At 45.2% G+C, this 72089-nt stretch overlaps 1 protein-coding gene across 1 annotated transcript; it reads right to left on the bottom strand.

Annotated features, from left to right (window-relative positions):
• Window positions 1-6168: 6168 nt before the first annotated feature.
• Window positions 6169-56273, bottom strand: MMP20 (matrix metallopeptidase 20). The gene is made up of 10 exons (XM_025893880.1): window positions 56148-56273; window positions 48542-48789; window positions 45228-45376; window positions 43433-43558; window positions 42494-42655; window positions 40183-40324; window positions 28036-28172; window positions 26959-27115; window positions 9017-9120; window positions 6169-8046 (listed from the first exon to the last, which is right to left on the bottom strand). The coding sequence occupies exons 1-10, from the start codon at window positions 56271-56273 to the stop codon at window positions 7946-7948; spliced, it is 1452 nt and encodes a 483-aa protein (XP_025749665.1). The 3' UTR covers window positions 6169-7945.
• Between the last annotated feature and the right edge of the window lie 15816 nt (window positions 56274-72089).

A 72089-nucleotide genomic window follows, 5' to 3' on the forward strand; every position in this document is an offset into this window, starting at 1 on the left:
GGGAAAATGGGAGGAGAAACTGGTGTTTTGACTTAGAGGGCCATCTTTGAATTAATTTTCACTTTAGATATGTTGTTTTTATTTGTAAAAATAACCTCAAAAAGAAATGAAAAAATTAAATACAAAGTCCTACCATAATCTTAGGAACTAATATTAGAATTAACTTTCAAATAACGTTAGCCGTTAGCTAACTGAATGTGGGTAACGTAGCAGTGCAGACTTTTCTTAGCCCAGGCAGACATAGGGAAGCCGACTGCTGGCCTAAGATCAGCGGGACAAAGAATTAATTCTATAGGACTGAATAAACTCAGGTGGGAAATTTCATTTCTGTTATTTATTTGACATTTCAGGAACAACGATCAGACTTGGAAATGGGTCAAAAAGAGAGAGCACTGAGTGTTGTTTCTTTGAAATAGGGCTGAGTGCAGTCTAGCTGATCCAACAGGAGTATTCGGTGCTGTTTCGTTCTTGACCCTCTTGGACACGCTGGGCTGTTTTACAGCTTGCAGAAAACTAGTAACAATGCACGTTCTTCCTGTCCACAGTGACACAAACAATCTTGTCCATAGAAAGGCAAAGGCATGTCGTCCCATAGAGATAAGATATTAAAATGCAAAAATTATATTTTATGATATTAACCAGTTTTGCATTTATTAGCACGATCATGTTAGCATTACTAGTTGCACATATGTGTTCTCCAATATCTCTTACTAGTACCCCCATTAATTAATTGAATAAATAAATTCTTTGACACATGTTCATTTTATGTTTGAGAATCACTAAATTATAGTTTAGTAATATTGGAGGTTCCACCAAGAAGTCTGAGGTTTCTTGATAAAGTTTTCTTGACAAAGTGTCAAGTAAACTGTGTTTCCTGAGTAGCTCACTCATGTTTGCTCAACCGGGCACATCCTTTCTTGACTTCCTGAGTGAGTTCCAAGTAACAACAGAACTTTAGCTTTGCTTACACTCTGTTTCTATGGCTTTTCGTCTCTCTCTACTGTGTTTTGTTTTTCTTTCTGATTTGCATAGTCAAGAACTTATTTTCAATTTGTTGCATCAATGATCCGGAATTTGGTTTTATAGCATAACCATTTGGTCAACTAGATGGTAGAGATGAATTCTCTGTTGGATGAGAAACAACATAGAATCTGGTTGATTAGTCTTTTTTGGTTGTCTGTCTGTTCATCAATTTGTGACCTCAAATCAGTACAGAATTTTGTGCCCATTTGGAAAGAGAATAGCTCTGAGGTGTAGACCAGTTAATTTTTGTATTTCTGTGTTTATTCTTGACTCTTGGCTGAAATGTGAGACTGAAACTATAAGCTCTGTGGTTGCTTATGAGTCTGTATGTGTTTGTGTCTGAACTAAAAAAAGGCTCTACCTTTAATTGTGAGAGTGGGAAATGTTTTACAAGTTCTGGAAGGCATTAATATTGGAGGGTATTAAGGAGTTTGATTATAATGTCTTCTATTATTATTTTTTAAAATTTTATTTAAATTCAAGTTAGTTTACATGTACTGTAGTATTGGTTTCAGGAGTAGGATTTAGTGATTCCTCCCCTACATATAACACCCAGGGCTCATCACAAGTGCCTCCTTAATGCCCATCCCCCATCCAGCCCATCCCCCACCCACCTCCCTCCACCCACCCTCAGTTTGTTCTCTAACGTTGAGGGTCTCTTATAGTTTGCCTTCCACTCTGTTTTTATCTATTTTATTTTCCCTTCCCTTCCCCTATGTTCACCTGTTTTGTTTCTTAAATTTTGCACATGAGTGAGATCATATGGTATTCGTTTTTCTCTGTCTTATTTCGCTTAGCATAATACCCTCTAGATCCATAATGTCTTCTAATTAAAGAAGCTCTGTTCTGATTATTTTTGTAGAAGTAAATAAGCACTTATATAATTCCAATATTCCCACAATTCACAGAAAATAAGTGAATTTTTAATATGGTAAAAGTACTAATTTTTTTAAAAAAATCCTTTTTTAAATACAGGGACTGTACACTCAGAAACATCTTAAGAACTAAGTTCACATAATAACGCTAAGTCTTTGGCAAATCAGAACGGTTTAATAATTGTGACTTTATGAAAAAAAGCTAAATCTTTTCTCGATTTATCACTGTGAAGTGTAATACAAGTATGCATTTCGTTTAATTTTTAAATAAGAAATGGGTTTGTTTTTTTCATGAAAATACTAGTTAATTTGTACCTTTTCAGTGAGGCTTTCCCTGGCTTATCAGACTTAAAATTACAAACTTTCCCCCTAACCCCCTAGTCCCAATCCATTGACACTGCTCTACAATTATTTTTTTCCTTAGAATTTATCATCTTTTAACACACTATATAATTTATTTAAAGATTTTATTGATTTATTTGGGACAGAGAGAGCAAGCACAAGCAGGGGGAGGGGCAGAGGAAGAGGGAGAAGCAGACTCCCCGCTGAGCGCGATCCCAGGACCCTGGGACCATGACCTGAGCAAGTATCAAGAGGTGGACGCTTAACCAACTGAGCCACCCATGGGTCCCCTAACACACTATGTAATTTAAGCACTTGTTATGTATACTGCTTATTGCCTGTCTTCCTTGGAAGCTCCCTAAGGGCAGGAGCTTTTGTTTTGTTCGCTGATGTGATACCTGGGTCAAGTAGATGCTCAACAAAAGCTGTTGAATCAGTTAATGTGGAACTGATGCTGGATGCCAACACAGACGAGAAGTCACTACCAAGATGCAGAGTCAGCCTGACCAGCTCCTGAAAGATCCTCCCTCTCAGTCTGTCCAGACCAGACCCTAGAAACATACAGACACAGCAGCAGCCCCCAGAAATCTGCAGAGCCTGATGCTGAATTGCTGAGACGATTCCGAGAGGGAGATCCACGATGAGGCTGATCGATGAGAGTGGCTGAGCCCAGACTTCATCCCTGAGCACCCCGCCCTCAGGTGCCTCAATTCCTTCCCAGTTTCTAAACTCAGCAAGAAGGCCAAACTGAGATGGGGGCCTTCACCCTTCCCACAGCCAGAAACCGATAATCCCACGGAAATGGGAGCTCACAGAGGAAATTAGTGCGACATTTCTGGAGAGCAAGGTGTCCAGAAACAGCTCACATACTGAAAAGCTGTCTGAACACACAGAGAGCATTGATAAGAATTTGATCATGTGTTAAGTCAAAGGACAACTTGTCTGAAATGGACAGTTTCTCCGAAACATATAATTTCTAAAACGGACACTGGGAAACCAGAAGACCGGAATAGCCCTAGATGAATGAAAGAAATTGAGTTTATAATGAAAACCTTCCCAAAGAAAACTCCAGGCCCAGGTGGCTTCACTGTAAATTCTATTAAACATTCAAGGAAAAAAAATACTGACCATCGACAAGCTCTTTCATGTAATGGTGGAGAAGATATACTTCCTAACTCATTGAGACCGGCATACACCAAATATCGAAACCAAACCAATATCAGAAAAGAAAATCTCCAGCTGATACCCCTCATGTACACAGATGCGAGCATTTTAAACAAAACGTTAGCAAAACAAAGCCGGCAATATATAAATATATAAAGAGGATAATAACATCTTGAGTAAGTGGGGTTTATTCTGGGAATCGCACAAGGTCTGTCGAATATTTGGAAAGTCATTTTATTTAATTGATAATAAAAAGGGGCACCTGGGTGGCTCAGTCGTTGAACGTCTGCCTTCGGCTCGGGTCATGATCCCGGGGTCCTGGGATCGAGCCCCACATCGGGCTCCCTGCTCCGCGGGAAGCCTGCTTCTCCCTCTCCCACTCCCCCTGCTGGTGTTCCCTCTCTCGCTGTGTCTCTCTGTCAAATAAATAAAAAATTAAAAAAAAAATAAAGGGATAAATACAAGAAGCCTGTTTCTTTCAGTGAAATCTGAGCCAGCTGAAACTTGTCCACATGTTTCTGTGATAACTTGTAATTGGCAGAGGAAGAGAGGGGGGCTTGAGATTGATGATGTGGTTGCACTTCTGGAAAGGTGCAAGTCCTGTCGGTGAAACCTAACCCCTGGGTGTACTGATGTGAAGAACGACAGAGCTGAGCTCATGTTCCTTTGTAGGAAGGAGAATCCAAGCCTTCTTTTCTCGTTCCTTCCCTCTCGCCTCTTTGAACTGCTTGGGTTCCTATAGCGGGTGTGGTCCATGCGGCTCACTTGGCAATCCCTTAGCATCGACTGTGCTCCCTGCACGAGCTCACGCCCATTTCTGGGCTTAGCGCATGACCGTGAGGGTAGCAACACCTCCCGGGGTTGTTGTGAGTCTCAAAGCACACTGGTGTGCAATGAGGCTTGAAAACCTGTAGTGCTGACTACAGTTCTGGGACACTAGCCAAGTGGTGTGGGGTTCGAAGCAGGGTTAGGAACCCGTGTGCTGGGAGGGGAGACTGAGGCAGAGGCTTGGCTGCATACCCTAGGTTGGGCAGGAAAGGGTTTCCCATCTGGCATTTGTCCCAGCCCCTGGCACGCTGGTCCACTGGGGAGCAGGACAGACCCTCCGAAACAAGCTCCACTGGCCGCCCGGACTGGGCTCCAGGCAGGAACTTTGGATGGAACATTGATTTGGGGACCGGAAACCTCATGGCCTGTGGTAGAGACACAGGGACTCTGGTTTGCAGGCAAAGACGGAAGAATCTGGTACACACCTTGCCAGTCACCTTCTCTGTAAGGTCTGCTGACGTTACAGAGGTGTTTTCACTCTAGGAACAAACGGATTTTTGAAAAGTCTTGAAAGTTCTTTTACTGTATTCAGTTAAGATTCCTAGATGACCAACAACTTTCTTTTAGGAGAGCAATCCTTAAGATTTTGTGTTTTCTTTTGTGATTTGTGCTTTGATTTTTGTACCAAGAAACATAAAAACCGAGAAAAAAAGAAAACCCAAGCCTCTTGTTGAGCATTAAACCATGTTCTCTTTTTCTATAAGATTTTAATTTATTTGACAGAGAGAGAGATTGAGCACAGGCAGGGGGAGTGGCAGAGGGAGAAGCAGACTCCCCGCTGAGCAGGGAGCCCGATGTGGGGCTTTATCCCAGGACCCTGAGATCATGACCTGAGCCAAAGGCAGACACTTAACCACTTCACCGACTGAGCCCCTCAGGCACCCCTGAACCATGTTCTTGAAGCGGGGACAGAGAACGGGTCAGTAGACTGAGCACTGCATGTGATGGAAAGCCACCGGAGATTGCTTTCACCTGCCTTCTCACTCTTGTAGAATCCATTTTTGCCCCGAGTTCCATGCTAGTGTGTGGGGTGGGGGCTCCTGGGGTCCTGGACAGCAGCAGAAAGGCGGTGACTCTCAGGGTCTCTCTCCAGCCCCACCTCCTCCTGGAACTCATGGGTCCCCATCTGTCCACCTGGTCCGGCCTCCCCCCCGGCCCGTCGAATGGGCAACTCACGCCCAGCTGATTCCAGATTGCACACCGCTCTCCCACTCGCTAAGCCCCGAAACCGTAGAGTCGTTCTTTACCCTGCGCTTTTTCTTAATTGCAAAATACACTTTAGGAGCAGGTCCTGTTGGTTTTACCTAGGAAATTCTCCTCCGTCTGACCATTGCTAGGGTCTGTGCTAGGGTCAGGTCACTGGTCATCAATCTTCGTGGTGCCATAGAACTCGTGTGTCTTCATCTATCTCGAGGGATATATACAAATTCCCTGAAATATCTCAAAACAAAATTATTTCGACTTGCTTCAAAACAGCAATCATAGAGCCCCTCAAGGGCACCAGGGACTATCTAAGGGCTTTGTATATTTCAGCTTATATATTTAAGCCTCTAAATATCTCTAGGACGTAAGGACTATTCCATTCTAATTTTACAAAGGAAGAGACTGAGACAGAGATTAAGGAACTGACCAACACCACACAGCTAAAAATAACAGATCTGGGTTTGAAGCCAGTCAGACCTCAGAGCACATGCTATTTTGCTTTCAGTAATGTTCGTTTATTTAGTGAGGTGTCTACACTATGCATGCCCCCGGGCAAGCCCTGGGCACCAGGAGGACTTCTGGCTGGTGGAGCTTAGCCCCAGATGTCTTCGGGCTAATGCTTCACTGCCGTGTGGTCCCTGCCGCAGTTGGCCAGGGCCTGCCGTGCAGAGATCATCACATAACCTGGAGCTCCTTGCTTATTATTATTATTAAGACAACAGGTTTATTGAGATGCAGTTCACAAACCATCCAGTTTATCCACTTAAAATGTACAATTCGATGGCTTTTCGTATATTCACAGAGTTGTGCAAACATCACCATCATCACTTCCAGAACATTTTCATCACCCCACGAAGAAACCCCCGGGCCCCTTAGCAGTCACTGTCCATCGCCCCTCCCCCAACTCCTGGCAAGCACCCATCAGCTTTCCGTCTCTGTGATTTTCTTATTCTGAACATTTCATAGAAACAGAAGCCTAGAGTCGGTGGCCTTTTGCATCTGGTTTCTTAGCGTCCTGTTTTCAAGCGTCATCCATGTCTGTGCGCGCGTCTTCCGGTCTCACAGGTGTGCGTCCAGGAGTGGAAATGCTCACGTATTGCTTACTCTGTGTTTAGCCTTTTGGAGCCGCCAGGCTGCTTTTACTCCCTGCTCATTGCCATCATGCACGTCTCCTCCACTGGCTGTTTTTGCAAAAGCGACTTTGCTTCCTCAATCAAGGCAGTTGACATTGGAAAGCAAGCGTGCTAGAGTTTGTCTTCAACCGTCAAAGATTCAACATCTGCTTGTATAAATAGCCACTTTCAGTAACAGAAACCAAGTGGGAGGCTGGGAGTCACGGCCAGGGACGGCCCCACCCCTTCTTCATCCTGTGACACCAGTTTAATCAGTGATGTGTGGAGCGCTGTGGATATTCCAGGCGGCCCATGAAGTACGCTAAATGTATTTATCATCTAATTTTAGACTCCCTTAATCTTTAGAATCCTTACATTCTAGAGGGTAAGGTTAAAAAAAGTCATAACAATGACAAACAGCTGTGTTTTCCCTGTACTGATGAGTAGGTAAGAAAGAGAAAAGGCTTAGCTTGAAGTAAGAAAAACTAAACAGAGAGACTCCCCTAAATGGAAAACCAGTCCGGAGAGACTCCCTCGGAAGGGTTAAAGACGGTTCTCGGTGGGTGTTTTATTGTCAGGAAGCAGGAAATGCAGTGAGTTACTGTTACTTCTCCTGGGTCTGCGTGCTCACGATCCTATCTCGGGTTTTGGGTTTCTGCTAGGTACAGTTTGTTGCCAAATCAAGTGTGACTGAAGCCAGTAAATATTAAGAGAAATGAGGACCTGTTCTTAGACAACATTTTTATTGGCTTTTGTTAAAAGTTTTCCTCTTGCCAAGTGTCCATCTCTTGCCTAGCGTGAAAATTCACTTGAATAGGTTTGCCCGCTACGACCTACTTCAAAGACCAGTGAGTACACGGAGCGAACCAACACACAACGAGAAGCAAGATTTACATGGTATTTTGTTTGTGATGTGTCCAAGGTAAAGATGGACAGATCTGTATTCATCACAATGAATGCAGAGGCCACAAAAGCTTAATAAAGAGTGATTACAGTTCGCACGGCAATGATGTTGCCTATTAGAAAGAGTTATAATACGTGTCAGGGAATCCACAAATAGGTGTCTTCTTGGTAATAAAAGCCGAATTTATCAGTTTGCCTCCATATATCAGGTAAGAAAAATAAAAGGCAGTGGGTGTCTCATGGAAGAAAGCATTGTGTCAGTTCTGATTTTATGTGAAGTTGACCATACAGAAATTGCCCATTTAGATTAGAATTATGAATCTGCAATCATGACAACATTTAGAAGTGTAATTATTTTCGATGAACTCTAAGCTGCCCGTAGGACTGAAGGCCGGGGGAAGAATCCCTATCCCACACCCTGCTTCAGTCCCTGCGGTCCAGGGACCAGCTGCTGGCGGTCATGAGCACTCCCCAGAAAACACTAGACCTTTCTGTTTAGCAACCAATCCAGGAGCTAGATTTCAGCACACTGACTACATCCTCCTTCTCTGTATCATACTTGTATGCTTTTGGTCCTGAAAAGAAGTAAATGTAGCCTAAAAGAGACAAAGGTGAAAATGTAGTTACTGAAAATGACTTGCAGATCCATAAAGGGAGGGTTTGTAGGTGGCTCCAGAGGGGTGTTGGGGACATGCCAGGTGGTAGCTGCTGGTCTGTGCCCGGCTCTCATGGAGTCCGAGGGCCCAGCACCTCCCTCTTCTCCGTCCCTGCTCCTTACCTTTCTCCCAGTGGTGCTTACCCAGCAGGTGGGGCTCAGCTGTGTTGGAGCCACTGCTCCCCTCCAGGGAATTCCCCCCTCTTCTGTCCCTGCCCAAACCTCTAACTCGTCCCTAAAGCTCAGCTGAAGTCCCACCGTGCAAACTCCCACTGTGGATGCCGGTTCTCCTCTTTCTCAGTTCACTTCTTGCAGTCACTGTGAGGTCTGCGCTCCACTCAGCACCAAGTCATAGACTGCCTTGGTTCTGGTACTGTAATCTCTGCTGGACGGAGGGGCATTTCCCAGAGCTATTAGCCATCCCACAGGAGCAGGGAAAGTGTCTGGAACTCTCTTTGCATTTCTGAACAGGGGCCAGCTCTGTGCTCTAGACGCAGGAAGAAGGTGTTGGCTGGTCCACAAGATTCAGTCACATTTACTCAACCCTGTTCAGTTCAGCTTTCCCCACTCTGTGTTAAATTTCAGGAGTTGGGTGAGGGGGTGGGGAAAGGCTCTGGGAAGGTTGACAGTATGTGCATTTTCAAGAAGAAAGAGGCAGTTTTGACTGGGTGGGCTTTAAGATGTAACCAACTTACGGACTGAAGCTATACTTCTAAAACTGGCTATTGGCACAGAAAGAGTCTCGATGGTAGACATTTTGTACTCTTTCTAATAGCTGATCTGGTTACCTAAATTTGTAAGGGACTCGGAACCAAGGACTCCCATCTGGAAACCTGTTTTGTCATAGGTTAAAGCAGAGCTCAGATTTCTTGTTACAGTTTTTCCACAAAGATTTTGGTGGAGATGCTCACCATTTAGTTCCACGGCGGCATCTATTTGGCCATTAACTCCTGAGAATTCCTCTTCTGTGTTCTTTGGGTAGTCTTTTTCCATTTTCCTTTTTCTTTCATCATAGCTGGAAGAAGTATTATTCCATAAATAATGTTAATAAGAGGTTTTTATTGATTGTAGGTGACACGGTGCTAGTGAGACATCACTAGGCAGGGCTGACTTGTGTCTTACTTTAGATGTGTGTCTGTGTGTCTCTCTGTGCCTCGCTTTGCCACACACACACGCATGCATACACACGTGTGCACACACACACACTGCATCACTTCTCTCCCAAGTTCCTTAGCTTCTAGGACTGCTCATTTGCTCTAAATAGTCTGTAAATAGATATATTCTTAGAATAAGTCTTAGAATTATTTATATATTATAGCAACATGTTCCTATAATTAAAAAAAGATATGTTGCCTTTCAAAAGGAACTCTACATGTATTTTTCTGCTTTATTTTCTGTTGCAATGATCCCCCACCCCACTCCATGTAAGTATTTCTGGGCTTGGATTCTTATCCAAGAATCAGCTGAAAGCCCTTCATGGGCTTTTATTCATGGGCTCCTTTGCTATGTATCTGTAGAGGAGGGACTGGACAAACAACGCACAGTGAATGAATAAACACATATGCAAACAGTCAGTAGGTAAAAATAAGTAGCAAGAAAATCTCAGATAACTGAGCCTCTGCCTTTTCAATCAGGTGAATGGAATTAAATTGCTTTTGTTTCCTGGGAACATTATACACCTGACCAAATAGTAGATTCAGTTTCTCTTTCTGGATCAGCAGGTACCATGCAACGGCAACTCAGAAGAATGTTTAATGTACATCTTTGTCACCCACGCTGCCCCTTGTACAAAAGACTGTGACTTGTGTGAATCAGCATGATGGGTATGGGCTCAGGATGTAGGCAGTTATGCAGTCTCAAGAGTGAGAAAGTTCCTTCTTCATCGGCACAGAGCCCCCGGCCGGGGCATTCCCAGGGTGCACACCCCACTCCTTTCCCACCAAGAGGCCAGACAGTTTCTGCTGGTGCCTGGAGCCCCGAGCCGTTTCCTGCAGCTGCAGACGCCCACCTCCTCGCCCACGGCCGGGGACAGATCCCTCTTGACCGTGAGCAGGACTGCACGTTGGCAAAGAAGTATTCAGGCCAGTGTGACTAGCGGGTTGAGCTGCTTGGGGGAGTGTGGAGGCTGACTGTTCCAGATGCCCTTTTCGGGAGGGTCATTAGAACCTTCCAGTGGGCAAAGGGGAAAACCGAGCTCTGCGAGTCACTATGGCAGAGATAGAGATGGAAAACATTCCCTGTGTCCCACTCATCAGAAACGCCGACACCGCATCCGCGACGGGCACCTGTGTCATCCGAGAGACTGCAACGTCTCAGGAGTGGAGTCAGGGAAAAACGGAAGGAAAACAAAGGAACAGCCAGGGCACAGTGCCCCACCCCACCATGGCCTGCATCTCTTAGGTTCGCCTCCTTCCACTGTCTGAAATCTGGAGTCCCTTATTAAAAATTGTTCACATATTAACCTTCGTTGGCTAGGCTGCTTTCTTCTCTCGCTTCCCTGAGACAGTTGTGCGGAGGAAACGGAAGCTTTGGCGGGAGAGAGTGAGGAGGATAATTCTAAAGCTTCAGTATTTGGGGAGGGGGATGCAGGGGAGAGGGCAGAGTGAGGATGGGTCTGCAGGTGTGGGGGACTGCGTCGAGGGAGGGGCTGGAGCAGGAGACCCCGTGCTCAGGGAGAGCGGTGGCCCGGCTTTCAGGTGTCCATTCACCTCTGTCTGCTCTGAACAGAGGACTTGAAGCTGAGCTTTTAAACTAGGGCTGTGCCTAACCCTTGTGCACGGTAAGCAAACATTTGGGAGGGATGTTGAGAACGTCATCACCATTTATATTGTTTTATGGCAAAATGTGTTCTTAGTTCCCAGCAAGTGACTGATTAAAGACTCCCTGTAGGGCAACTGTTCCAAGTGGGGGTCTGCTGTATTCTATTTAAATTGGATGGGGAGGACTGGAAAGGATCAAAGGACAGAGCAAATAGCTTTTTTCTTGAGAAGAGAGAAACAGTTTAAATACAGAAGTATGTTTTAAAGAGAGAATAGTGGTTATTAATCCAATAGAAAGGTATGGAAGAAAGATCTTTCTCTTTTATCTGTCTGCTTAGGTTAGGTGGTGGTGACACCTAAAATCTTATATATACCTGTTCAGAGGATAATGGAGGTAATAATATTATATGTAAAAAATGTTCCAGTCTGTCAAGTGGCTCAGTCTGTCAAGCCCCCGACTTTAGATCTTGGCTCAGGTCATGATGTCAGGGTCTTGAGATCAAGCCCTGCGTGGGGCTCCACGCTCAGCATGGCATCTGCTGGAGATTCTCTCCCTCTGCTCCTCCCCCCACTCATGCTCTTTCTCTAAAATAAAATAAATAAGATCTTAAACAAATTTTTTTTCAGGAGAAATTTTAGAGAAACAACATCTAGCTGGGAATTTTAATTCTCAATCACATTTATAAACACCCAGGCAAAATGCTTGGGGAAACTGTGAAATCACTGTTTCTTTTCTCTGCTCCTTCTACCACTTATGTAGTTAACAGACCCCTGCCCTACGGGCTAGCCTCCTCTCTGCCCTTTGCTTATCCTATAACTGCTTTCTAAAGAGTATGACTCTTAACACAATCTATTTCAAAGTATCAGTCTGAAACACAAATCGCCATTTCGGGATTAGCTGATAACATATAAATATTTCATTAGGACTTTGTTGGTTGACGTTGTATAGATGGGACCTACAAAGCTACCATAGAGTTACGTACTTTTCATGGTACCAAGTAAGGACATTACCATCAGGCCATCAAAAAAAAAAAATTACCACCTATTTTCATTATCATTTCACAAAGAAAAGAAACTTTAACACCAACAAGGCAGAAAGGACATAATCTCAGCATAAAAGATGGTTCTTGCCAATAATGTGTCTTACACATTACCCAGAATACACCCCCTACGTTTATAATATTGTTCTGTTCTTATTTTGCTGTGGATTGGTGGAAACTTTGTGATAATCTAGCCCTTGGTTTGTGGACAGATATTTGAGGATTTCTGTTATAGAGCAAAGAGCATACAATCGGATGGCTCTGGGTTTGAGCTGACTCTGTTATCTCTGGGCTCTGTGATAGGGGAAAGTGCTCTGAGCTCCGGTTTCCTAATCTGGAAAACAGTGGTCATAGAGGATGAGAGACAATTTGCACACATGCATGCACACACGCATGCACATGCCTGGTACATAGACACACCCAGGGCTCCAAGAACCATTAACTGACTGGCCAGGATGAGCGTGAGTAAACTTCGTGATTTGGTCTGAGCTCCTAAGTCATCAAGGAGCTTAATCTTTACCTAGTCTTCCAACACACCTCCTCCTCCAGATAACATTCCGCCGTGGAGTCAAGGTTGAGAAGAGGTGGAGAAAGAAGGGCCGGGCAACGTGGGGGTAGTCCAGAGAACGCAGGCAAGAAGGGCCTAGGATTGAGAAGGTCTACTGTTCTGTTGCAGATTTTTTGGAGGATAATAGAAAAGGAAGTTAAAAGACAGGGTGAGAATCACCAGTGTGGGTATGTGATTGACGGTAGATACATGGTGAAAAGAACAAAGAAGACTGTGTGTGGTTGATGGCGAGGGCCTCCGGGTCTGGACTGAGATGGTGTGAAACGCAGCCTCAGGGGGACCGCTCGTTAGCTGGGTGACCTGGAGCTAATGACTCAGCTCTCGGAGATGCCATGTTTCTAACTGTTTCATGGAGATAAGGATGCCTACTTCTCAAGATCGTTGAGAAGGCAGATGGGAGAATGAGAGAATATGAGGAAATAGGAGGATTCCTAACACATAATAAACCATCAATAAATACTAGCTGGACTAGAATATTAAGGAAAGAACAGCCTTTTTATTGTGCATCTACTCTATACTAGGGACCTGCGGAAATCATTGCATGCATTTTCTCATGACTGAGGTCTTGTTTGTGAAACCTAAATACCAAGTAAAAATGATCGACCTGTAACTATGTTTCTTTTCTGTACGGGCTTCTGTTTCATCACTGACTATTGATTAATAGGCATAGATATTACAGAAATCATTCCTGGCCGTTAATCTTTACTGGCAATGTCATAGAGCCATAGATGTGAGGTGCTTTTTTCAGATATATTATCTTACTCTCCACCTTGGTCATCTAAGGGCTTGGGGACTATTTTGGTAAAGTGCTTGCATGTTGTTTAATCTTATGCTCTGAATTTAGATTTGTTAGGAATTTCTGGTGTGTCAATTACGATGGTTTCTGTCATACGACCGTGGCAAAATCGACCCCATCCTGCCTCCTTTGAAGTACCAAATGGGGAGTTGTGTCTGCAAAAGGTGGCTTAAGGAAAATGTGAGAAAGGAAGGCAAAAAGGGGAATTTATTGATCTAAAATATATGTTTTCAAGAAATTTCTTCAAGGAGACCTTTCTAGTGAAATGGAAACCCAGAATCCCCTTTGAAATTCATAATCCACTTTTAGTTGGGAATGACAAGGCTTTCAGGGAGGACGGGACCTTTGTGATTTCCTTGGAGAAGGAGAGTGGTCAGGGATGGGAAACCTAACCCCCGGGTGTACTGATGCCCCATTCCCTCCAAAATGTGGGCTAGGAACCCTGCCTACGAGGATTTTGAAACAAGCCTATGTAACAATGTTGAAAAATATCGATGGCCGGATTGTTTGATGAAATGCACATTTGTATTAACAGCCTGAATTCTCTGAGCTTGAGACCTGAATAGAGAACTCTCTTCTGGACATTTCCATTCTTGGGTTTCACCAGCGTGTCACGTTCCACATGTACAAAATGGAACTCCTGAATATTCATTTCTGCTTTACTTCTTCATTTTCTTCTTTCCCCATTGAATGGCCTTAGCATCTTTGTCAGAAATCAGCTGATCATAGATACATGGGTTTATTTCTGGACTGTCAATTTTATTCATCTATATGTCTATCCTCACGTTCACACTGTCTTGATTACTCTTGGTTTGTAGTAAGTTTTGAAATTGGGAATTCTGAGTCCTCCAGATTGGTCTTCTTTTTCAAGATATTTTGGTTATTCTGGGTCCTGTGAGTTTCCATATGAAGTTAAGATCAGCTTATCAATTTCTACAAAGAAACCAGTGGTATTCTGATAGGGATTGTGTTGAGTCCTGTAGATCAATTTGGGGAGTGTTGTCATTTAAAAAATATTAAGGCTTGGGGCGTGGGTGGCTTAGTCAGTTAAGCGTCTGCCTTTGGCTCAGGTCATGATCTTGGGGTCCTGGGATCGAGTCCCGCATCGGGCTCCCTGCTCAGTGGGGAGTCTGCTTCTCCCTCTCCCTCTGCTCCTCCTCCCTATTCATGCTCTCTCTTTCTCTCAAATAAATAAATAAAATCTTAAAAAAAATTAAGGCTTCTGATCCACAGACATGAGATCTCTTTCCATTTAGATTAATTGTTTAATTTCTTTCAACAGTGTTTTGTTGTTTTCAGGCTGTAGTTTTCTACTTCTGTTAAATTTATTTCTAAATATTATTTTTCTTTTTGATACTATCATAAGTGGAATTGTTTTCTTCATTTTTGGATTATTCATTGAAGTGTACGGAACTAAAATTGATTTTTGCATACTGAACTCATACCCTGCATATTTGCTGAACTTAGTTCTAACAGGTTTTTTGGAGGATTCCTTAGGCTTTTCTATATAAGAGATCACATGACATAGAAATAGTTTTACTTCCTTTCCAGTCTGAATGCCTTTTATCTTATTCCTTCTTGCTTAATTGCCCCGGCTGGAACCTCTAGTACAATGTTGAATAGAAGTGGTGAGTGTGAAAATGTTTGTCTTGTTCCTGATTTTAGGGGAAGACATCCAGGCTTTCACCACTGAGTATGAGATCAGCTGTGGGTTTTCATGGATACCTTTCATCAGGTTGAGAAATTGTCCTTCTGTTTCTAGTTTGTTGAGTAGTTTTTATTTTGCAACAGGTTTGGATTTTGTCAAATGCTTTTTCTGTGTTTATTGAGATTATCATATGGATTTTGTTTTTTATTCTATTGATATGGTGTATTACATTATTTGATTTTCAGAAGTTAAACCAACCTTGTATGCCTGGGAAAAATCCCACTTGGTCATGGTGTGTAATTCTTTTTATATGCTGCTGGATTTGGTTTGCTATTTTTTGGAGGATTTTTGCATCCATATGCACAAAAGATACTGCTCTGAAGTTTTATTTCCTTGTGATACCTTGGTCTGTTTTTGGTATTAGGGTAATGCTGCCCTGGTACAATGAGTTGGGGAATGACCCCTCCTCTTCTATTTTTTAGAGGAGTATGTGAAAAATTGGCACTAATGAATTTCACTACTGAAACCTGTGGACCTGGGCTTTTCTTCATGGATAATTTTTTTGATTATGAATTAAATCTCTTAACTTGTTGTAGGTTAATTCAGGCTATTTCTTCTTGACTCAGCTTCATCACTTTGTATCTTTCCAGTAATTTGTCATTTCAGCTCAGTTATCAAATTTACTGGCATACAGTTATTCATAGGAATCCTTTATCGTCCATTTAATTTTTGTAAGATTGGTAGTCATGTTCCCTTTTTCATTTCTGATTTTAGTAATTTGAGTCTTCTCTTTTTAACTAGGTCAGTCCCATGAGAAATCTGTCAATTTTGTTGATCTTTTCAAAGAACCAAACTTAGTTTTGTTATTTCCTCAAATTGCTTATAATATTTTCTATGTCATTTATTTCCACCACAATCTTTATTATTTCCTTCTTTCCACTTGCTTTAGGTTTCATTTGCTTTTTTTACCTAGTGTCTTAGGTGGAAGGTTAGGTTATTGACTTAAGATCCTTTTTTTAATGGGCATTTAGAGACATAAATTTCCCTTGGGTCCTGCTTTCACTGCATCCATATGTTCTCAAATACTAGGTTTTTGTTTTCATTCATCTTTAAGTATTTTCTAATTTCTCTTGTAATCTCCTCTTTGACACATTGATTGTTTTAGAGTATGTTCATTTCCTCATATTTGTAGTTTTTCCAGTTTTCCGTCCCATATTGATTCGTAGCTTTGTTTCACTGTGATCAGAAAAGATATTTTATATGATTTCAGTTGTTTAAAATTTTTGGAGACGTGTGTGGTGGCCTAACACGTCACCTCTTCTAGGCAATGCTCCATAAGCATTTGAGAAAAATGTGTATTCTGCTTTTGTGCAAAGTGTTCTATAGACACCTGCTAGGTCCTGTTGGTTTATAGTGATCTTCATGGCTTCTGTTCCTTATAGGTCTTGCTGTCTAGTTGCTCTATTCATTATTGAAAGTCTGTTTTGCCTGATATTAGCATAGCCACTCTGACTTTCTTATGGTTGCTGTTTGCATGATAGATATTTTTTCCATCTTTTTACTTTCAACCTCTCTGTATCTTTGAATATAAAATGTGTCTCCTATCAATAGCCTATAGTTGGTCTTTTTTTTTTTATCCAGTCTAATAATCTCTGTCATTTGATTATATTGTTTAATCCATTCACATTTAATATTATTGATATAATTGGATCTATATCTGCCACTTTACTTTTTGTTTTCTACATGTCTTATGTCTTTTTGGTTCCTTTTTTCCTCCTTAATGCTTTCTTTTGCATTAGTGAAAATTTTCCAATGTACCATTTTAATTTCTTTCACGATTTTGTCACTACATTTTAAAAAGTTATTTCCTTAGTGGTTGGTAGAGAGCATATCACATATACCTTAACTTACCATAAACTGTTTCAGATTTATACTAGCTTAATTCCAGGGAGATTCAGAACTCCTGTAAGTCTATACTTTGTCCCTCCCTTTGACGGTCTTGTTTTTATATATCTTATGTCTGTCTATGTTACAAACCCCCAACATACATTGCTCTAATTACGATTTTATACAATTTAATGTCTTCTTAAGAAGCTGATAGAAAGGAGAGAAAATATATATATTTATAGTCTTTGATATATTAACTTTTTTAGTTATCATTTCTGCTTTCTTTTGTTGCTCCAGGGAATTTGAGTTAGCATTTGATATCATTTCCCTATCTTAATACAGTTTTCCTCACACCCAGTGCTTTTGTGCTGTTATTGACAAATATATTATGTTTTGGTATGTTATAGGCCCAACAGTACAATTTTATATATATGAATATATATATATGTGTGTGCAGTTTTAAACAGTTAGTTTTAAAATCAGTTAAGAGAAGGAAAGGGAGGAAATATACCTTTGGACTATCTTTCATGATTACATAATTACATTTACTACTGCTCTTTGGGTTTTTTTAATGTGGATTCAAATTACCATCAGGGTCACTTCCCTTCATCCTGAAGAACTTTCTCTAGTATTGCTTGTAAGGCAAGTATGTAGCAACAGATTCTCTCTGTTATTGTCTATCTGGGAATGTCTTCTTTGGTCTCCATTTTTGAGATAGTTTAGCTGAATGTAGGGTTCTTGGTTGAGAGTTTTTTCTTTGAGCACTTTGCAGATGTCGCCCATGACTTTCTGGCCTCCCTGGTTTAGCTGACTTCCCATCTTGTCCCCCTCTGCTCCTGTCACGCTGCTGCCAGAGGGGTATTTTTACAACACAAACCTTCCTGGGTTACTCGCTTATTTAGGACAGTTAAAGATATTCCTCTTTTTCTATAAATTCACACTGGTCTCCCTGGAAAGGCGTAGGCCCTCCATCATCGACACCCTCTTTCTCCTTGGGCCACGTCTCTCATTCTAGCCCATGCTGCTATCATGCTGAACCGCTTGAGGTTTTCCCCACATACATGGGTGATTTCATGCCCCAGTGCCTTTGCTTCAACTGCCGTCTCTGCCTGGAAGCCACACTGCCCTCCTACCTCCGGCCTGGGAAACTCCTACTCCCCTCTCAAGATGAAGGGCAGTCCTCACTTCCTCTGAGGGTTCTTTCTTGACACCTTTACTAGCGTTGGCCATTTCTTCTTTGTTTTGCCTCACTGATCTCCATGCAGTCTTCTCTCAGGACACCTATCACACTTGGACTACTCTTAATTATTTCCCTGTGCATTTACTCTCAACTGTAGGCCTTGTTGAGTGTGGATAGCACCCAACACAAACTGACTATTTATCATGTGATGGGAGTCTCACAGTTTTCTCCTCCATTCCCACAGCCCTATGAAGCAGATGCCATTTCCATCTCCCTTTTGAAGAAGATTAAACCAAAACAGAAAGGCAATCCAGGTTGCCCAATGATGGCTGTGAGAGTTGAGATGAGCACTCTGCTACTCCTGTCCACACTCTCAGGCAGCAAACTCTGTGCTCTCTCCTGAGTGGTAAGGTCCTAGTACGGAGCCTGATGCAAAATCTTGTCTAATATACGTAGATTGAAAGTGGTAGTTTGGTAATGCAGTTTAAAAAACTTAAGATTAAAAAAAGAAGATTTTGAACTACCCATCTTTCTTATTTTTATTACTTATTACCTATTTCTCTGTGGTGACTAACTATAAAATCCTTAAATAAACACTCAATTTTCAGTGTACGTGGGGCATCTAGGAAGGAGAGAATGTGTCTTATTTTGCATCAATCATCTCTCTAGTCTGTCTGCATAGAAAGACTGACTTAGGGATAGAAAGGGGCTGGGGCCCCTAGATTTGCACATCACTTTACACAAACTTCAGAAAACACTGACTGCCTCCAAGGATGATGGAGTTGATGGACCTCTGGTCCCCAGGAACTCCCTGGTGTAGCCACTGCCCTGCTGTTGGTAAGCAAGAGAGAATATCTACAGGGAGAAATTAGCCAAAGGTAATGGAAGTCATGTAAAGAAAGAAAAACTGGCTGGATCGTTTGGGCCTGCCAGGAAGAGGAAAGGAAGGAGTAAAAGCCAGCGGGCGAATGGGGAAGAAGCCCTTTTGGTGAGTTTACACGGCACATCATGTAATGTGTGGTGGCATTAGCATGGTAGAGCTCCCTTTTGGATTTACCTTGTAGTTCCCTGGGGCTGCTCCCCGGGGAGTTACTACCACACCGACATGTGGGCTCTCACTCCTAGAGCCTGAACCAACCTGGCCCCAAGGCAATCCTCCATCCTCAGTGGGGGAAGTTCTTCAATAGCATTCCCATGGCCCGTCATTCGTTAAACTGGTTCCACCCTGGGAGTTCATGGAGACTCTCCCTGACAACAAGCGTATCCAGAGACTTCCTTTATCTCGACACATCATTTGTGTCACAGACTGACCTAGCATGAGGACCGAAGAAGGTCGTGATGAATGACTAAGGGAAATAAGTCCTAACATGCTGTCAACCAAATTCCTGGTCTATAACTTGGTCTGTAACTCTGGCCTTGTGTGTTTTTTGAGTACGGCCCTGTGCTTTATTGACAGAACATCCGTCTCCTTTGGTTTTTCCTCCCATTTCCTCCTTCTTCCTGTTTAGAAGGAATGAAGTTCATTGGCCACTTGGGTCTTAGGGCAACCACGAGAGTGCTATCTCCATGTTAACAGTAGGGCACAGTGTTAGAAGGAACTTGGGTCCCTGGTGGTGGTGGACTCACTGAGTTAGCTCTAGGTCTATTAAACTTCGGATGTGTTATGTATGTGAGAAAAACAGACCTTTATGTGTTTCAACCACAGTTACTTTCGGGTCTCTTACCAGCAGCCAAACATAATTCTCATCAATACATGGCTTAATGTGACAGTAAGATGTTCTACCTGTGAGGCTTTGCTAAAATGGGGGTGTGCAGTTTGGGGGGGTTCGTTAATGTAGTGGCTTATAACAGCTTTTCTGAACTTCTAAGCTGTAGGTCAAGGTTGTTTGCTTTATGCTTTAGCGCAGAAACCAGTGTGTTGGAGGACGTCCGACAGAGGACTCTCACTGGTGAAAGGACTGTCTATGCTTTGCCAAAAGCAGGAGTTTCAGTGCAATGTTGGGGCCTTCGGTCTTTCAAAAGGAAATTCCCTTTGAGCTGCTCTTTGCCTGGATTGCTGCTCCGAGAACTATTGAGCTTTAAACAATCATTTGTTAATTATCACAACTTCTGAAGCAGGTATTCGCTGATTACCGTATAAGCTCCTACAATTACTGAACAGTTACTCTATTTGAGCACCTACTATGTGCCAGGCTCTGGGCTAGTTTCTACATGCGTTATTCACTTAATACTCTCAAGAACCTCAGAAGGTTAATTTTAAAAGTACCTTCTGTGATTCCCTTCCCTTAACATCAAAATGAGTCTTTGATATTTCAGTTAATCCCTTAGACCAACTTTTTAATGAATCTGTTTTATCCAGATTGCTAAGACTTCTCCTTAACAGACACTCACAGAAACTTAGTTGGAAAGGTGCACTGTGATTTCCTCAGCGGGGAATCAGGCCTTGTTAAAATCAGAGACACTCTCCCTCCCCAAGCTTACATTTACAGAGAATTAAAAACCTCTCATCAAGCCTCTTGTGTTAGCTGCTAAGCCTCACTTCTGCCTGGCTGGAGGTGCATGCTTTGCTGGTGGATGGTAGATTAGTCCAAAGACCAGGCACTGAATGGAGAACTGAAATAATGGGAGAGTGGATAATCCCCCCAGTGAGAGTCAGGCTGTGAGCAATCTTTGAGAAATTAACTGAGTAATCACAACATAAATGCCCTCCCACTCCCACACACATGCTTATATGTGCATCTTCAGTCTCATTCTCTGAAAACCCACAGTGGGGGTTGGGTTTCTCAATACCTATCTTCCTGTATGTCAGCACTGTGATTCCAGCCCCTTATCTTAAAGAAAAGACTTGGGAGAATCTGCCCAGCAGCTATTTGGAGCTTAATAAATGAATTACCATCAGGAATCCAGAAAGGAAGTTCTAAAGAAAAATAGCTGGCTTGGTGGTTTAATCATTGGACTGGAAATGACAAATCAGGACACCACATGATACTCTGAGCAATGCTCCCAGGGCCCGCAGGGGCCTGGAGTCAGTCTACATTTGTTTGGCATTCATTTCTAGAAAATAAATTTTCCTCTTCATGAAATATATCTGGTATACTGTTTTCTCAGGGCCAGACTAGAGAAGATATCAGTCAGGTGGAAGAAGATCATAATGTACTTATTTATAAATTTCTTTTATGCCATAGAAATGGTTATTGAAAATAGGTGAGATGCCAGTTAAGCTATGATTCAAAACAGAAGGAGAGTTGGAGAGCTTCCCAGACCAATGAAAACTGAAGGTGTTGGTGACCACTAAACCAGCCCGGCAAGAAATATCTAAGGGGCCTCTTTGAGTGGAAAGGAGAGACCCAAAGTGACAGTATAAAGGCAGGAAACACAAAAGCAGTAAAAATGAATATTTTTGTAAGAAATCAGTCAAGGAACTCACAAAGAAAGGATATAAAATACAGTAACATATACCTAAAACATGGGGAGGAGAGGAAAAAAGAATGGGTTGAAACTTAAATGACCATCCACCTAATACAGACTGCTGTATGCCAAGGAGGTTATACACAAACCTAATGGTAACCACAAATCACAAATCACTAATAAACATGAAGAATACAGAGAAAGAAATCCAAATATATCACTAAAAAATATCAGCAAAACATGAAAGTGACAAAGATAAAAGGATCAGAGAAAAGCTCCAGAAACAACCACAAAACAAGTAATAAAATGGCACCAAATACATATTTATCAATAACGACTTTGAAAGTAAATGGACTAAATGCTCCAATCAAGAGACACAGGGTGTCAGAATGGATAAAAAAAATAAGAGTCTCCTACCCACAAGAGACTCATTTTAGACCTAAAAACACATGCAGATCAAAAGTGAGGGGATGGAAAACCATCTCTCTTGCAAAAGAAAGCCAGGATAGAGGTACTTCTATCAGACAAACTAGACTTTAAAACGAAGACTGTAACAAGAGATGAAGAAGAGCACTACATAATCATCAAGGGGACAATTCAACAAGAAGATCTAACAATTATAAATATTTATGCATCCAACTTGGGAGCACCCAAATACATAAAACAATTCAGAACAAACATAAATAAACTCATTGATAATAATTCCGTAATAGTAGGGGACTGTAACACCCCACTCACATCAATGCACAGACCATCTAAGCAGAAAATCCAACAAGGAAACAATGGCTTTGAGTGACACTGTGGACCAGATGGGCTTCACAGATATATTCAGAACATTCCATCCTAAAACAGCAGAATATACATTCTTTTCGAGTGCACATGGGACTTTCTCCTGAATAGATCACATACTGGGTGACAAATCAGCCTCAACAAGTACAAAAAGACTGAGATCATACTGTGCATATTTTCAGACCACAAAACTATGAAACTTAAAGTCAACCACAAGAAAAAAAGTGGAAAGACCACAAATTCATGGAGATTAAAGAACATCCTACTAAACAATGAATGAGCCAACCAGGAAATTAAAAGAAGAAATTAAAAAATACATGGAAACAAATGAAAATGAATACACAATGGTTCAAAACCTTTGGGATGCAGCAAAGGTGGTTCTAAGAGGGAAGTATGTAGCAATACAAGCCTACCCTCTGAAGCAAGAAAAATCTCAGGTACACAACCTAACCTTACACCTAAAGGAGCTGAAGGAAGAACAAGAAGTCTAAAGCCAGCAGACAGAGGGAAATAATAAAGATTAGAGCAGAAATAAATGATAGAGAAACTAAAAAGCAATATAACAGATCAATGAAACCAGGAGCTGGTTCTTTGAAAAAATTAATAAAATTAATAAATCTCTAGACAGACTTACCAAAAAGAAAAGAGAAAGGACCCAAATAAATAGAATTACAAATGAGAGAGGATAGGTCACAACCAACACCACAGAAATACAAACAATTTTAAGAGAATATTATGAAAAACTATATGCCAACAAATTGGACAACCTGGAAGAAATGGATAAATTCCTAGAAACATATAAATGACCAAAACTGAAACAGGAAGAAATAGGAAACTTGAACAGATTGATAACCAGCAAAGAAATGGAATCAGTAATCAAAAATCCCCCAACCAACAAAAGTACAGGGCCAGATGGCTTCCCAGGGGGATTCTACCAGACATTTAAAGAAGAATTAACACCTATTCTTCTCAAACTGTTCTAAAAAATAGAAAAGGAAAGAAAACTTCCAAATTCATTCTATGAGGCCAGCATTACCAATACCAAACCAGATAAAGATCCCACTAAAAAAGAGAACTACATGTCAATATCCCCGATAAAGATGGATGTAAAAATTCTCAATAAAATACTAGCAAATCAAATCCAACCGTACAATAAAAAAATTATTCACCACAGTCAACACAATCGAGTGGCATTTATTTCTGGGCTGCAAGGGTGGTTCAGTATTCTCAAATCAATCAGTGTGATAAACTATATTAATAAAAGAAAGGATAAGAACTATATGATCCTCTCGATAGATGCAGAAGAAGCATTTGACAAAGTACAACATCCATTCATGAGAGAAACCCCCAGCAAAGTAGGGATAGAGGGAACATACCACAATATCATAAAGCCCACATATGAAGAACCCACAGCTAATACCATCCTCAATGGGGAAAAACTGAGAGCTTTTTCTCTATGGTCAGGAAGAAGACAGGGATGTCTACTCTCACAGCTGTTATTTTTTTTTATTACAGATTTTATTTATTTATTGTAGGGGTGAGGGGCAGATGGAGAGGGAGAGAGAATCTTGAGCAGACTCCCTATTGAGTGAGGAGCCCAACGTGGGGCTCAATCTCATGACTTTGTGGTCATGACCTGAGCCCAAATCAAGACTTTTGATTGCTTAACTGACTGAGCCACACAGGTGTCCCTCACCACTGTTGTTTAACATAGTCCTGGAAGTTATAGCCTTAGCAATTAGACAACAAAAAGAAATAAAATTCATCTAGATTGCAAGGAAGAAGTCAAACTTCCACTATTTGCAGACAACATGATGCTATATGTAGGAAACCCAAAAGACTCCACCAAAAACCTGCTAGAACAGATAAAAGTCACAGGATACAAAATCAGTGTACAGAAATCTGTTGCATTTCTGTATACTAATAATGAAGCAGCAGAAAGAGAAATTAAGGAATCCATCCCATTTTCAATAGCACCAAAACAGTAAGATATCTAGGAATCTACCTAACCAAGAAGTTTAAAGACCTGTACTCTGAAAACTATAAAACATTGATGAAAGAAATTGAAAACACAAAGAAATGGAAAGACATTCCATACTCATGGATTAGAAGAACAAATATTGTTAAAATGTCTATGCTACCCAAAGCAATCTACATAAATGCCAACCTTAAACCTAAAGTGTGTATGGAAGCACAAAAGAACCCAAATAGCCAAAGCAACCTTGGAGAAAAAAAAAAAAAAGCAAAGCTGGAGGTATCATAGGTCAGAACTTCAAGTTATATTACAAAGCTGCAGTCATCAAGACAGTATGGCACTGGCACAAAAATAGACACAGATCAATAGAACAGAACAGAGAACCCAGAAATGGACCCACACCTATGTATCAATTAATCTTTGACAAAGCAGGAAAGAATACCCAATGGAAAAAAGACAGTTTCTTCAACAAATGGTGTTGGGAAAATTGGACAGCAACATGCAGAAGAATGAAACTGGACCATTTCCTTACACCACACACAAAAATAAATTCACAATGGATGAAAGACCTAAATGTGAGACAGGAATCCATCAAAATCCTAGTGGAGAACGTAGGCAGTAACCTCTTTGACATCAGAGGTAGCAACTTCTTACTAGACATATCTTTTGAGACAAGGGAAATTAAAGCAAAAATAAACTATTGGGACTTCATCAAAGTTAAAAGTTTCTGCACGGAGAAGGAAATAATCAACAAAACTAAAAGGTAACCTATGGAATGGGAGAAGATATTTGCAAATACTGATAAAGGGTTAGTATCCAAAATATATAAAGAACTTATTAAACTCAATACCCCAGAAATGAATAATCCAATGAAAAAATGGGCCGAAGACAATAGACATTTTTCCAGAAAAGACAACCAGATGCTCAATAGACACATGAAAAGATGCTCAACATCACTCATCATCAGGGAAATGCAGATCAAAACCACGATGAGATACTGCTTCACACCAGTCAGAATGGCTAAAATTAACAACATGGGAAACAAGAGGTGTTGGCGGGGATGCGGACGAAAGGGAACCCTCTTGCACTGTTGGTGGGAATGCAAGCTGGTGCATCTATTCTGGAGAACAGCATGGATGTTCCTCCAAAAGTTAAAAATAGAATTACCCTACGACCCAGGCACTGAACTACTAGGTATTTACCCAAAGGATACAAAAATATGAATTTGAAGGGATATATGCACCCTGATGTTTATTGCAGCATTCCCAACAATAACCAAACCATGGAAAGAGCCCAGATGTCCATCGACAGATGAATGGATAAAGAAGATGTGGTATATAGATATACAATGGATTATTACTCAGCTGTCAAAAAGAATGAAATCTTGCCATTTTCAATGACATGGATGGAACCAGAGAGTATTATGTTAAGTGAAATAAATCAGTCAGAGAAAGACAAATACCATATGATTTCACTCAGATGTGGAATTTAAGAAACAAAACAAATGAGCAAAGGAGAAAAAGAAGAAAGAGAGACAAACCAAGAAACAGACTCTGAACTACAGAGAACACACTGATGGTGACCAGAGGGGAGGTGGGTGGGGGATGGGGGAAACAGGTGCTGGTGATGAAGGAGCGCACCTGTCGTGATGAGCACCGGGTGATGGATGGAAGTGTTGAATTGCTAAACTCTACTCCTGAAACTAATATTACACTGTATGTTAACTAACTGGAATTTAAATTAAAACTTAAATAAGTGACATAAAATAAAATGAAAACCCATGGACCAAAGTTGGGTACTCTCCTGCTTCCAACCAGATCCTATCATGGACCTAAAGTATTTAGCATTGGGGCACCTGGATGGCTCAGTCAGTTAAGCATCTGCCTTCAGCTCAGGTCATGATCTCAAGGTTCTGGGATCAAGCCCTATGTTGGGCTCCCTGCTCAGCGGGAAGTCTGCTTCTCCCTCTACCTCTCCCTCTGTGCTCTCTCTCAAATAAATAAAATAAAATAAAATAAAATAAATAAATAAAATCTGAAAAAAAATTAAACTATTTAGCATAGTCAACTGCTTAGAATCTGTTGTTTTTACTTCTCTCTTCTGAGGTTCAGATGAACAAGTACTGTGGACATGAGAGCTGGGAGTAGGGGGGAAGTGTGCAGAGGCAGACCTTGCTCACCCTTCACATGAGTCAGTTAAGGATAGAAACCCAGCAGGTGGAATGAGGTGTGACCCTGTGCACAGTGACTGGATGACAGATGTCACCTTACTCAGGTCTGCAGGACAATTGTGTATGATCCACTTTGGGTAAGAAGAGTCTTCACATTCTGGGTCGGATAAAAAGACTTAGCAATAAGGGCTTTTCCTTTCAGCAGAACTTTCCTTCAAAGAGCCCCACAGTCACGACTACATCCATTTTGCACAAAATCACAGAATATTCTGGGATGCATTGGTACCCACATAACAAGGAGTCAGTTTTACCCCGAGGCATTCCCTGTGGCTAGCAATGTATTTGGGGATGCTGTGTCCACTCTTTTAGGCCACTGGAGGTCCAGTTAATAAATGCATGAAGGATTAGGATGTTTCATGTGCTAGAGAACAAACAATGGGATTCATGAATGAATGCTTCAGTTATTTGGGTGGTTTCATATCTTAGAGACCGTATCAACCATGAGTAAATGGCATCCCAGGGGCCAAGAGGAGTCAATGGGCCGATCGCAAACTTGCTTTGCATTCTTTTCTGCAAAAGGATTTTTTCTTCCCATTGAATATATCTGGACAATCAAAAGGAGAAAAGCCATACCTGTAGTATTCATCTCCCACAAAGAAAAGGGTCTTCTGCACATCCTTGAGATAGACAGCAGCATCTATTCGCTGCACATACCTTGGGAAGCCAAAGTCATAAATAGTTCGAGGAGGACCTTGCATTTGGAATCCTCTTGTTATCCAGTAGTGGGGGCCTGAAAACAGAAATTAAAGTTCAGAAAAACTCTGTACCACTCGGCGATGTACTTCACTCATGAGGATTTCTATGCAGGATCCCAAATGGGAGTAGTTTATGGGATAGTTGCCATGGCTGTAACCCAACGTATAGGCTTTTATTCAATTAAAACTACTCTGGAGGCAAACATCTCTAGTGATGCCTTAGCAAAGTAATAATTTTGATACAATTGGGTCTTAAATTTCACACATTAATTTTTTTTCAAGATACTTTTCATGTGTATAGCCTCATTTCAGTCTCATATATATGCATGGGAGAGAAGGGGCATGTGATGGACAAATGCTGTGATTTGTAAGCTGGCACTGGCCTTGTACCCTCATCCCCCAGCATCAGGAAAAATAAGCTAAAATTGACAGGTACCACCTATTGGATAACGCCCATTGGCTAGCCACCAACGCATCTTTGAGGTTGATATTACTACTTATAAGCCAGGAAGACATGAAGGCTCAGAGCAGTTAGATAATTCCCCAAAGTCACTCTGATAGTAAAGGGCTGGAGCCAGAGACTGACACCGTGCCCACCTCCCAGAGTCACAGGTGTTCTCCTCACATGGGGTGCCACGTTGGCTTTTGTTGACTAGAGGCTCTCAGTGGGGCATGCCATGCCACCTTGAGGGGCGGGGACCAGGTTTATAGCCCCCCTGGGCATTGTCACTTAGCATGGTGCCTCTCCAGGGCAGAGTGTTGGCTCTAAGAACATTGTGAGAGTCATTGTCCTTCCTGCCATTGTTATAGTACAACAGAGCGGCATTTCATGGCCGACCTGAGGAGGAGTGACCCGAGCACGCTCCACGATCCCTCACCAAATGCTCCCAGTACCAGCTGTTCCCAACACGCTGGGCACCCCACCGTTCCTGTACCTCACGGATCTGTAGGGTACCTTTGAAGAAGTAAGCGGTGCCCCTGTCGGCCACTTCGTAAGCTGCATCCACGTTGGACATAAGCTGGGGGAAGGAGCTGGTAATGGTGCTGGGCCGGATCCCCGCCATCATGTGAACCTGCCGACGCCAGAAAATCCTGTTGGGCAATCCACAAGAGCAGGGATTGATTTAGATCTTGAGCGCGACGTGGACCGATGTGTACTGCAAGCCACACTGCAGGGATCATTTCTCAATGCCTCGAGCCCTTGTCTTGTTTTTAAGGAGAGCATATGTTTTTCACCTTAGTAAATAGTTCTTTTTCCTTTTTGTTCTTTGAGCCTCCCTGCAATCCCCTTTCCTTCATTTACTTAAGGACATTCACAACATGGAGGGATATGGCAAGGAGGTAACCCCGGTGTTTCACACATTTAAGCTCTGCACCTTCCAGTTCCAGGCATCCCTTGATGCAGATGTCCTTTTCCTATTCTGATCTTTTAAAAACTAAAATCTCGCAAAGATAAAATACCATCCTGGTGGACATTCTGAATATTACAATGGCACCAAATCTTTGTGGTTGGGAGGTGCGAGTTATTCCCAATAAAGCCAGCAAGAACATTCACAATTATCAGTTATATCGAAAGTTATCTATTGAATACTTATCTATTGAAAGGGTTTATATCCTTGAAATGGATGGCTAGTTAACAGAAAATCTGGTACACACCAATTAACTCAAGTTTAAGCGACTCATCCATCCACTCATCCAAAATTATTTCCATAAAACTGTGGCAGTATCACAAAGGTATTGAGCTGAAACATTCAATGTACATGGGATCCATTTTGAATTTTGGAGAGGAAAATCATTTTTATAAAATATGAGTTTACTTGATTCTGTAGAAAGTAGACTCTATACATAAAATTATTTGTGGACAGGGAAACTATAATAAATTTTGACATTTAATTTTCTGGGTAGTTAGTATAGGAACGCCTCCATCTTACATTGAGTTTTCCTAGTCAGTTAATTTAACAAATATTTATGGAGTGCCTATTAGCAGGGACTGGGGTAGACATCAAAGATGAGACGCTGAATGAGACCCAGTCATGCCTCGGGGAGCTTACAGCCCAGGAGTGTAGACAGGTACGTGATTCGGCAGTTAGGATTCAGACAGGTATGTGATTCAGGAGTTAGGATTATAATCAGACAGTTAGAACCAGTGCTACACACTCTCAGGTTTAGGATGTGGACACAGAGCATATCCTACAGGAGGGAAATTCCGCTGCATTCGGGGATTTGGTGAAGGTGTCCCAGGTGGGGCCATTTAGCTGATGATGAATTTAAAAGAGCCTTATGGAGAGAGACATGTCTTTGTTCCCTACGCGGCATCACGATGCAGAAGGAAAAACACATCATGCTTTAGGAGATGTAGACTTGAGTTCTAACTCTGACCGGCATCTCCAAGCTCAGTCTTAGCTCTTAGATGCAAATAATAATACCTGGGCTGTCTCATGAGGTCATTCCGAGGATCCAAGGAGAGAATGCATAGGAAAGTGATTATAAACCATAAAGTGCCATAGAGCTAGATATTGTCCATTCTAAACATTATAATTTGCCTAGGTCTTACCCACCCGCTGACTGGGCACCCACCATACATGATACACAGGGTGGCAGGCATCCGTGGCAGGTGCACTGGCTCGCCCCATGCCCTACACATCACAGCCTGCTCTAGAATATCTGTACTAACAGATGAAACACCGAGGCTCAGGAAGGCTCGTGGGCCCAAAGGTCGTCTGTTGGTTAGGGGCAGACAGAGCGGCTTAGACTGCAGCTGTCTCGATATTCATCTCCACCTGATCTCATCCCCTTGTTCATTCCCAGCCTTGCCCCAGCCTTGCGATCTCTGCTTTTCTGTGTTCATAACTTGGGGACCCCCGAACCCCCGTCCCCAGATCTAGGCTTTTTGAAGGCGCAAGGGACCGCCTTCCCCTTCTTCCTCTCTGCCACCACAACATGAGCACGGGTTTGGGGAACCCCGCAGATTCGGGTAACGAAAACAGATAAACGCATCACGTCCATAGCCTGTCATCTGATTTTTGATAACAATGCATTAATTGGGAACCTGATGAGAAATCCATAAAATGAGTGTTTTTCACTTAATTCAGCACATGGTTCTGAAATGCTGACTCTTCACATCACCGTGCCAGATGCTGACCCAGGCACCGAGGTGCGTTTCTGGGGACTGCGGTGGTGGGGGTGAGGAGGTGAGGAAGCCGGGCAGGGGAGGCTCTGTCTGAATCACGTCTCTGATGAGGTACGGCGGACTTCCAGGCACTTTATCCTTGGGCACCTAACGCGGGGAAATATTGCCTTTCATTTTTCATTTAAAAATCAACAGGTGGCTCTAGGCGAACGTAAGCCCTATCTTTCATCAGAAGTTAGGGCATGGATGTCCCGAGTGACTCAGTAGGAGAGGTGGTAAAATGTAGTGATGAAGAGCACCCGCAAACCGAAACTGTGCTTTTGGAACTTTTCACATGTGGTAGAATCTAAAATTCCTTTCTAAATCAACCCTGATTTAAGACATTGCAGGCATTGTGAGGACTAAGGGGAAGTTGAGCGGTCATTCTAAACCCAGAGTGATTTTGTGCCCCGGAGACATTTGGCCATGTTTGCGGAGAGTTGTTCTATCGGCCTCCAGAGGGAGAGGTCAGCCAGGGAAGCTGCTCAGCACGCCTCCATGCCGGGGACAACCCAACCCAACAAAGACTGGTCTGCCTTGAAATATGAGTAGTGCCAAAGTCAAGGGACCCTGGCCTAAACAGTGTTACGATGTATTAAGATGTATAAACTGTGCGCTTAAGGTAGAAATAAATACTATCCATCACTTATGGAACGTTGTGCAAATTCCAGAAGAGATTGTAATCAGGAAAATTTTCAGTACTAATGGTGGGGAATGAAGCACCAGAACACATACCCAGAGGATTTACAAACTTGCAGCTATAGATTATAAATATAAATGAGTTAAAATTGACCCCCAAACCCTAAGTATAGCAAGTAACCTCCTAATACATCTGGAAATGGATTTAAAGTATAAGCAAAAAGAAAACCAATCTGTGAGCCTATTGGAAAAGAGCAGCTCCAGGGTGTGTGGGAAGCAGTCACAGAAATAAGTGAACACTTTATCGGGAATCTGTCATCTGATCTTTGATGAGGAGGGCGGAACAATGGCACCTATTGATAGTAGGGGATCTGCTGATTATATATTTAGCTGGACTGTTTATCTCGTGCTCCCAGGAGCCGACGCTGTGCCTGGCACGTCAGGGCTCAATAAATACTTGTTGGTTCAATGAATGGGTGCCAGGGAGTGAGAGGAACTCATGAGATCACCGATTTTCATATTCCTGAAATGTTCATTCCCTTTTCTCAAAGAACAACGGCTAAGTCAAGTTTGAGACTAGCTCACTGGTAGCCTTCACCTGAGGCAGGGTCATGATTATCCGTCTTTCTGGGCGCCCGGCACACCTGGGGATGTGACCCACAGTAGCTGAACTTCTGTTCTTCCCGTGTTGTGCCCAGCTATCTTCACCGCCCACCTGTGGAAGGAGCCCATCACCTCCTCATTGCTCGGCTCCTGCTGGGGATTCAGCAGGAGCTGCGCGGGGACCTTCACAGTTCATCATCTTCAACACTTGACTCTCCTTGACTCTGTTCTCGTTCATCCCGCTCCCTTGTTGCACGGGGAGGAGGGATCTTTCTTCTTTCTGTTTTTGATGTTTGCAAAGGAATTGCTGCTTATCTCCCCCTGGGAGCTTGAAACCTGGTTTTATCATTGGATGTGGGACCTTGTGTGAGTCATTCCATTTTTGAGACTCAGTTTCCTTCTGTCCAATAAAAGTGAGAATACTAATAACATGTGTGCTAACACTTCGAAGCATGAATTGAGACAATGCATCTGAAAGTGTCTTATAAACTCTCGACTACTCTTACAATAATTTGTAGATACTGTAGAAAGGCATGTTTTCACTCTACAAATGTATTGATTGGTGATAGGTAAAACTTGGGTTTTATCAACAGAACTGTTTCTTTCTGAATTTGCCTCGCTGACAGAATTTTTGTCACTGGAAACTCTGAAATACAAACACTCACATTCTTGGCTGACATGCACTCGTTTGGGGGATTTCACTAACCCCCTTATGTCAGAAGGCTTTAGAGCCCAAGAAATCAAACATGTATCGTTCATCTCATTGATCCCCAGAAAAACACAGCTTGTAGAATTAAAAACCCAAATGTAGGCAGTGCTTAAAAATAGTTAGAGCTGTGCCTAGTGTGCCTAAATTGTTTATCCCACTGGAGGAGCCTGTGGGCACCCCTGTGAATAGGCCATAACCTGTAAAGGGCCCCATCCCTAGCCAGGAGGAGGGAGCTCAGAGGAGGTGGCAATGAATCGGGGGTCATAATACACCTTCTGCCTCTTTGTCTGAATTCTTAACACATAACCCAGACTCAGTCTAAGAAATACGGCGCCACTTGTTGACTTTCCATGACGCAATCTTACAACCGGAAGAGACACGTCTCTGGGAGACCGCAGGAGGACGATGTCCCCCTCCATTGTGCGGGCTTTGCTCAAACCTGTGGACCCCGCAAAATGCCAGATTCCGGAAGTCCCGTCCAGGAGTAGGGTGACTGACGTGCTGTCCCTCCTTCCCCTGGCCCCTTGCATTTCCGTTTCTCCACCGGCTCCTAGTCCTGTCTCCCGACATGTCCAGGTAGTTTCCAGTTTTGGAAACTCCTGCTCGGACCCGCTGCCTGTTCCAGGTATGATCTTAACAGACCTCTCTTCGTTACTAACAGAACTCTCAGGTGAATGTCCGTATCACCACTTCCACGCGCTCCCTGCCTTCTGCTCTTTCACTGCTTCACTCCTCAGGCCCGGGACCCCTCCTCACGGCTCCTCTGAAATGCCACATGGGAATCATCCTGTGGCAAGTCTGTCCCTTTCCTTCTGTCCTCAGTCTGATGGTCCCGGCATCCTTTCCACTATTGATCACTTTGAAGATTTATTTATTTGAGAGAGAGACACAGAGAGAGAGAGTGCGCATGAGCAGGGGTAGGACAGAGGGAGACGAGAACCTCAAGCAGCCTCCACACGGAGCCTGGAGCCTGACACGGGGCTCGATCCCACGACCCTGAGATCACCACCTGAGCTGAAATCAAGAGTCAGATGCTCGACCAACTGAGCCACCCAGGTGCCCTGCACTCCTGATCACTTTGGAAAAGAAATCCTCTCTTCCTTGATTTATGTGGGGCTCCATTAAGGGATTCTGTCTCCCATGTCAAGTGGGTTAAAATTCCAGCTGGGGAAAAGACCACTGGATTAAATGAGTGTCGGGAAAATGCTTAACACAATGCACAGCACGTTGTAAGTGACCGTGAAATGCCAGTTATTATTATTAGAGTCCATTTTCAGATCTTTCCCTGCCTCCTCCACGTGGGAGGTTCTGTAACCTGTGAAGCCTCCAGCTGTGAGCGCCCCCCTGAGCACCGGCCCACTTCTATAGAACCTGCTAGAATAGTCTTCACCTTGAATGCGGCACATCTAACACTGAGATTTTCTCTATGTGTCCAGTAAACCTCCGTGGCTGTCCCGTCTGCTCTTTGACTCTTCCTTTGCACTGCTGCCTGCACTAAATGAGCCTCTGAGTCCTGCTGGGGACTCACTCAGGACGCTTTCATTCTCATCTTCCTCTCCTACCTGCCAGGGCTTAAAAATGCTGTCCTTTGCCTGCTGATCAAAGATACATAACATCTTGCAAAACGTGACCATTAGCGACTGACAGATATTTTGAGGGGAAAACAGAATGTGGACCAGCCTATCCAACATGTTCGAGACACCCAGATGATCTAAGAACTTTCTTCTCCTCGCAGCTGTTTACCTGACCAGCAGGTGAGGACCAAGCACAGGACCCGCCGTCCCGTGCTTTCCCCACAAACTCAAATGCATACCCGTCAGAAGGCCTGAGTTCATTCAAGTTGAAAGGCACTACTTGCCTTGGGCGTCCTAGCGCACGGCGAGCTGATGTGTATGAGTGACAGGATCGGCTCTGCACCGGGACCCAGAAGACCCGGCTGGCGGGAGCATCTGCTAGGCTGAGACACAGACGGGGCGCACCTTTCTTCTCTCCAACACGAAGGATTTGGACACAGGCTTTACGCTTATTCCATGTGCAAAATGCTATTATACCTCTGAGGTCTATTGCTGATTGTGATACTCTTGATTTTGTGGGTAAAATTCAATTAGGTAAAACCCAGGATCACCTGAGAGGGGCAATTTGCTTCTCGTCTTCCTAACGGCCTGAGGAATGGGAGACGGCCATATTACCTGCCCATCTGCTGGAAAGAACGAATGTACATGCATCAAACAGACAGATACAGGTCCATGTAAGTGGTAGGTATTTGCAAATTTTAACTTAACTGTAGTTGACGCCCATTTGTCTTCAAACACAACGCTGGAAGCTGGAACGCACCCATGTACCTTTACACGCAGCGGACAGCGGGCTGCGGTCTCACGGTGACTGGGAAAGGTGCTGCACCCCATCCTGCTTTGGAAACACCCCATGTGCAGGTGACGCCCACACATGGGAATGTCTCCTCAACAGGCTATTGTCGGTGACGGGGAACTCCAGGCCGGACCCCAAGCTTTCCCAGCCATCTGCGGTTGCATTGTCGCTGTGGCTTGAAAGAATTCTTTGTTCTTTGTCCAGGCTTCACCAGCACTTGGGGACTTTCTGGTGTAGGCTGGTTGGGGATCAGAGCTATGGAGCATGGGATCCTGGCTCCAGATGGCACCTCGGGAGTCAGGAGAGCCAGGCGCCGGGAGGCTCAGGCTCTGGTGGGTCCTTGTGTGGCCGTGGGTCCCAGCCCCAGCCCCTCCCTAGCTCCGTGTCCTTGTGAAAAGGGACCAGAAATCCCTGCCTCATGGGGCCCTCGTGAGGGTGTGATAACCGAGTGCTCATCGCAGTAAGTCCTGCTCCCAGGGAAGCCCTGTGACATCAGAGCGCCTCAGTCCAAAGAGGATGGAGAGGGGCCCATGGGCCCGTGGGGACTGGGTGGCGGACCTGGGGCTAAAAGGGGAGCTCTCCTTACTCCCTGCCTCTGCGGGGGCCAGCTGCCTGAGCTGGGCGACAGGCTGAACATACCCATGTCGCCGCATCCCTCCCTCCCGACCTCTCCTTTCCCTGCGTCTCCTGCCCCTTCCTGTTCCCACCCTCAGGATGTTCAACCACGACTCGGCCAAATGGCCGCTAGCCATTGCTCATAGTTTGATAACAGAGGGGTTTTAAACATTCTTTTGCTTTTTTAAAGAAAACAGTTATAATTGTACATAAAGGCCTAATATCTTTGACTTCATGGTCTCCTTTGCACCTCTTACAGTCGCCGATATTGGGCATAAGAGTAAGCTCTGTGCTACACGGCGGCCAGCATCTTATTTCTTGGTCGCGGAAGGAGCTCTCCCTGCACTAGTCTGGGACATGTGACAGGTGACACCACCAGCCCTCGCGTGAAGCCCCCGGGCTCCAGGGTCCACCTGCTCTGCGCCTTGCCTATCACTCCTGGTCAATGCCTACCGATTCTGTTTTGCTTTACTTTTTGCTAATAACAGAAAGGAAGTCAATAATCAATAAGTCTCCATAGAAATCATTAAAAACAAATAATGATAAAAAATACTTCAAGTTGTTCTAAACCTTAATCCACTGTACAGATTGTCCGATTCTCATTCCTAAATATAGCGCCTGCCGTTTATTGAGTGCTTACTGTGTGTTTGGCACATTATTTGCTCAGGGTCACCTGCTCAGTAAGAAGCACAGCCAGAATTTAAGCCAACTGAGCCTGATGCTAAATCCCGGGTTCTGGGCTCTGCTCTAAAACGTTTCGGAAAAGCAGATGCCCATCCACTGTTGAAGACTGAGTTCAAGCTGTTTCTAATTTTTAAAAATTAGAAACAGTTTTGATGCTTGAAAGTATGGGATTGGTTGAATACGTGATGATGTATCTACTTATTGAAAAATATATCCATCTATATAATAATACAAATAAAACTCATTGACATGGAAATATGAGATATTGCTGAGCCAAAAGAGTTCATAAATCAGCACATCTCATAAAATCCCATTTTGCGGACATCCCTGATCCCTTCTCGAAAAAAAACCTGAAAGGAAATAGATATTGAAAGATGTGATTACTCTGTTATAGGCTGAAGGTCTGTGTCCCCGCCCAGTTCATATATTGAAGCCCTACACCCCAGAGTGATGGGATGGTGATATTCAGATGGGACCAGTGTGTGTGTGGGGGGGTAACCAGGGTTAGATGAGACCCTGGTAGTGGAGCCCTGGTCTGATGTGATTAGTGCCCTTATAAGAAGGGACTCTGGAGAGCTTTCTCTCTCTCTCCCCACGTACACAGAGAGGTCGTGTGAGCACACAGGATGATGGCAAGGTGTTTGAACGTCTCACTCCCTTATGTGAGTGTTGATCCTTCTTTATATCGCCAGCCACTATAGTGGGGCTTGGCCCCCCCATATGGGCCCAGTGACCACTCTTCCAATGAAGAAAAAGGAATAAAAAGTATTCAGACATACTATTCCTGAGCTACGGCTGCCTCTTCTAGTGTGAACAAGTTCTGACCCTGATAAAGGGAGGAATGGGGAAGAATGTTGGAATGTCTTTTCCTCCAAGAAAAGAAGTGATCCCAGCAATCAGTCATGGACACAGCCCCATGTTCCCTGCGAGCCAGAGTACCAGGAGAGAAGAGGCTATCTAAAGTAAATGCATGAGATTTCCAACAAATCTGCATACTTGACCTTAGTCATGACCTCATTCTACTAATTGTACTTTGTCTAGCTGCAACTGGTAAATCTGCCCAATTTGGCTTTCACCCAAGACCTCCCTTTGTCACCGAAGACCCAAGGCTGGTCTCAGCTTTACTTCATTTGAGTACAATAGTTGTAGCAGGTGTCTTTTTATTAATTCCTTTCTACCCAATGACGGGAAATAATATAACTAGTCAACATTAACACTCTGTCTAGCTGCTCTACTACGCTGTGTAGAGCAATTTGCTCTCACCCAAAATGACATTAGAAAGATTGTCGCCTTCTTTACTTCAAGCTGGTTAGGCCTAGTAATGGTTACTACTGATATTAACCACCATACCCAACATTCCTTCACTTCTGCACACAGACATGTTTTGAATCCATATTATTTATATGCTGTGGGTTTGTTACTGATCACTTAAATGATGAATAAGCCATCCAAAAAACAGGGGGCTTAAAGCTTTCCCCTTTCCTACAACCTCATTATTGGAAGAAGACTAGCATTACAGGGAGGACATTCCTTACAGACTTTTACTCCACAGGCTTAATTATCAAAACTGCTAACACATCTGTGGTATTGTGATTTATAATAGGAAATATATATTTGGTCCTCCTCCTGGTTTCTGGCACAGAGCCTGCTAAATCCTTTGGAATTTCCTATGATGAGAGGGACAAAGGTGTCCTTTGTTATGTTAACAAGGTGACTTTTGGAAAGTACCTGCTGTGGGGGGAGGAGGATGCTGGTTACCCGAGGGCAAAACCAGGTAATTAGAGAGTTGGAACTTTCAGTCTCAACACCCACCTTACCCCCTTTAGGGAAGGGCCAGGGGATGGAGGTTGGATCAGTCGCCAATGGCCAACGATTTAATCCGTCATGCCTCTGTGATGAAGCCTCCATAAAAACCCCAAAGGAGGGGGCTTTGGGGATTTTTTGGGTTGGTGAACACATGCAGATATGCAGATGTGGGGGACTTGCACCTGGGGGGGGCGGTATGGAAGCTTCGCTCCCTTTCCCCATCCACTTTTCCGGGCATCTCTGTATATGGTGGTTCCTGAGTTACATCCTTTTCTACTAAGCTGCTAATCTAGTGAGTAAACTGGTTTCCTGAGTTCTGTAAACTGCTCCAGTAAACCAGTCAAACTTAAGGAGGGGTTCATGGGAACGTGATTTACAGCCAGTCGGTCAGAATTGGCCTCTAAAGTGGAGGGCAGTCTTGTAGGACAGAGCCCTTAACCTGTGGGGTCGGCTGACATTATGTGCTGGTGGGTGGATGGCATCAGAAATGAGTGGAGTCGTAGGGCATGCAGCTGGAGTCTGAGAATTGCTTGGTGGTGGGAGAACCCCCCACATCAGAACCAGTGAGCAGAACTGTCCTGTCCAGTGTGAGCGCTCAGCCCTGCGAAGTTTGCTGCTTCCCAGCGGCTGTCTAATCCCACAGTTACTTTCTTCCTCCTGCTCAGACAACCTTGCTGGTTGATGCGAATTCTAATCGGTGAAAATAATGCTCCCATGATCCACACTAGGAAGTGAGTTTTAATTGGAAGAATTTTTGCTGGATTTTTATTTCCCACAACATGACCCCAACAACTGTTCCTCCCGTAAGGATGCCTGCTACCTAGGGTCTAACGGGCTCCACTCTCATTCCAGCACTTGACCGTAACCTTAGAGCACAAAACATAAAATATAACTCTCCTTCACCCTTCTATGAATATTCCAAACTCCTTGGGTTCTTCCCAGCGATTACTCACCACCTCTCACCATTCAACAATCTTTCAGCCAACAAAACACTAACATTATTTTTAGTAGACGTACTTCAACTACAAGACATTATCACCAAAAACCATTTCCTGTCTTCTGAAAACTTCCACATTAATTTCAAACCTGAAAGGCTTAATCAAATTATATTTCCTCTCTTTCCTTGTTATACTAATCCTAAATTTACTTCTATTTAATTTCCCTGAGTGATGTCCACAATAAAAATACTAACAAAGATAAGTTCTCCCACTGATCAACTCACACAGCTGCAAACACAGCACCATCCCTAAAGACTCCAGCTTCTCCAGCATCATGAATTACTCAATCTCCTATGCCATTCATTTTTAAATTTATTTTATTTTATTTTTAATTTTTTTAGAGAGAGAGAGAGAGAGAGAGAGCATGAGTGGGGGAAGGGGCAGAGGGAGAGGGAGAGAATCTCAAGCAGACTTCCCACGACCCTGAGATCACTACCTGAGTGGAAACCAAGAGTCAGAGGCTTAACCAACTGCCCACCCAGGCGCCCCTCCTATGCCATTAAATTTAAATTTAAATACCAGCTCCACCTCACCGTCCTTTACAACTCACAGAACTCTGAAAACTTCTATTAATCAGTCCAAAAGAAACATTCCTAAAACAACAGTATTAGATACTCAAACCTCAGGGTGTTCTTCAGGAGCTACAGCTATAGAAGAGCCAATACGCGTCAATATTCTTCCCTTCCCTGGCTGACAGTTGGAAAGTCAAGGGGCCTTGAGAAAGAGGGGTTTCAGCAGAGCGATGACTTTGGAATTAGCTATCCATCCACCCACCCCTCTGATCATCCATCCATCCATCCATCTGTCCATCCATCCATCCCTCTGATCGTCCATCCATCCATCCATCCATCCATCCATCCATCCATCCATCCATCCATCCGTCTGTCCATCTGTCTATCTACCCAACCCCTATTACTGAATATTTACTGAGCTTATACTGTGTGCTCTCACTAGGGATACCACCTATCCCTTACAGAAGGATCCAGTGTGCACCTCCAGGGGACCTCCTTGCCACAAGAACTCACTCAGTGTGTCCTGGGTGCCTGGTAAAAGGCTCATCCATGCAGGATGGTCCGGAAGTTGATGAAAATGATATGAAAACACACAGGGAGGTTGCATCTGATTGAGAACTGATATAAATAAAAAACTGATAAATCTGGGCTGGTGTTGAACTCAGCCACTCAGTGAAACTCCTACCTCAGGAGAGCACCTTGCTCTCTTTGAGCTGCTTTCTGCCTCTGTAAATCGGGGATTCTAATCTTTCCCTCACAGTGAAAGGGTTAGAAGGACCTCACGAGTATGGAGAACACTGCGCCCAGTGCCAAGAGCGTGGCAGCTGCCCCATAGGTGGTGGTTTGGGCAGTTCTGTGGCTCTGCAGAGACCTGTGCCCCCCACCCCGGTGCTGCACAGGACGGCACCTCCGCACGGTCCTTGCGCGGGGCCGTCGCCGGGGCCCTAGAGGGTGCGTGCGTCCAGGGCCCAGGAGCGCTGGTGCCGCATCTGAGGCTTACCGGTCCCGGAAGAGCAGGAGCTCCTTCCCCAGCATGGTCACGGCATCGAAGGGGGAGCTGGAGTCACAGAGGTCCGGCTTGGATGGATTTTGAGGGCGTGCGTGGGGCACCGTGGGCTTTCCCAGGAAGGTTTTCCGGGGTCCTAGGATTCAAAGTGACTTGGTCAAAATGGAACCAGGAACCTAGTGCATGTCCCCTTCTGCTCCAGAGACCTCCATGGGCTGAATGACAGGTGACAAGGCGCGTGGCTGTCTGAGGCAGGTGGACCCACATTCGAATCCCAGCTTCCCTAGTCCCTGAGTTGCATGATAAACGGGCACATCCGTGAGCCTCTCCAAGCCTCCGTTTCTTCATCGGTGGAATGGGAGCGGTGAGGATAGTACCTGCCTCAGCAGGCGTTCTGAGAAATCGTGTCTGGGAAGCATTTGGGAGAGCGCTTGGCACATCGTAACTGTTAAAACAATGCTACCCGTTATTTTGTTGTCACACAGAACTTCTCTGATAGCTGCAGGGGCGCCAAACCAGAGAGGTTTTTTAAAAGTTGCCAGTCTTATTTTCTTATTATTTAGAAGTTGCCACTTTTATTTGTTTTATTATTTCCTGGTAATTAAATTCTTTGTTCTCAATCAGATGCAACTTCCCTGTGTGTTTTCATATCATTTTCATCAACTTCCGGGCATCCTGCACAGATAAGCCTTTTATCAGGCACCCAGGACACACTGAGTGAGTTCTTGTGGCAAGGAGGTGCCCTGGAGGTGCACGCTGGATCCTTCTGTAAAGCAGGGGCCTGCTCCTTGGGGAGAGCTGCTGGGGGGTTTTCATCCCACTCCGTGCTCCTGAGGCCTTCTCTGCCATCGGCGGGAAGTGAGCTAGGGCTGTGCAGGTCCCTGCTCTTGAGCAAGTCCCCATGGTGCCCAGAGGGAGTGAGGCACAGGGGAGGACCCATGAAAGAGAGAGATGGGTAAGCTCTGGGGTGGCGCAGGGTCAGCAATGAGGTGAGGCTTTGGGAAAAGATCAGAAACTGGAAGGTCAGGAATGTGCTGTGGTCTTTGAACACTCACTATGTGCCAAGCCGCCTGCTAAAGTCAGAGATGGCCAGGGGTGTGGGAGGTGTGTGCTCCCTGGCCCTATGACCGTGGCCGTCAGCATGGCGGTGACCTTCCAGTACAGAAGGATCTGTAAGGCGCAGGCAAGCACTGGGACTCTGGCGTTCCCAGTAGCCCACGGGAACCGCTTCACCTTGGCACCGGGCCACTCGGTGCTTGGGAGCCAAGTCTGTACAATGGAGACATTCACGGCCTTGGTCTCTGTCACTCAGAGGCGGGACAGAGTTCACATGGACCCTGTCTCTGAAGTGGGGAGAGCTGGCTGAACACTTCCCTGGATGAGATGGGACTCCCTCACCTCAGGTGCTGTCTGCAGAAGCGTGTGCTCGTCTCTACGCAGGCTGGCCAACCCTCTGGGCAGAGAGGGGGCCGAGAGCCTCTGACAAGTGAAGGCCGAGTAACCAGGCTCTGAGGCTAAGGGGAAAATCTGGTTCCTAGGGTTGTCTGCCTTTGATCCATGAAAGCAAAAGTGTGAGGGTCGGAGTGCTCCAGGATTCCCTCTCAGGACCTCGGGGGTCCATCTTTCTGGTGAGGAAGGCAGGGTATAGAGCCTCTAATAATTCTTTATCGTCTTTGAAAGATAACTTGTAAAGTTATCTTAGTTAGAAAGCTAACCCCTGAGATAATGGTGATTTTCTTGGGATGCTTGCTGGCTCTGAGCCTCAACTTTCTCCGCCGTTCAGGGAGGGAAACACCGGGAGGGAAACAAACACCGGGAGGGGTGGCGACGCCCACGAACCCATGTGCTGAGGTGCAGGCTGTCTATGCAGTAGAGGTATTAACATCACCCTCATGTTTTTAGGAAGATAAGGTCACTGATCCACAGATGGGTAAGAACCACATATAGGAACTACAAAATATACCCATCCTCTCCCGCTACCTAAATCCTGACCCATGCTCAAAACACAAACCCAAACAAAACCAAACTACTAAAAACCCAGACAAATTATTGCATTTTCTATGGCTCTTGAGGAACCAATGTGCTCTGGAGGAAAGATGTGCAATCGAATCGTGCATCTTAGAAAAGAAAAGCTGTATTCATAGCTGCTAAATAATCTCTTCTTAAAAGGGCACAGGTGGGGCCACAGTCCCCCACTTGACTTTACCTGTGCAGGTAACTCCTGGCAACATATACTTTCTCTAAGCTGGAGACCGAAAGCCTGTGGCTTTCAGGGTTAGTAGCCAAGGAAGGGTAGTGACTGTACCGTACAAGGCCTGGATCCCTTTCACGTCATCTTTGGGCAGGTGGAATCCATAGGGATGCTGGTACTTATACGTTGGGTACATCAGTGCTGATGGGTCTGTGGAGTGGGCCAGGCCCAGTGCGTGGCCAAATTCATGGGCAGCAACGGTGAATAAATTGAAACCTGCACAATAGGAGACAGAAAAAGACAGCATCGACATGGGGTTTTATTTTCAATATTTTCTGTCTTTACAGGAGAATTGATGCCCCAATCATAGTAAACTCGTGTTCTTTTCATAACCGGATTCTTCCAAGGTTGGTAGGTTATTCGCGTGCTGAGCTTTGCTGACAACACTCTAGTGCTCTCCCCCTTGGCTAGAAGGGGCTTTGGGGTAGGGAAGGATGGAAATGTAAATCAATCCATTTTGTTCCTTGTCAGCCATGCTGGACACAGAAGGGTCTAACTAGAGCCACCAGGGGCAATGAGACCCAGATTAGACTGAAGACGCTTCACCAGTTCCGGGCTATGACACGCTACCCCCTGTCGTCCACACACATTTCACAGGGAAGACTTGCAGACAACGGGCACGATGTCCTGGGACTTTAAAACCCGTTCCCATCACACTTCTCAGGAGATGAAGTGTCATCTCTGAACAGAGCCTATTTCCAAGTACAAGTAAGAGATAGTAAATGCTACATAAAGAAAGAGAGCCGGGGGGAGGTGGGGTCGATGCTCCTCGAGATCATAGGCATGAACCAGAGTTCAGATAAGTCTACAACACACGTGAGGGTGGGTCTTTTCCCTTATGGTGTTCCCTTTTGGATTTTTGGCTTACTTGTTTTTCCTAGCCAGCCTCCCTAGTTAAAGGGTGGCTTGGGACGTTGAACCTCGGGGTTTCATGGTGGAGGCCCAGAAGAAGGTACAATATTTTCCAGGTTATGGTGAATTGTGCATATATACCATTCATTCCCATAGTCCACTTCTCAGCATTGTCGAAATGGGTGTCGCCTCCCAGACCTTCCCCGGGTGCAAATGCGTGGGCGAGAGTCCCTCGAGGGCCATCGAATGGATAGGAGTCCCCGTGATCTAAAGAGGTGGGGAGAAATGCCAACAGCCGTTGAGTCCTTCTAGCAATTTTGGGGGCATGCTTCACATTACAGGGAATGGACACCTTTTTTCTTTTAATAGTGTTGGCACTTCTCATACAAATAGGTTTACTTTCCAATATTCATTTTTTATAAGAAGTTCACATGTCAACGAGTAATTGTCCATTGAAAAATTAAGAGGGATATTTGGCATTTCAAAGACAGTTAGCATTTAAAATAAAAAATATTCTTTTGTGACAGTTTTTATTGCAATGCCTACGTCGTTCAAATGTCTTACAAAAGAAGTAGGAAGCAACCCCTACGGCTGGAATGTGGGTGTGTGGGCAGGCTGAGCATTTATAGTCGGATTCAGCTACGACAGCAATGGTACATCGAGCAAATGTGTGTGCTTTCTGTTTCTACCGTGCAATACAATGCACGGAGGTATCCAAAAGGAGAAAGTTCCTCTGGAATTTCAATACGCTTTCCTGTATCAAGCTCATGCAAGCAATAAAGGTGTCTATAAAATCATAACTTTCAGAACTTTCTATGTTTTTGTTTTGCTTATATTTAATTAACAGTTTATTATAAATTTGAAAAAAGAGGAGAGAGAACAAAACGAGGCATTTTGTAGAAGCCACGTTTCCCGGTTTTTCCCAGGGTTCTGGCGCGCCGTGTGCCGGCGCTCCTGGATGGTGGGCTCTGAGGACCCAGGGACACGCAGCACAGCCCCCACTCAGCCTGTGTTGGAGGGGAGAGGGCGCAAGCTGGCAAGACCTAGAGAGAGGCTGATGCTAATATCACGGCCTCCAAAGCCGCCAGGAGCCGCACCACCACATCACTGGGGCGGCCCTGTTGTCCTGGGGGGGGAACAGGACCTGCCACAGGCCAGGTCACATGCAGGGCCGCCTCTGAAGGGCTCACACTCGGGACCGCGTCACCTTCTCTCCCCTGGCTTCTGAGCATGCACTTCCCCGCACCTGAGCCTCCACCCAAGATCAGGACTTAAAGTAACTGGGGCCCTTAGCAAGGGCGTCTGTGGAGGGAGGCCGGGGTGCGCTCTCCCCGCAGCCACTTGGAAGCTGAGAAATCAAGGAATGCTGTGACCCTCGGTTTATCTGCTCCCTAGACAGGCGGCTCTGAAGAGGGCCAGAGCAGGCCTCCACTCCTTACCCGGGTGAGCAGGGGGTGCAGAGGCGGGTGGGGTGGGGCAGGCCTGGGGGCTCCAGAAGGTGTGGGCAAGACTGCAAGGCCGCTATCCCGACCACAGCCTGCCGCAGGGGGAGCGTGGTCAGGGCCACCGTGGTCAGGGCCACCGTGGTGTGCACTTCCTTCAGTGGGGATTCAGGGTGGGAGGTTCCTGGTGCATATGGAAGGCGGCGCGCGGCGGTGAGTACGGCCATGGGAATGAGGTCGGCTGGCTTCCTAGCCAACGGGAAAGAGCGGAGTCCCCTCTCCCGCCCCGTCCAGCACGACCAGACGTGCTGAGAACTCCCCCGGGTCTACGTCCTAGCCGGAGGCACTCATGACCTTGCCATGACCTTGGGCTCTGCCCATCACACCGCGTGTGGATGAGGATCGCGCTGATCGCTCACGTTAAAGGTTGAAGGAGACATGCCGGGACTTGTGTCCCGTGGATCAGGAGGAACATCCAAGAAGCGCCACAGTACCTCCAGTTTCAAACGATATCATAATGTCGGCCTCTCCCGTGTCCACCCTGAGGAAGCTCAGCGGGACGGCGCTGCTCCAGGCCTGCAAGGCCATCTCGACTGCTTTGTCCACCTCCGCGGAAGTCATGGAGGGCGTGTATTTGGAGATTCTGCGAAAACAGAAGGAACACGGTTTCCTTTCCGTGAGCGCTCTGAGGCCGGAAGGCGCGCCCTCTGCTGAGGCGGTATCAACAACAGGAGGGGCCAATGTGAATCTGCGATGGGGGTATTTTTCTCCCAAACGGTAATGCTTGTTTTGCTTTTGTATTTGCTACCTTACTGGACTGTGCGGAGCAATTGGGAAATCACCTGCCGCTGAAACAGCTGGGCTCTCCTTGTTACGAGATTATCCCGAATTTTAAAGACTATAACCTGGGGTCATTTCACAAGTAGCAAGAATCCATTTCCCCTAAAATGGCTTTAATGGAGAAGGGACCTCTTTTTCCCCAAAAGGGACTGAAAATTTTCAATTGTAAAGAATAAAAACATTGAGTTTTGAGGTTTTGCACATTCTTATTCAAAGGCCACCGGGGATTTCCCGGGGGTGGGGGTGGGGGGGATGTTTGTTCTTAAAATAATGTGTATCTTAAAGAGGAAGTGTTGGCTTGAGTCTTTCATGAGGTCCTGGTAGGACGAGCTGCCCCAGCCTGCAGGGACTGGGGCTTCCTGACAGCAAGTGGAGGGAGGGCAGAGGGAAGGAGCTACCACCCGGGGCCTTGGCAGGACCTCCCGCGCAGCCAGCATCCTGGATGCAGGGCGAGCGCCAACCCAGGGAGCAGACACCTGCCCTGCTTTCTCTCTCCAGCTCCTCATCAACCCCTTGCACCTTGTAGGTGCTTAGCAAAGACTTGCTACACAGATGAACTCTGGAATAAAAGCTAGTGGTGTTTCAGGCCTTCCGGGTGGCAGTCCAGTTCTAGCCCCTGTGAGGGCTCCCTGAGAAGCTGGGTAAATGCACACACAGGTGTGACCTGTAGACCTGCATTTCAACAGATATCTCAGGTGATTCTGACAGAGGTGGGGCTGTCTCTACCAGGAACCAACCGGGGCAATCCTAGGGGCCTGAAGGGCAGGGACCAGGTCCCACAGAGGGTACGGTAAATAGCGACCCTCAGTGGAGAAGGAAGGAGCACAGAGTCTGCACCTGAAGACCCAGGAGACAAGAGGGGTTACAGTAAATACTCTGTGAGCCCATGCTCTGCGCTAGACACGGTCGTGGGCGTGTCCCATATTCACAACGACCTTAACAGATAATGATGATGTGCATTTTATGATTAGTCAGGATTGGAGCCCAGTTCTGACTCCAAACGTCTGCACATAAGCACTAAGCTGTATTTTGTCTATTTTAATCCCCTGGGTTCTGTTAGAAGAGGTTATTCTGAGTACTCGGAGCGCGTCCAGTGCGTTCTGTGCTTGCCTGCTTGCTTTCTGGGGCCGGGGAGATGCTCAGGGGCGAGTGGATGGGCTGGATGAGTGTGCTGAGGGGGCTTTGGGGCCATCCGGGGAACCCTGTCACAATAATACACTTCTCTAAGTCTCCAAACAGGTTGCTCGATTCCCCTGGTCTGTGCTGTGCGTCATTACAGACTAAAATTCTGATACGCTTTAAGAAAATAAAGGGAAAGACTTCGTGGATTTATATACGTTTTTCCTGTTCAACCTCTTATGGGGCGCTTCTTCTCCAAATGTTTTGATTTTCGTGGCCTTCTTGGGCGTAAGCCGAGTGATAACCGTGTTTGGAGCGCCACCTTATGGACTCAGGCTGGTCGCCGCCAGCGTGCAGCCTAGAGGAGTCTCTGGAGGGCTCTGGAGCTGTGGGCCCTTACTCGACCCCAGGGACTTGGGACCCACTGCTGAGCTGGTGCAGTTCAACAACAGGCTCCGTGACCACTTTCTCATCTGAGGGCTTTGCTGATGCCCATTCTGCAACGCTTTCCCTGGTGGTAATTTCAAGCCCCCTCCCCCAGCCCAACAAGTGCAGTTGGGAAGAGATAAGTAGCAGCACGCTGCTCCCAACGTGGGATAAAAAGGTGAATGGCCTCATGAACACAGACAGTAGTAAAGTGTGGTAGAGTGATCAGGAGGCAACGTTTGCTCACCTTTTGTTTTTGATTCTATATAACATCTATAAGGTAATATATAATAGTTGGTGTATAAATATAATTTATTTAATTGCAGGGATGAAGAGCTTAATTTTTAATAATGGCTCTCTTTAGCAACCAGCTTGCAAGAGTCTGGGGTGGTTAACAACTGGCTGCAAAATTCCAGACAGGTTTGAGACCGGCTTCTGTGAGCTGTGAGGAGGGGACTGTTGGAAACCCTTCTGTGAGACCTGCAGGGACTGTTGGAACAGCCCGGCCTCGCCCCGTCCCCAGGTCTCGGCCAGATGTGCTCTTCCTAAGAACAAAATCTGGCCCCACACCTGGCCTGGCTCTTGGCTGCCCTGGGCGGCACCTGCCTGCTGGGCCACCCCACTGCACGCCCCTATCTGCCCAGACTCCTCTTGCACTTGGAACACCCTCACCATTTGCCAGGCCTCAAGGGCTAAGATGCATGCGCAGGCCACCCGTTTGCAAGGCCACATCTGTCCAGCAGGTGCAAGGCCCAGGCATGCAGCAGGGACTGCCTGCCTCCAAGCTGACCTGCAGGTGGAGGGGGGTCCCCCAGGAAGGAGGCCAGCTGACCTAGCGGTGGGTCCCTGCGCTCCCTGTGGGTGCTACCACGGTTCTCTGCTTAGACCCTCAGGCTCACACCTATCATGGGGAGCCACGAGGATCTGTTTGCTTGTGTGTCTCCCGAAAGGGGCTGTGAGGGTCAGTGAACGGGATCGACTCACCTTTGTATCTCCAAAAATCAAATGTCTACAATAGGCATTTAATAAATCATCAATAAATTATTTTTGGAATTAATAAAAAAAATTACTTAAATAGGTGAGTTTTATTGTTTCCTTCTGATTGAGGAACTTGTTTTAAAAAAACTTGTTGGTACTGTTATTAATCCTAAACTAGGTTATTTTTCTTGAAAGACAAGTGTGTTGTCTCTAATTGATAAAATTGTTTGTAATGTCCGAAATGGCCAGTCATTAGGATAATCCTGACATCATATTTTGTAGGGAGTCCTCCAATGTCACTGTCTAAAGCTTAGCCCTAAAAAGCCTTCCTTATGGTTGTGATGAGTCGGGACTTGTATACAGATCAGAAGGAAGATATTTCTAAAAGAAAGGAAAAGGAGAGAGGGTGTTTCTCTCTGACTTTGGGAAGACTCCATCTCATTACCTGTATGTCAAAGTATTTTTTTTCCATTTGGGTTCACCTGGGAAGAGGCGATAGTTTGCCACGTCGGGAACTCCACAGCGAGGCCTCTTGATGACGTCCATCGTGGGCCGGTCTAACTTCCCGGTGACGCGGAGGCCGAAGAAGGCTTGCAGCTCCTTGATCTTCTTGACCAGGGCTCTGCCTCCTGGCGCCCCCATCTCGCCAACCTGGGGCCCTGCCTTCCTGGTGTAATACTTGTCAAGATACGCCTGGAATGGAGAGGCAGGCTGACACGTCTGTGGCACGGTCTCTGGGAGAGACTCATGCTCAGGTTAGAAAAGGGGACAATATTCTTGACAAGCTAAAAATAGCGTGGACCGAGTACTCCCATCTTTGAAAAAAATTAGCTATATTCGCCTAGATAAAGCTTAGACAGAGATGCCACGTTATTAACAATGGTTATGTCTGGGTGGTGGGAATTGTAGCGGTTTCTTTTTTTACTCACTTGCATTTTATAGTTTTCATATAAGGACTGGTTATTCTAAGAGGAAAAACTAACGGAAGGAAATTAATGTGAACACTTTCCCCACAGAGCATTTATTTGTCATTGAAATCTTGACCCAATTTGCAAAACCAAGACTAGTCTATTTCCCAAGAAGGCAGTCAGTGGTACCATGTTTTCCTTGTACATTATGCAAGATGGACATGTTTTTAACACTCAGAGGCCGTCTGTTGTAGCCTCTCATCTTATACAAAGGCAGACGGCCGTCCATGTCCCTGCTGGCTTTCCATCGCTCAGGGAGCAGACTGTGGGCTTGAAACTGTCTGTCTTCCCAGGGCAGCCTTCCGTGACTGGCCCTTTGTCCCCGGAGGCAAGTAAAATTACCCATAGATTATAAGCTTTTCATGTGCACATTAAGGCTTAAAACCTCTAAATTTATCATTCAAGACACTTTTCCAGGACTTCCTGGGTGGGGTGAGAACCAGAGCCAGCTGCTGGCCCAGGGGTTTCGACTGCCCACCTGATTTCAGGGAAACACAGAGCAGATGCAGATTTATGTGTATGTTTTATTTTACGTAAAATTTTATGTTGATATATCATACACAAGGTGCATATAAATATTTGTCTATCACATTAACTGTATATTTATATTCTATATAAATTATGTGTACGATTTATGCTATATGTACATATTTATATACAATAGATAATAGGGGCGCCTGGGTGGCTCAGTCGTTAAGCGTCTGCCTTCGGCTCACGTCATGATCCCAGGGTCCTGGGATCGAGTCCCACATCGGGCTCCCTGCTCGGCGGGAAGCCTGCTTCTCCTCCCTCTGCCTGCCTCTCTGCCTACTTGTGCTCTCTCTCTATCTCTCTGTCAAATAAATAAATAAAATCTTTAAAAAAATAAAAATAAAAAATACAATAGATAATAAAACATTGAGAGCAACCTTAATATCTAAGAATAGGGGATTTGTTGGATATATTATTACATATTCATATGAAGTAGTACTAGACCTCTAAGATCCCATTTTTTTGAAAAATATTTAATGGCATGGAATAACACACTCAGCATAATGACAATATAGAGGTGAAGTCTTTATACAGATTAAAATCATAATTTCAAAAATAAATCAAACCCTATATATGTGTACATATTATACTCCTGTTTGTTATCTATGTATATTAATATAAGGTTAATGTGCAAATTAACATTGAAAATTGATGTCAACTGATATATTGATAATTAACATATGCATGTAATTTGTATGAACACAAGTAACATCAATAATGGAAAGAAAGAGGTCTGTATCAGACTTGTTTACCTCTGGGTTGTAATACTATGGGTGACAACTTATTTTTCGTCCTTTCCTAGATCCCAAAGTTTTCTGCTGTGAACGTGGATTGTAGTTGTTCAGGAAATAATTAAAAGGAGTGAGGTGCACTGGCTTGTTTGGGCAAGGTGCTCCTGGGGGGTCAGCCAATCCTCACCCCCCCACCCCCACCCCTGCCCTGTTGGCCAGGGAAACTCACTTCCCTAGTGGTGGTTCCTTGCGAGAATCTTAATGGGACAAGGACCCAAGGGGAGGAGAAGGGGCCAGTGTGGAGCCCCAGCCCTGGAGCCTCGGTGAGGGGCTCTGGAAATGGCTGGGGTTATGCGGTTTCATTCCCAGCTCTGGGTGGGCCATCGTAAGTAAGCATCTTATGTTTCTGATCTTTTTTGCAGGATGACATTTTCGGAGCCATTCCTCTTTGCTCAAGTTGATGCTGTGAGGACAGAGCGCTCGCTGTAAGTCTGAGTTACGCTCTTTAAGCTCAGCGCAAAGGGCCAGATGCTCCATAGCTGAGACAGTTTGGATTTCAGATACTTTGTTCCCTTGTTAGGTGATGCATGACGCATGCTGTGTTCTAATTTTGGTTTACAAAATATGGTCCTATGAGAGAAGATGCTCATGATACATTATGTGGAAAGAGATTTACAAGTACTCTTACAGGATAAGCCATGTTTGTAAAGAAAAGTGTGTGCGTATGGATACACACACTGATGAATGCTTGTAAACCTGGACCAGAGTGAGGAAGACAGGGGTCGCCAAAACCTCAGTATTCAAGAATATCAATACTTAATGCAACATTAAAAAAAATCAAAATTGATGCAAAGAAATCCGCGATGAACAAAACATCAATATTTTAAATAAATATGGAGTCCAATCCTGCCTCATTCCTACAACCTAGTCCCAGCCCAGAGTCATAGCAAAGTGTTTTGAAAAATATCGATGAAGGGATGAGTAGTGGTTTTATCTTAGTGATGGAATTGAAAAGGATTCTTTTTTGTTACCTATGTTTTATAATTTTTCTACTTGAACATATATAATTCTACAATAAAAAGTATTTTTCTTTAAAATATGTAGAAGATGCCAGACTTGCAGCTCAAAAGGTTTATCCATAAAAGGATGAAAACGGTACCTAGTTCTGTTCGACATAGTTCTAGGCTCAGAGTACATGTTCAGTTAATATTCGGGCTCTTTTTCTTTAGGTAAAATATGCAAGTTTGTTTCTTTGAAGACTTATCAGATGTTCTGAGTACTCAGGGCCCAAGTTATTCTGGGAACTTTCTTGCCAAAGTTATAGACAAGGTTTTTGCATCTTTCCAGACTCTAAACGTCCAGGGAGGCATTTAAATGTTGCATTTGTGTGAATTCTAACCCTTGGGTGTTGTTGGCTCAATACCTGACGCTGTTGGCACTGAGGGTCAAGAGTTTTAGGACCCCCCCAGAATTGTCCTATTTGCTCCCCACTTGCCCGTTGTTCAAATGACAGGATTTTAGGGTTGGCTCTCCGGTGGTTCTCTCTCTGCTTCTCTTTCAGTGTTGGAGAGAGTAAAATAATAGAGACCTCGTGGCCTGGCTCCCCAACTCCAGCTCTTTGTTCAGTGTGCGTTCCTGGCATCCTTCTTGAGAATTAAGAACTTAAAACTCGGGGTCAAGTGTGTTTCAAAACTTGATGAAGTTCAAGATAGGGTTTCTTCCACATTTCCTTCCATTCGGGCTGAGCCACCGGGAATCGTGAGGACTTGGGACGCTGGGTGAGGAATCCTAGCTTCTAACAAATGTGGGCAACGCCCTTCACGTCTTGGGTTTTCCGTGCACTCATCCACAACACGAGGTTGGAACTTGTTCTACAGACCACACCAGCGTCAGGATCCAGGGAGGGCCTCAGTGCGAAAATGCTTTTAAGTGTATGGAAGACTTTAAATGTGTGCACCCTTTCACATATTAATTCCTCTTTGGGAAATCTGAGCTGAAAAAATCATCCTTTAGCTCAGGCTGGTGTATGGAGATATTCACAGCAACACTATTCATATGGAAATAATCCATGGGTCCAGCAAAGGAAGCAACTAAATAAATTATAACTCACTTATATTCTGGAATATGTGTAACTCCTTAGAGTGATGTGTATGAAAACAACATAAAAATGAAAAATTTCTTATGAAATAATAATCAGTGATAAAGTTAGGAACCAAACATACTAGTTAAAAAAAAAATGTCTTCATGCACAGAAAGTAAAATGGTAGTAAAAACACCTGAATTTAACAGTCTGTATTTGGAAGCTTCCAATTTTTAATTATCTTTAATTACAAGTTCATAGTAATGTGATAATGAAAATTTATATTATTTTTAAGGACAATTTAACAAACTGTCAAATGTTGTTTTAAATGTATTGATATTACTTTTTTTTTTAAAGATTTTATTTATTTATTTGACAGAGAGATAAGCGAGAGCAGGAACACAAGCAGGGGGAGTGGGAGAGGGAGAAGCAGGCTTCCCGCTGAGCAGGGGTCCGATGTGGGGCTCGATCCCAGGACCCTGGGATCGTGACCTGAGCCAAAGGCAGACACCCAATGACTGAGCCACCCAGGCGCCCTGCTATGACTGGCTTTTAAAAGCAAACAAAAATAGAATAAAACTCTGGTTTAAGAGACTAAGCATTTTATTAGTCCGTCATTTTCAAAGCCTTTATGCTCATCAGCAAAGCAGAATTTAAAAGACACCAGTAGGCATTAAGTAAGTCGACTAAAAACCTGCTCATCTTTTTAAGTGTAGACTATTGTGCTCTGAGTTTGGGAGGAAGCATATAGCGTTTGAAAATTTTGCCTGTCTGGTGTTTCCAGGCCCAAGAAGCAATCCATTTTCTCTGGAAAGAAGAGGTTTGTGTGGAAGCTAATTATCCTAACCCCGGTTCCCAGGCCTCCCTGGTCCACCGGCCACCTGGCTCTGGGGCCCAGCCAGGCCCACCGAGCACGGTCTCCCAGCTCCTGCCACCAGCCGGATGCGGCCCCCAGGCTCCTTCACTCCGGATAGTCAGGTGACCGGCTCTATCTTACAGTTCAGGTTCACCTCGAATGTCACTTCCACAGAAAAGCCTTCCTGGACCACTCAGGTGACAATGTCCCCCACTGTCCCCCAGTCACTATCATCCTGACTCATTCCCCCCCAATATCACTTACCACTTTGAAATAATCTCGGGCGCTTGTTGATTAACTACTTGCCTATGTCCTCCCAGCTTATTCCTCCCCATTTGAAGTAGACCCTGGAATTCTGAGATAGGTTATCTTGAATTTAGTTTATCGAACAGTGAGGGCTCAAGCCAGAGGGAGTTCAGGTTAAGAGCTCTGTTTGTAGCATCCGCTACCTTCAAATCCCCCAGAACAGGGATTTGACTTGTTTTGTTCACTGTGTTTCTCCAGTCTTAGAAGAGACCCTAGCACATAACACGCGGGAAACTGTCTGTAAATAACCGTTGTATTGTGTCATCTGTTGTACTGTAAGTTGTTGCATATAGAAGTGCCCCCTTATCCACAGAGGATACGATCCGAAGCTCCCCGCAGGTGCCTGAACCTGCGGATAGTGCTGAGCCCTGTCAGTGCTGTTTCTTCCTATGCGGACACACCCATGACAAAGTTAATTATAAATTAGGCACAGAGGGTAACCTACAACCACCATAACAATGTCCTGTGGTGACAGTTACGGGACGTGAGCTCTCCCACAGAATCGTACTGAACTCGTCCCTCTGCTGATGCTGTGAGGTGATGACATGCAGCGAAGTGAACGATGTGGGTGTGGCGACGGGGCAGGGGGCTACTAATGAACCTTCTGACGGGTCAGACGGCGGGCCATCCGCCTTCCCGCCAGGAGTGACCGTGGGTAATGAAACCATGCACAGCACGTAGGGGGACTGCTGTATTTCTGTAAACCACAAGGTGGGACATTAGTTCTTTCTAGTCACTAGGACCCACTTCAGTGGTTTGCCCGGATCATGCGAGGCTGCGAAAGAGGGTGCCTTTCTCCTGCCCAGCGCTGGCCACTGGGGCTGTTGCCAGAGAAGGGGCTGTTTGCCAAGTTTCCCTGGTCCGTGGACGAGGGTCTTTCTGAGAGTGGGACATAAGGGAGCTGAGGAGAGTGGACTTCTTTTGGGGCGGAAGTCGTAAGGGATCCCCAGCATCCCAAGGCCACTTCATTGTTCCCAAGTACTCCTAGCAAGCCTATCTTTTCCCGAGACTTTCTGGTCTCATTCCTGCACAGACTGCTCAGGGCTCAGCTACTTCTTGCTGTGAAGGGCCCATAGTATTTTCGGTTCTGTGATACTCCGCCACTGGGGTGCAGAAGTGGACGACACGCGGATGAACATGCCTGGCCGGTTTGGCCTGAGGACCGTCGTTTGGACCAGGAATAGAATCACGGACCAGGAATAGAATCTTCAACCCCTCACATGGGTTCTGGCCTCAGCATCACCCTCCTTCCGGAGGTCACAGCGACTCCAGTTTCTGAATCAGAGTGGCGTGACGCTAGGTGAGGGAAAATTACATTTCGGGAGAAGAGACCCAAAGCTATACATGGTACCAGCGAAACACAGTTTGAAATAGACCCTGGAATTCTGAGATAGGTTATCTTGAATTTAGTTTATCTAACAGTGAGGGCTCAAGCCAGAGGGAGTTCAGGTTAAGAGCTCTGTTCTTGGCATCCGCTACCTTGTATATAAGCAGGGCTGATATTATTATGCTTAATGACTGGTACAGCGGGGGGAGGGGGGCTGACTAATTAGGATGGATGGGTGTGTAAACAATCGGTATGTGCTCGTGCACAGGTGCAGTGGGTGGGCAGGAAGACCACCTGAGGCACGGTTGACAATCACAGATGTGCTCCCATTCGACAGACAATCGAAACACAGGTCCTGGCCCAAACACACCTCATCCACACACTTCCACTAATGTTGGGGGTTCCGTCGTTAGACACTTCCCCCCAAGATTTTAAAGTAATCCCTACACCCAATGTGGGGCTCGAACCCACAACCCTGAGATCAAGGGTCACGCACTCTGCCGACAAACCAGTTGGACACCCCTAGAGATGTTTCTTTAGATGACAGATCGCCACCTTCCCTTAAATGCAAAAACCGCTTGGAAGCAAATCAACATTGAATCACTTTGAGTCACATAATTGTTGCAAAAATTTGAACGTGAATTATTTGTATCCCATCCTTTCCAACCAGTTCCGAGAGATCTTCGAGAAAGAGGAAAATACAGAAAGTGTCCATAAGTCAGGTCCTTGGGAACATGTTTTAGAGAGGAAAGGCTCTCACGGGCAGAGCGGGTCAGCGCCCAGGCCAAACGGGTCACTTTAGATTTGGATCGAGTTGGCGCAGAACGCTGGAGCCCTTTTCTAACATGTGAACCCAGGAAATCTTTCCGGTGCCGCCAGGAAGCTTGGCGCTACGCTGACAACCTCCCTCGCCCATGCCCATGCAAACTTACACCTCGGGGGTTATTTTTCTGCCATTATTTCCCCCTGGCATTATTTCTCCAATACTTGTCTTTTTTGTCTTGCTTGGGTTTTTGCAAGTCATTTCAATTTCTGTATGAAGCGAGCTACCTGGAGACTCGTTCATTTCGTCATGCCTCGTGCACCCCCCGTGTGCACCGACATGGATCCTAGCCGTCTGGGAGGTAGTTTCTCCTCGGCTCTGGTGCACTTATGAGCTGTTTTACAACAATAACGATTTTTCCTTGTTTTCTCGTTATACCCTTGTGGGGTTCCCGGGGTGGGAGGAGGAATTGTGTAAAGACTCACAAACCTGTGCGAGGTGGTAGTTGTTCTGTGAGGTCCTGGGGGTGGCTGCAAATAGGGAGGGGGCTGCCGTGGAGAACTTGAGAGCCGTGATGAGCAGCAGAGCCAGGCCCGAAGTGGGGAGCACCTTCATCTCCTCGGGGCAGCTTGGGGTTATATCAGCCCGGGGCGAGGCAGACCGTGTGCGTTTGCACTTCGACCTCGAGCTGCTTTTATAGCATCAAACAGGTCTGGGCCCTTGGAGCAGGGATGATTCATGTCTCGAAAGGTAATTATACAGCTCATTTCTCTCCCTGATGACGGGGTAACACAAAGGTACACGGGAGTCGGAGAAAAGCTTCATTCCTTGCGATTTACTAAGTCACAAAGGCAGAAAAACACTCAGGTTTAATGAAGTTTGTCAGCTGCTTCCACAAATTGGGGTAAACTTGATTAATTTTAACCCAATTCAATGGAAACATTTGATGAGTCTCAGTGTGGGGGCCTTTGTCCATTCTGAGGACAGAAGAGGTCAATGATTAGAATACAGTTTAATTCCTCCTTGGTAATGGGCCCCTCCTCCCTAGAATTCGATTGGCCACCTGCATCTTCTGCACCCCCTCAGGCATTTCTCAGTACCGAGCACTATTCCTGCAGATGGTTCTGGGCACGCAGGACCCTGAATCATCAGGGAAACATCGCATCGCTGACTTAGGGTGGAAAGTAGCCTCACAGCTGTTAGAAGACCCTCGAGTAAGTTAGTGCACGGGATGCATCTTTGTTAACAGAAACGTTGCACAGACCTACCCGTTCTCTGTGCGCTCTGGTTAACGGGGGTCCTGGTCTTTCTCCTGGCTCTGATTAGGATAGATCTCGATCTAGAGATAGCGTGGAGAAATGGTTTTTATGGTGGGAAAAGCACTGTGGCATCAAAGTGAGATTCAGTTTTAAGATACTTCCTAAACTGTGTGACTTTGGGCAGGTTATTTAGACTCTCTGAACATCAGTTTTGTGTGTGTGTTTTAATACGCAAAAGACTGACAACGATATGGTGTGCAAGCTCCTCAGTGTTGTAGGAGAGGCTTAGCATATGGCGGGGTGTCTGATGGTCACTTGGTGTCCGGCATAGATTCCAATCCCTGTTCTGACACCTGAGTCCATAGGTCTTGGAGCAGGTTTCTGGATCTCTTTCAGCTGTGGTATTTTCATCTGTAAAATGGAGGGAAGGATTTGTTGGATTGTCATAAAGGCGTTGATCAGGTCATAAGAAAGCCCTTCGCGGGTGCTCAGTGGACACCAGCTCCTACAAAACAATGTTTGACTTAGCTTTTTACTTTGGTGCCAGGCCCCTGGCAGGTCTGAACAAATGCCTTTCGAATAGATGAATGGATGAATCGATCAGTGATTCCCAAAGTGTGGTTCCTGGGCCCACAGCACCACTGGGACCCGGGAATGTGTTGGAAATGCCAATTCTCAGGCCCCACCCAGACTTACTGAATGGGGCCCAGCAGTCTGTGTTTTGACAAGCCCTTTGGGTAATTCTGATGCACACTAAAGTTGGAAAGCACTGGGTTAGTTGAGCAAATAGCATTGTGGGGGCTGGGACGAAATGAAAAAAATGTGTAAAAACTGCCAAGAATATTCTAGGCACAGAAAGCATTCATTACTACCCTGGCCATCTAGAGCAGTGATTTTTAGTAGTGACGTACTGCGTATTTGAATGTCATTTGTGAAGTTTGTTGCAAATAATTTATCACTAATACTTGTTAAGCCATGAAAATGTGTAAATGACTTGCCTTCTCACTTAGACTAGACTTAAGGTTATTCCCATAGTGATCTCGCTCCCTCTCTCTCCCTCCTTCTCCGTCCCTCTCCCTCTCCCCCTCTCTCTCGGTTGCGTTCTGATACACTTTACTGCATGGGAGAGAGAAGCCCGTGTGTCGGGGTCTAGGGAGCAACCCCGGGTCCTCGATGAGGATTTGTCACATGTGTGAACATCCTGTCTGTCTTGCGCTCTGAGACTCTGCTGTAGAACAGAGGGAAAATTAGAGACCAACGGGACTCGTCCAACTCACTAAATTGTAAGGTCCTCAAAGACCGAGTGATACAAAAGTCACAATCGAGTTTGTTTTATAAACGAATGAGTGAATGTACAGCATATACTCCTGGTCACTTTTGGTCTGAGGACAGGAAAAGATTTCAAAGTTTGCATTGACATGCTTTCCCGTTCTCCGCGGCTCTGCCCCCATCCCTCCACAGATGCTGCAGGAATATTAAAGAACAAGGACAGAGGCCTGGAACCTCTTGCACTTGGCCATTTTCTTGGCTTGTTTCCCCCCCAGATCATTGCTCCAAGTCCTTGTGATGGTCCTGAGCCAAAGGCAGCCAGGCAGTGAAGACAGTAAGGAACTCGGGCTCGACAAAAGATATTTTCACCTATAGAACTTGGAGAATCGCGAAATTCCATTTTTGGAAGCAGATTGAGATAAACAACTGTCTAGAGGGGTGATCTAGGTATTTCTAGAAGGTTCCAGTATCCGTTCTTCTAATGCATGAACGCAATCAATCCCAGCACTTGCACCACGACTCCTCAATCGTAACGTGCAAAAACGGAAGAGGATTAGCAATTTATCGTCTCCTAAGTCATTTACACATTAGTGTGAATAAGTTTCACCGCAAGGCTGGTGCTAAGTGACATCCTTGACCTTTCAAAACAGAATGACAAACTCAGGCTGTTAATTTCCCACTGTTTCCTTTTGCTGCTTCTCTTCTTCTTTAGTCTGCTTTCTTTCTGTCATTCTTGTATTAAACCTAAACTTAAAACCAAATCGTTCCAACCTACAGAGATCCTTTCAAAGCCAGTCCGTGACTGAAAGGACATGAAATGAGAGACCGTATCACAGAGGACTGGGGAGCGTGTAGTATGGCGGAAAAAATAATCCGCACGGGACAGGAGGTTGGCAGCCTTGGGGCAGAGGATCCTGCAGACTTCCCAGAAGTTTCCATGCGCTACTAAGACAAAGGGAGAGGGGTTTTAAATGACAGAATTGAGTGCTCCACAGAAAACTGCTTCTTGCCAGGTCCCGGCGGAATTCAGTCCCGCGTTTGGGTTTCTGAGATGCTGCTGCGACGCAGGCAATGGGCTGAGAATAACTGTCGAGTAAGTAACTGATCCCCTACTTGTCTCACTTCAGTGAGAGGTGCAGACTTTGTATGTAGACAGACCTAGAATCAAACACTGACCCGGCCACTTTCTAGATGTGTTAGCCGTCGGTGTTTTGAGCTGTGAAATCCAGTTCTGGCTAATTTAAGAGAAAAAACTTTTTTTTTTTTTTTAAAGATTTTATCTATTTGAGAAAGACAGCATGAGCAGAAGGAGAGGCAGGGGAGAGGGAGAAGCAGGCTTCCCGCTGAGCAAGGACCTGAAGCGGGACTCGATCCCACGACCCTGAGACCATGACCTGAGCCAAAGGCAGTCACTTCACTGACTGAGCCATCCAGGTGCCCCTTTTTGGAAAAAAAAAAAAAATCAGGTAGCTCAGAGAATTAGAGCACCAGGCTGGGAGGACCAGCAGGACCAAGGGTGGTAGAAACCAAAGCCAAGAGCGATGTGTTTCTGGAGCCCTGACCTCTTATCACTGGACAGTTTTCCCACTGAGCGGTTGAGGCCACTGTGGCCAGGCTCCTGGTCCTCATGGTCTCTGTCTCATTCCCTCAGTGCTCAGGGTGTGCAGTGGGAGGGTCTGTGGTTGGGTCTGGGCCATACGCCTTCACCCTCTGTCCAGAGGCAGAAGCAGGAGGACCTCCGTAACTTGGTGTCCATACAAAGAGGCGGGACACGTTCATGGAGACCACCAAAAATACATACAATGGGAGTGTCTCCCAGAAAGGAAGTCTGTGCTGGGCGGCTGAAGAACACATCAAATCCAAACCTGGAAAATATCCCCCACAATCTGGGAAGCCTCCTGAGCTGCCTTTTGCTTTGTCACGTGGAGGATAAAACCTACCTCAAAAGCATGTTGAGAAGATTAAAATGGCTAATGGATGCTTAGTGCTCAGTCGGGTCACAAATGGGAAACTCCAGAATTACTTTTGGCCATGAATTGCAAAAATGTCCCAGAAATATTGGGATGGGTTAATAAAAAATGAATATAAGACTTTTTTTTACTTCTAAGATACTATTCTTCATTGAATTGAGCGTTGATTCAGATAACAGTTGTGGGAAAAAATAAAGCCTTATGTCATTAAATGCATGCATTGACATACTATAGGTTATGTGTCTGTTGTCTGTCCTTTACCACTAGAATGTAATTTCCATGAGGATTGGGGCTCTGTTCTGTCCACTGCACTATCCCAAGTACTTAGAACAGAGTCTGGTACAAAACAGGTATGCCCCCAACAGTTGTTGCATAGATGAATGCCTGAATGAGTGATTGGATGATAAAAGCAAGGAATAAGAAAACAAGACTGTCCTCAGAGAGATACATTTCAAATCAGCCCATATAAGGAATTAAACAGAGGTGTGTGTGGCATTCCCCTAAGGTGTCAGAACTTTTATTGAAACCCATATGATATGCCAGACATTGAACAACTGCCAACAACTTTAAGATATCTCATTTTTCAACTAAAGTGATGTCTGCAGGATTTTAACCCAGACCTGCTGGAGATCAAAGCCTGTGCCCTTGGCAGTCATGGGGAGCAGACAGTGTGTGGGGGCACAGGGGACCTCGGTGGCTGGCCGGCAGACCGCTGGGCTCCCTAGAGCTCCTGTCGAGAGTCTTGCCCTGCAGAACGTGGCCAAGCAGATGGCCCAGCTCCCTGACTGGTGATGCTCTTTCTCATTGCAAACAATCCAATTGTTATTCTGGTTTTTATATTTCAATCTTTAATAATCTAGCTTTCCTAAGGGATTAAATTTCTGGATTTCCAAGAAGTTCAGTCCCAACCTGGAAGAATGCCCAACAGTGGGGCCGGCTTCTTGCAATTAGCCACCAGCTAGCCTCAGCCCCCACCCAGGCTCCGTCCTTCCTTCAGACTCCTCCAGTAAATACACCCCACTCCGAACGCTGGACTTCTAAAAATTGTTCATTTATTTAACTTGTAATTCACATAATATTTTATAGTTATATTATGACTTTTTGAAGCTTAGAAATTTTCGTTAAGATTAGAGAAAAATTTTATTGCAGCAGTAGATAAGGGGGAGGGGGAGTGGGGAGAGGGGCGGGAAGGAAACAGACCTATCCATACCGTAGATGAGTGTGGTTAGAGAGGTGGACACAAATAATCTTTTGATCTAGCCATTGCTAGCATTAAAATGAGCTATTAAAGAAGTTTGTGGAGTTGCTCCCAGAAGTCTTTGACCACAGGATAGAGACGCTTGAGAAGGTGTTATGTGGGGTTCTGCCTGTTGGCTTGGGTTCAGGGTGTATGTGGACAAGTTAGATGACATAAATATAAATAAAAGCATATATAAAATATATATTCACTATATTCAATATACATTCAATACATTTTTTCAATAAATTCAGTCAAGTCCATTCATTCATATCCATTTATTTCATTTAATTCATACTCAATTCATCTGTTGACCATCAGTTACGTTTTAGTTTTTGAGGCGGTTTTTATGTGCTAGAAGCTCAGATCTGCTGTGATAAGATTGAGGACCTGGAGTAAGATCTTAGATTAAATATGGACTGACTCTCTGTAACAAAAACATTCCTTCACACTGCAAGTGGGTAGAATCTTTCTAAAAGGCAATTATGCCATACATATCAAGAGCCGTAAAAGGGGTTATACTATTTAGGTCCCATTCCATCCCTAAGAGTTTTCACTAAGAAAGTCATTAAAGGAATAGAAACAGAAATGCTTATTTTATGTCTAATCATGGAGCAAAAACTTGGAAGCCACCTAAATGTCTGAAAATGGGGAGGTGGTTATAGAAGTTATAGCAACTCAATATAACATAATTTAGTCGTTAGAAATAAAATAGCAATGTATAAGATATTAAAAGAACAATTTTAACCAAAAGAGCAAGCTACAGAATTGGACAAATTTGGTGCTATGTTTGCTAAAGAAAAGCACAAACATGTAGGCAGAAAAGTTGGAAGGAAACCAACAGAGCTTAAAATAGTGGTGTTAAGGTGGGAAGAGTTTATACTTAACCATTTTTGTGAATTTTCCGTTAATGCCACCACACATTTTTAAAAAGAGTAAGTGGAATTTCAAACGACTCTATCGATGTGCCTTGAAGTTTAGTTTGCATTTGAGGAAACAGAAGACCCATATGATCGACTCCGTGGCGTGTTTTGCTTATTCATTTGTCTGTCTGTCCTCTGTACCCTCAGTCGAAAACTCCTGCATTTATTCTCTATGCCGGTACCGGGCTTAGTGCTGGAGGCACAAGAGGTAAACAGAAACTTGTTCCTGCCTGCCAGGGTCTTAGAGCCTCCAGGGAGAGACTGGGGTGTAAGCTCAAAGTATCCTACAGTGTAATTAGTGGAATAATAGGGGTCTTGAAAGGTTCAAATGAGAGAAGAGGGAAAGTGTTTGTGCCTGGGCTGCTGAGAATGGGAGAGGGGAAACGAGGGGTCAGGGTGGGCTTTCCACAGGAAAGTCCCCACTACAGACCCCCAGCGGGGAGGGCCAGGGGAGCAGGAAGGACGGTGAGGGTGAGCGGGGAGGGAGGAAGTCCACACTGAGGGGGTCACAGGATGAGATGTCAAGGAGCACCTACTCTAGGAAATCGAAGGCATTTTCATGCGCAAGGTGATTTGGGGGCAGCAGCAGGAGAAGGGGCAGAAAAGGTGGGCAGAGACCTATCCGTTGGAGGACACCTCCCACCCACAGTTCTGATGATGAGAACAGAAGGCACAGGCCAGGGGTCTGACCCACGCTGCAGATCTGAGGGGCAGAACTGAGATGAGCTCCCGGGCTCAGAGCTAGACTGTGGTGGGCAAGACACCGACGGCAGATGGTGAGAAGAGAGGCTCCCAACGAGTCTGCAGCAGCCACGGGGGCAGCCACAGCGGTGGCAGAGGTTTCGGAGGGCTTGCTGAGTTTATTAGAAGGGCCGGGAGAGGGGTGCACTGGGCAACAGCACTGTGGGGCTAAGGCTTCTGGACGTTAGCGGTGGGTGACAGGAAACCACTGGAGGGCTTCCTGGGCCAGAACGGCAGGACTGCGTCTGCACTGACAGAAGGATGGAGGCGAATGGGGGTGGAGGTGAGGGGGTCACCGAGGAGGGGTGTGGGAGGCCCGGCCAGGGGGCCGACGGTACGTGTACCTTAGATCAAGACCCGTGAAAGACAAGCGTGTCCGTGCAGTTAGCATTTGGTTTGTTGGCGCAAATCCCAGGCTGTGATATCGCGATCAGCGACATGAGTGTTTGAGGTTGAGCGGGAAACGAGTTTCCAGCAGCCTGCGGAGAGGCCAGGTGTCAGGAGTCCGTCAGAGCACATGCCACCTGCCCAGCGCGCCGGCGAGGCAGTTCGCTCCGTCAGAGGCGTTTCATGTCCCTGCAGGGGCATGGCTGCCCGCTCCCTTCGGACCCCCCCGTCCTCCCTCTAGAGTTCTGTCTACACGTAAACATCCAACCATTTGGAAGGACCCCCCCCATGACCTCCCCCACTTTGATTTTCATTTACATAGGTCCAAAAACGTTTGCCGAGCATCCTCCGGGCGTGCCAGGCCCTGTGGCAGGTGCAGGGGAAAGAAGTGGGAGCAGAGATTTGAATGCGCTGAAAACTCGAGTCCCATTAGCATTTAGGGGGAAGGATGTTCTGGGCAGAGGGAACCGTGGCTGGGATAGAGCCTGGTGCATCTGGGGAAGAGCCAGGAGCGGGGCAGAAGCTGGAGCAGAGTGCGGGGACCGTGGTACGAGGGGGTCTGCCTGGCCCTGGAGTCCTGTGCTGGACTCTCCGCAGGATGGGACACCCTGCGGGGTTTCCGAGCAGATGTCACAGGATCTAACATATGCCTGACGGGGTGGAGCTCTGGCTCCAGTTGGGAGCAGGGACACCTGGTCGGAAACGTGATGTGATGTTGAACATATGCAGAACAAGTCATCTTAAATTGGGAAAATTAAATAATGAATTTCCCTGTTTTCTGAATTTCTAAGTATCTCAAAAGTCGTCTCAATCTGCATGGTGGAAACAAGAAAATGATGAGCACATTGGTATAGAGAGACCCACCTTCCCCGTGCTCGTTGCCGTGGCCCCACGCAGCATTTCAGCCGTGTTAGCCGTATCATACCCACGTCCCTGGGCTCCTTCTGAGTCTCCCTAGTCGGATGGCTTCTCCTTATCCACCCTTGAAACGTTAGTTCTCATGTTAGGGTGCATCTTTAATCATCTCATCTGAGTGTTCACTCCCACATGTTCTCAGCTTCTATGTGTTGTCTCCGGGTCACCTCATCCCAGGAAACAGGCTCCCAATTTCCCGGCCACCTTGAACCGGTGCAGGAAGGGGCCCAGTGGGGACCCCAGTGAAATAATGAGACCGTTTTCCAGGATTACTGAATTCAGGATTAGAGACTGAGCTCTTTCTGGGAATGGAGATGGGAGGTTCTGGGGTCACTTGCGGCCACATCCCCCACAGGGTGGAAATGCCAGGTGGTGTAGGAGAGAATGAAGCAGAGGAGGGCACCCATGCACGTGTGTGTGTGTGTGTGTGTGTGAGAGAGAGAGAGAGAGAGAGAGAGAGACTGAAACCTATAGGGCTGGTGTGTGGCCAGTGCGCCCGGGAGGCGGGTGATGGCTGGTTCGTCAGCACCAGGATGTGATGGTAGGTACGTATTTATCATATCACTCATGCCAACATCTACCCAAATCAGGAATTTACCCTGGATTCTGCTGGAAACACCTCTGTGTTTCCTTGTTTTTTTTTCACTTTTGAAAATTCCTTAGTTACATTTTTCCTATCTTTTTTCATTTTGAGATCATCTCAGGCTTACAGAAAAGTGGCAAGAATGGTACAAAGAATTTAGCTGCACGCTTCCCCCAGATTCTCCAAACGTAAGCATATTATATACCCTCAGCAGAAATGTCACCTTCAGGAAACCAGCTCTAATACGAAACTGTCCTGTAATCCGGTGGTTGTCATAGTGCTTTCCCGGGGGCAGTGGTCCTCAAGAGCCTTTCAGGGAGTCCGCGGGTCCATCTCCACCTACATTAATGCTAACCATTACTTCCTTCTTGACTTTCGTCCTGTCACGAGAGAAAAGTGTAGGAAAGGCCACAACAGATGTGACGTGCACAAGCAGATCTGAGAGACCCGTTTCCTTCTATAAAGCCAGACGTTGAAGAGATCCTCGAAAATGTCAAACATGGCCAGTCTTCTATTGTTTTTTTAGAAAATAGTTATTTTTCATAAAACATGTTACATATGCTGCGTTATTATTTTTAAATTAATTATTAAATCCTTTTCCAGCTTTCATTTCTAATATGCTTGATGTTTTGATGTGAGCCGCATAAGCAAGGGCTCTTTGGGGTCCTCAGTATTTTTCAACAAAGTAAACGGGGTTGTGGGACCAGAAGTTGGAGCACCACGATCTCCCAGTTGCCCCCGATGTCCCCTGATATCCGTTCCGGGTGGGGCCCATCCAGGACGGTGCGCTGCCTGTGGTCCCCAGGTCCCCTATTCCCCTCGAGCCCAGGAGCCCTTGCTCGGTCTGTCTCTCATGGCCTCGAGACTGTGGAGAAGTGCTCGCTGGTGGTTTTACAGGCTGTCCCTCAACATGGGATTTTGTTGCCGCTTGCTCCTACACCTAGAGTCAGAGTAAGTGGGACCAGGTGACAGGACCATAGCAGCAACAACACATCCTTCAGCTTGCAGTCGGATGAGCAGAGCCCTTCCTTCTGCTCCGGAGGCTGTCTGTGCATTGGAACACAGTTCATCTGAGAAAGAGCAGGGCAAGGAAGACAAAGGGAGCTGGGTCCTATGGTGGCAGAGGGAGGCCAGAGTGGGACTCAGCGAAACTCACACTGTGGCCTGAATTTAAAATCAATTTGACAATAATGACTTAACTCGATTCCGGCCCTTTCACTTTATTGCTCCTCGGGGCCCATTATGACGCTTAATGCTTCTGCCCCAAGAATAGAAAAAATTAGATATTGAAATTCTGCAAATGCCGTTGTTTGAAAATCTCCGGGGAGAGGATTCTAGAGAATTGAGGAGTCACTGAATATGAAGATTTGTACTTTTAGATGAGGAAAGTGGTGGACAAAGTGCAATGTGCCTAGCAGTGATCGCAAAGAAGTGGGAACAGATAAAGCCTCGCGGCCCCAAACCACACCGCTGTAGGGATTCACAAGCACAAATCTTCCCGTCCAGTGTCCACAGCAATAACTGATGTATGTTGCATTCATCCAGCTACTCAAATAATTTTATGTCAATCTCTATGACATCAGAGCCACAGATCTGTCCATTCTGTAGCCCCAAAGTTCTTCTGTCAATGAGCGGTTTCTCAAGACCCAGAGCGTGGTTAAATAAAATCTCACTTTTGTTTTAGAAGCCCTTTCCCTAACAATTTGGGGCAGATTCAGAGGAAACAATTCCCTAGTTACGATGCACTTACAATTAACCAGATTCTAAATGGGGGCAACATTCCATTTGGGGGAAGGAATTGTTCTGTTTGAGACACAGGTGATGTTTTTGTAAGAAAACGGTAGTTCCGGCAAGCTCTTTTTAGAGCACCTACTTTTTGGACATGTCTCTTTCTGCATAGTGATGGCAAGTTTCAGTTAACTAAGTTATTGATTTCTCGGACTATTTAGATATGTGTACAAGGTAAGGAGGCACCATGGCTGTGTGGTCTCGGGCAAGTTAGCCTTCCTTTTTTTTTTTAAGATTTTATTTATTTATTTGAGAGAGAGTGAGAGCGAGAGAGAGAGCACAAGTGGGGCGAAGGGCAGAGGGAGAAGCAGACTCCCCGCCGAGCAGGGAGCCCGATGCGGGACTCGATCCCGGGACTCCAGGATCATGACCTGAGCCGAAGGCAGACGCCCAACCGACTGAGCCACCCAGGCGCCCACGTTAGCCTTCCTGAGCTTTAGTTTCTTCATTATGAAGTGAAGATATGGAGACCTACTACATCGAGTTACAGGAATTGAATGAGATGGTGTGTGTGGATGGCTTGGCACCACGCCTGGAACATAGAAAGTGCTGGGTAGTGTTTGTTGTTATGATATAGCATTACATATATTATATATTACGTATCACATGCCTTCATGTATTATGTTCATATACAACCTACAATTATAATTTAATATCATAGATAATAATTACTATAATCGTAAGGTATACTTTATCTGCCAAACCCTCCCAATTTCACTCCCTTTTGACTTGGATCCCTTCCAATGTGCTTAGAGCTGCTAACACATGTGTACAGTGTAATGCGTGGCTATAAGAATATTCTGTTTTTCATCTCTTTTTCCTTCCCAATCTTTTAAACGTATCCTGAATTTATCTTTCCTTCCTCCACCCACCCACTGCACAGTTAAGAAGCATTCTCTTTGAGGACAAGGGGCTATCTTTTTCTTCTCCCTTGGTCATCTCTACTGTCCCCGGAGCACTACTTACGAGGTTTCTGCCAGCAAAGGATGAAAGAAGTGCTGATGGAAGTTGACAAACGTCCCAGTTGCTCCTGCACTTGACAAAGGGCCACCGGCTTGGCGCCAGCGACGTGGTGGGAAACAGGAGCCCCAGCAGGTCAGTGGCTGGTCCGAGAGACAGTCATACAAAAGGGCAATCCTAAAACAGGACTCAAGGGCAGATATGGGTGGTGATGGTTGTGGGGTTATTGCAGAGGTCAGGGAGGCCTTGCTACGTGTTGGGATGGGCAGCAGTGAACCAGCCGGAGAGGACAGTGTGAGGTGGTCTGGTTTGTGCAAGAACATGACCAGCCAGAGTTCCCGAGGTCTGAAAGGGCAAGCAGCACATGGCAGGACGCAGGCAGATGGGGCCGGCGGGCAGATCACGGGCAGACTTGTTCACCCCACCCGGCGCTTGAATTTTATCTTGGAGGTGAGGGAAAAACACTGAGGGGTTTGGACCCGGCCAACACTTTCAACTTTAACTGCTTTACTTTTCCTGTTTGTATGCACCTTCTTCTTTTGTTTCTAGTATCAAGGATAGAACCTCGGCTCTGGTTGAAATTGGAGCCCACGGGAGGGGAAGGAAGCGGCTGTGTGTGCTCCTCACCTCCCACCTCTAGGTCTGAGTGTAGAGCGCTCGGTGGTCCTGACTCCAGCACCACTCTGCACGCACATGCCCCAGGCTGGGAAAGGGGCAGATTGCCTTTTAGGGCTTCTTTCTCTTCCGTTGATGTTCTTCTTCACCTGATTTCATCCGAATGAAACAGTGCTGGTGGCAGTGAGCTGAGCCTCCTTATGGGGCTCTTTCTGGGGTATTTTGTGTCCTCTAACCCCGTTTGACCTCTTTAATAGTGAGGCCACACTTTGGCTTCCCCTGCAAAATAAACCCGACTACCAGGCAGGTAGCCTTTATGGAGTGATGCTCCAACTTTGGGTTCAGAGTCTCCTTCTTCCTCTCGAGAGGCGTCATTGTCTACGTCATAGTTTTGTTGCTTCGCTCCTCAAGCCTGGGACTATAGTCGTCATGTTCTGATGAGAAGGATGACAGGATATAACAGCACCCAGAAGATAAGGCTTACGATTTGCGACGGACGTATTTTTTTCCACGTCTTAAATAAATGTTTCCTATTAGGCAGCATTTCCACATAACTGTATTTCGGTATGTACCTCCTTTAATTTGGGTTATTTATCCTATTTCTGTCCCCCAAACTAGATTGTGAGTTCACTAAAAGCAGAAACCACATTTCACTCACTTTTGATTTCTCATCCCCATAAGATCGATACAAACCGCAGAGAACGGTTTAGCAAATATTCGTTCTATCCAATTACAGCAACAGCGAGAATATTGCCTGGGAACCAGAATCATGTTCTCAATTCAGAAATAGTTACTTCCCTCCCCCCCCCCAAGAGAACCCAGGGTCTTCTTTAAAATGCTGATTTGCAGTCTGAAGCAGCTTAGGTGAAAAATACAAGAAGAAGCAGAAGAGACGAAGCAGCACTTTTGGTTGTTGTAATTAAACCTAGCGCTTGTTTTTATTACAGCTCTCCAGGTGTAATCATGCTCTTGAGTCCGCGCAATGTCATAGAATCACGACTGAGAAGGTCTCAAAAGGGCTCTACGGAGACAGGAGTTTGAACTTCTGCAAAACAATTGCTGACCCTATAGTTTTCTTTTAAAACATCCAGGAAAGGAAGCACACATAGAGGTCCAGTTTTTTTTTTTGAATAAGTAATATTTTTTCTTTTTTAAAGACTGAAGTGTAACTAATATGCAATGTTATATTAGTTTCAGGTGTACGACATAGTGATTTGACAATCCCGTGAGTTGCTCAGTGCTCACCACAATGAGTGCAGTCACCGTCTGTCACCAAACAACATTGTTACAATATTATTGACGATATGCCGATTAAGAGGTATAAATTTCCAGGTATGAAGTCATGAGTAAATAAGATTTTATTTGTCTCTTTTGGTTAGGGTTTAACCATCTGATACTTCCATTCTCCTCGGTTCTTCCTTTCCTTGCTGCTTCTAGGGGTGCTCTGAAACCCTCTCTTTCTTTTTTTGAAGGGAACTTGAAATCTCCCACTTCTCTACAATACAGAACAACTTCACCATCAGTCCTTGTTTCCTGAGCATGTGCCTACAGGATGGGGGCTGTTCTCGGCTTTGGTTAAGACGTTGATTCCAGGACAAAAGCAGCGCATTCCCTAACGGGGACTTGGGGGACTGAGATTTTTCTTCATCTCATTACTTTTTCATGTAGTCCTCTAAATAGATGAATGTGTTCCTTCGCTCTTTCAACATACTGCTTCCTTTCCAGAAATAGGGCACAACCCTGTTTCCTCTTTCTTTGGTCCCCTGCTCGGGTCCACACCCGTCATCTGGATGCAGACCCAGAGCTGATGACAGGGTACTAAAAAAGGCCAGACCACTCCAGACTGTAGCGTTCACGGGTGGTTAGAAGTGCTGGTGACTCAGTTCCTGGGACCCGCCAAATACCACCATTTGCAACGCAAACTCTGCTTTATCATTATTGTTTTTAAGTCTTCGTTTTTTCCCACCAGATTTCTAGGTTTTCCTGCTTACTCATTTTGTCCTATTCTCAGACTTAGTAGAGGGGGGCTGTTCCTTTTTCTCTACTCTTCAAGGCCAAAAGATTCTGAAGGTCAACACAGTGTGTGTGCTGGTTGTCCGACTGATTTTCTTTGGTCACATCAAGGTATATAGATTGTACCAAATCTCAGCATTTCGTTGTGGACTTCCTGGCCTGCGGTCTTGAGTATGGCTTTTGATAAATGTGGTGGTACGAGTACCAGTCACAGTGCTAAGGGAGTGGAATGGGAGGGGAAACTTTAGTGGTGGGAGTCAGGAAGACTTCCTGGAGGAGGGGGCTATCTGGTGCCCTAAATCTTGCCAAGGAGAAGGTCACATAAAGAGGACAGGGTTGTAGAGGGAGGGGGTTCCAGGAAAACAGAACAGCAGGCGCAAAGGCCTGAAGGTGGGAGAGAACATGGCCATGTTCAGGCAAACTCGCCGAAGTTCAGCCTGGCTTACTCATCAGACACAAGGCTGGGTAGGTGAGGGATGAAGACGAAGCAGGGTACACACTTGGTCATGCCGGGCCTTGCAAGTCATGTTAAGAAGGTGAGAGTGATGGAGAACTACCTAAAGGTCTTAAGATAGGAAATGGCATGGTTAATTGTATGTTAGAGGACTTACTCTTGATGTGAAAAACTAGAGGCAGTGGGGCTCCAGTAGCTGGGGTGCAGTAAGCCCTAGAGAAGTCGGCGACCTGAACTGAGGAGGAAAAATATTAGATGAATTTGAAAAATGTAAATTACGTAAAATGGACAAATCAGACATAGTACGCTGCCACTCCCATCATATTTGTAATTAAAATTATGCAACAAGACTTGACCCCAACCAGTGGAACTGGGGACTATAGCCAGCTTTTGGGGAAGCCACAGTGAGGAGTAGTAGGAATTCTGCTGTTTCTTTGATTGACAGTTTGCTTCTATTTGGCCTAGAAGTAGAGTGACCAGCTTTCTGGGGCATGAGATCCCTGCTTTTCATGTATTGTGGGATTGGCGAGCATCCTGCAGGAGATAAAGTGCCGGCCCAGATAATTCCCTGTCTCAGCACTGATCAGAACACACCTGAACCATTGTGACTCGTTCTAGAGTCCACATTTTAAAATGATCATAAATGGAACCTCCACAGGGAGGAATCGGAAAGTAAGAGGCACTCAAAACACGTCATACAAAGAAGAGGTCAAGCAAGTTAACTTATTAAGAAGAGAAGATGCAGGGGGTGACACATAACAGTCCTCTTTAGATACCTGCGGTGTTTTTAAATGTGAACTGTGTGGCTTCAGAGGGCTGACTTGGGGGTCAATGGAGGGACAGAAGTTCCCAGGGGATAGAGAATAGTTCACCCTGAGCTCTAAGTCTGGACCTGGCTATGATATGCAGGCCGTGTGCACCCTGCCAGTGTGGGTATTCAACAGACCAGGCGGGGACCTCAAGAGTCTCTTGGCTCATGACTGCATCATTCCACTCCGTCTCCATGGTCACACTGACTTCTCCTGTCTGTGTCAAATGGTTCTCTGCCTCTCTTATAAGGATAATTGCGAGTGGATTTAGTGTTTGCACTAATAATACAGGATAATGTCTCAAAATCCTTAATTTAGTTGTATCCGCAAAGACTCTTTTTCTAAGTAAGATAACATTTGTAGGCTTCAAGGATTAGCATGTGGAGCTATCTCTGGGAACCGTTCAGCCTACCGCAAGCTTCAGGGTCATTTGCAGAAGTAAGGAACCACCAGTATTTTCTTTTATTATGTATCCTAGACAGCTGAACTCATGGTCTTCTTTCCCTTC

This window comes from Callorhinus ursinus, unplaced genomic scaffold (assembly GCF_003265705.2).
Source record: "Callorhinus ursinus isolate GAN/ISIS: 27379988/994484 unplaced genomic scaffold, GSC_fseal_2.0 scaffold19, whole genome shotgun sequence".
Lineage (NCBI taxonomy): Eukaryota > Metazoa > Chordata > Mammalia > Carnivora > Otariidae > Callorhinus > Callorhinus ursinus.

Excerpts from the sequence above, each read along its gene's own strand:
- MMP20 (XM_025893880.1), bottom strand. The coding sequence starts at position 56,273 with ATGAAGGTGCTCCCCACTTCGGGCCTGGCTCTGCTGCTCATCACGGCT. Across the intron at positions 48,790-56,147 it reads ACAACTACCACCTCGCACAG|GCGTATCTTGACAAGTATTA; the intron begins GTTTGTGAGTCT and ends TCTCCATTCCAG. Across the intron at positions 9,121-26,958 it reads GTGGGAGATGAATACTACAG|CTATGATGAAAGAAAAAGGA; the intron begins GTATGGCTTTTC and ends TACTTCTTCCAG.